This window comes from Mesoplodon densirostris, chromosome 3 (assembly GCF_025265405.1).
Source record: "Mesoplodon densirostris isolate mMesDen1 chromosome 3, mMesDen1 primary haplotype, whole genome shotgun sequence".
NCBI classification, from domain to species: Eukaryota; Metazoa; Chordata; class Mammalia; order Artiodactyla; family Ziphiidae; genus Mesoplodon; species Mesoplodon densirostris.
In genome coordinates, this window is record NC_082663.1 from 132,137,900 (window position 1) to 132,209,988 (window position 72,089).

General features: G+C 38.5%; 1 pseudogene; it reads right to left on the reverse strand.

Moving 5' to 3' along the window:
* Positions 1 to 30,705: 30,705 nt before the first annotated feature.
* On the reverse strand, positions 30,706 to 31,048 carry LOC132486896 (large ribosomal subunit protein eL42-like; annotated as a pseudogene).
* Between the last annotated feature and the right edge of the window lie 41,041 nt (positions 31,049 to 72,089).

Genomic DNA, 72,089 nt, shown 5'->3' on the forward strand with positions numbered 1-72,089 from the left:
ATCTCTGTCAGCGTGATCAGCACAGCCAAGATCTGTGTGGAGCGCATGTAGACAGCAGAGATGCCAGAGCTCCTGGAGGATTTTCACCTCCTGTTAGGAATTACCAGACCCCTTGATTCAGGGCTGTGACATTGCTTCGAGCAGCTTGCTAGTGCCAAAGGACTATTTGACTAAGAGGCTCGACATTTTTGCCCTCAGGAACTTGAGTTACCAGTTTGTTTTCCAAAAAATTTTGTCCTGTTACTAAGCCTTTAAGGACATGTGTTGTCTTGGAAATAACGTTCACATTTTGCATGAGACGGGTCTGAGATAAATTATATGTGATAGTGTGCAACCTGAAATTCTAACTTGCTGAGCTGTCACATTAAAACCTACATGACATTTTTTTAAAGAGAAATACTCCTAATCTCCCTTTCTTGCCTTAGTTATATACCCCATAGCAGTAAAATGTCTCTTGCATATAATTTAAACTCTATGACAATATACAAAAAGGAATGTTGGTATAATCACTGTGTTAAGAGTTTGTACCATGTGTGAAGTAGAGGGCATCTGTGATGTAAAAAACAAAATAAAACCAAAGCAACCCCCGAAAACCTTTGAAAAATGGTTTTCCTCTTTCATCTCTACCCCCATCCTTATGGACTTCTCTGGGGGTGTGCATTTCTATGCTTGTGAATCATTGCCTTGGCAAGTTGGTGTTAAAGAGTGTGCTGTGTCAGGGGCTTCCCTGGTGGCGCAGTGGTTGAGAATCCGCCTGCCAATGCAGGACACACGGGTTCGAGCCCTGGTCTGGGAGGATCCCACATGCCAGGGAGCAGCTGGCCCCGTGAGCCACAATTACTGAGCCTGTGCGTCTGGAGCCTGTGCTCCGCAACGGGGGAGGCCGCGATAGTGAGAGGCCCGCGCACCGCAATGAGGAGTGGCCCCCACTTGCCACAACTGGAGAAAGCCCTCGCACAGAAACGAAGACCCAACACAGCCATAAATAAATTAAAAAAAAAAAAAAATTAAAAAAAAAATCTTAAAAAAAAAAAAAAGAGTGTGCTGTGTCTGTCAGTCCTGCTAGGACAGAAAATAATGATACTCACTGTAGTAGGTGGAATAATGGCTCCCCAGAGACGTCAGCATCTTAATTCCCAGAACCTATGAATGTCCCTTTACATAGCAAAAGGGATTGTGCAGATGTGATTAAATTAAGGACCTTACGATGGGAAGATTATTCTGGATTGTCTAGGTGAGCCCGATCTAATCCCATGAGTTTTCAAAAGTGGAAAACGTTTCCTGGCTGTGGTCAGAGGGAGATAAGACTATGGAAGAGAGAACCAGAGAGACAGCAGCATGAACAGGACTAGACCCAATGTCACTGGCTTCTAGTGAAGTTGGAGGAAGGAACCGCAAGCCAAGGAAGGCAGACAGCCTCTAGAAGCTGAGCAAAGCAAGAAGACATTCTCCCCTAGAGCCTTTAGGAAGGAACACAGCCTTGTGAGACCCATGTCAGAATTCTGACCTCCAGAAGTGTAAGGTAATAAACTTGTGGTGTTTTTAAACCACTAAGGTTGTGCTAATTTGTTATAGCAGCAATGGAAACGAATACACTCACTGTCCTGGATTGAGGGTCAGGGGGCCTGGGGCCTGGTGTTCTTCATCATGCAGGAAGCTGTACTCCATGAGCTGTGACACACTGTGAGCTACTTTTTCCTCATCTGATAAATAAAGGAGTTGGTTCTGATGAGCTGTTTTCAAACGTTTTTACTCACATAACTTTTCTTCAAAAGAAACGTTGCACAGAAGATGGGGCTTCTCTGTTGAAGCAGGGACGTGTGGAGCCTGGTGGGTGGGAGCAGGGCAGGCTGCCAGGAGGGTTCATTTAGGACAGCAGCTCCTGCTGAGGGAAGGCAGTGGGCCTTATAGGTCCAGGGGTCTGTATTTATAAGCAGTGGACTTCTTGAATAATATACATGGGAAAATTTTATTGAAGTATAGTTGATGTACAATATTATATAAGTTACAAGTGTACAATACAGCAATTCACAATTTTTAAATGTTATACTGCATTTATAGTTATTATAAAATATTGGCTATATTCCCTGTGGTATACAATATATCCTTGTAGCTTATTTTATACATAATAGTCTGTATCTCTTAATCCTCCATGGAGAAATTTTTAAGGGAAATATATCTGGTAGGGCTGACCATCAGAGCAAGCATTCTGAAAATTGTATTGTCAGAAAGTTGAAAATAGTGCATTGCTGTTTTGAATGAGGTGTTCCTCTCCTTGAGAAAGCACATTCTGTATTTCCTTAAGAAACTAGGATGAAATCAGAGGGGAAAACTTGTCTGAAGCTATGTTAACATAGAACATGATTTTGCTGAATCAAGTTTGTAAAAAGTTCAGTGAAACAACATTCATTTGTTTTAAATAATATGAAAATAATTTATTTGACTATATGGTTAACTTTCAAATGGGTGTGTTTTGGATTTAGGAGCTAGCCTCTGATTCACATGTGATCGTTTTTTTTGTTAGCAACCTTAGTTCTTCGGTAAACCATAGTATTCTTGTGCTGCTTGTTTTTCCTTTTAAATTTATTTCATTGTAGTATAATTGATTTACAACGCTGTGTTAATTTGTACTGTACAGCAGTGATTCAGTTATATATATATTCTTTTTCAATATAGTTTATCCAAGGATATTGAATATAGTTCCCTGTGCTACACAGTAGGACCTTGTTGTTTATCTATTCTACATAAAACAGTTTACATCTGCTAATCCCAAACTCCCAAAGCATCCCTCCCCTAACACACCTCCCCCTTGGCAACCACAAGTCTGTTCTCTATGGCTGTGAGTATGTTTCTGTTTCCTAGATAAGTTCATTTGTGTCATATTTTAGATTCCACATATCAGTGATATATGATATTTGTCTTTCTCTGTCTGACTTGACTTCACTTAGTATGGTAACCTCTAGGTGCATCCATGTTGCTGCAAATGGTATTATGTCATTCTTTTTGATGGCTGAGTAATTTTCCATTGTGTATATGTACCACATCATCTTTATCCATTCCTCTGTCAGTGGACGTTTAGGTTGTTTCCATGTCTTGGCTATTGTGAATAGTGCTGCTTTAAACATGGGGGTGCATGTATCTTTTTGAGTTAAGGTTTTCTCCAGATATGTGCCCAAGAGTAGGATTGCTGGATCATATGGCAGCTCTATTTTTAGTTTTTTGAGGAACCTCCATACTACTGTTTTCCATAGTGGCTGCACCAATTTACATTCCCACCAACAGTGTAGGAGGGTTCCCTTTTCTCCACGACCTCTCCGCCATTTGTTATTTGTGGATTTTTTAATGATGGCCATTCTGACCAGTCTGAGGTGGTACCTCATTGTAGTTTTGATTTGCATTTCTCTAATAATTGTGCTACATGCTTTTTGATGGTCATTTTCAATACAAATGGAAATATTACCTTGCAACTCAAAGCTAATGTTTTGAGAAACTGTGGATAGGAGGAAACTTGATATTCAGAAGCAACATAATTCTCTCAGAAGATGGGGTGATATTCTAGACAGCAGTTCTAGGGATGAGCTAGTAATAGATGGAGCATAGGTTTAGAAGAGCGGTGAAATGATGGTGACACAGCAGTGACCCTGACATGGCATGTATGTCTGTATATATACGCACATTTACATGTACATGTAAATATATGCATACATATACCTGTAAGTATATTTATACTACAAAGGCATCCTGAGTATTAAAAATGACATTTTCAACCTGTAAGAAAGAAAATTTAAATTATTTGTAATCTCACCACCCAGAGACATAACACTTCTGTGTGTCTTCTGGTCTTTTTTTATGGCACCCAAATTCCTCACATAATCACCCTCATTCACTAAAAGATGTTTCAATATCATCATCAAGATCATCATTTTCTAAGTTAGACAGGCCTGAGTAGAATTTGGGTTCTTCTGTATTACAGGAACCCAGTCACTTAAGTTTTCTAAGATTTCCTCAACTGTACAAGGAATACAACTATTATACAAATAATACTAAGAGTGTTGTCCCAAGGATAACATGCGCCCCATTTCCCCAGAGATCTGGACTTCATTGTGCTGCCTTGGGTTGTCCTGCTTTTTCTCAAGTGTTCTCTAGATGACTGTGATGCAGTCAGGACTGAAAAGCTGTGCAATAATGTATGCAAAGCTCTCGATACTTAGAATTCAGAAAGGCACAAGGATCATTATTGTTTTGTGTTTTTTTAAAAAATTAAATGTATTAATAAAACATGCTATCATCTGTATTTTTGTTTTTACTTTCTATATGAAGTACAGCTTTTATTGCCAAGTATGTGTCACTACCTTCTTTATCAGTTTCCATGGCTGCATGGTATTCATCAGTATCGTTATACTCCAATTTATTTGATTAGCTGCACATTAGAAATTTAAGTCATTTTAAGTATTCGACTAGTCTAAAGAATATTGCAAAGAGGCTTGTACTTATAAATCTTTATAGCTGTTCAACTATTTCCTTAGGAACTGCTGGCTCCATTTTGGGTACATCCATTTTGGAGGCTTTTGAACATTGCCAAGTTGCCCTGCTTAATGGAATCATCAATATCATTTAGGATGTATTAGGGCTACAAATAAGATGAAACTTCGTTCAGGTTGACTTAAACAATAAAGGAGATTTATTGGCTTAAATAACTGGCAAATCTAGAGATTAAGTGAATTTTAGGGCTAGTTGGATTCAGCATTTCAATGATACCATCAAGGACCTGTCTACATCACTTCATCTCTCCCCTTAGCACTATTTCATACCAGAATAGTATGAAAAAAATAGCACTATTTTTTTCTGTGCTCAAAATAAAGCTGCCAACAGTTCCTGGGACAGCAGCCTTCCTCATTCAGATACAGTGAGAGAAAGGGTCTCTTTCAGATGCTTTGCCAAGAACAAGGAAGCTGCTTTCCTTAAAATTTCAGCAAACCATGCCTCACCTCTTATTGGTGTGATTTTGATTGATCAGAGATGAGAATATCCTGATGAGTTTATGCCCGAGTCCCATGCCCTACCCTTAAAGGAGGGGTGGGGTAGGCTTCTTTCACAGCTCCTAGGGTACAGGAGAGAGGCTTAGATACCTTGATGAAGGGGGAGCATGAGAAGGGAGAATGCACCTTGAGAAGATAACCACAGTGACCAAGATCAACAAAATTCCAAAGAGAATCATCAGGATGCTACCCACGATTTTGAAAAGAGGGGAGGCAAGTGAGTTGATGTGAAAGGAGGCTTTGCATTGGTTTGAGCAAGTGTACCAAAATCTACCATTGGCAACTTAAAGTCATTCCTACAGCTGGAGAGGATAATCAGTTAACATGCCCTTTACTTAAGAAAGTAAAGTACTCCCACCCTGCCTCCCCAGAATGTGGCATGGTGTATTATGTCCATACTCATCTGGTGAATTTTACAGAGTAGTAGGCTGTTGGGTTAATCTGCAGCCAGAGCGAGCAAATTCAATTTCGTATAATATTTTGTAGTTCAAGTAAATCATTTCTTACAACAAACACAAACGCCAATCTTAAGTGGTTAAACCATTTACAAAATAATTCAGCAGGGCTGTGGTAGGAATGGAGAATTTGTAGTTCTAACAAGTTCCCAGGTGAGATTGATGTTGCCTGTTAATGGGTTCATGCTTTGAGAAACACTGCCACACTGTATGTACATTGCAGGTGACCTCAGGAGTTGGAGAATCCTGGGTATGAATCCGTCTGCTTATCAGCTCTGAGAACTAGGGAAGGTTCTTGAACCTCTAAGTCTCAGTTTTCCTAATGTCGAAATAGGGAATAACAGTAACACTATCTCATCCTGTTGTGGTGAGGATTAAATTGGAAGAGAGAATTAATGTACTACTTAACCTTATCTCAGCTCAAGTGTCACCTACTCAGGGAAGCTTTCCCGATATCTACTATTGGGCCAGTTTTCTTTTTTACATGCTCAAATACAACCTAACTCTTTTCTTTAAAGGGCACTCATCCCAATTTTTTAATGCATTCAAGGGTAGGGTTATATTTGATTAATATCTGTCTTACCAACAAAAGTGTGGGTTTCAGGAAAGCAAGAATGTTTTTTTTTAACATCTTTATTAGAGCATGACTGCTGTACAATGTTGTGTTAGTTTCTGCTGTATAACAAAGTGAATCAGCTATATGTATACATATATCTCCATATCACCTCCCTCCCACCCTCCTTATCCCACCCCTCTAGATGGTCATAAAGCACCGAGCTGATTTCCATGTGCTGTATAGCTGCTTCCCGCTAGCTATCTATTTTACATTTGGTAGTGTATATATGTCAGTGTTACTCTCTCACTTCATCACAGCTTACCCTCCCCCCTCTCTGTGTCCTCAAGTCCATTCTCTACGTCTGTGTCTTTATTCCTGTCCTGTCCCTAGGTTCATCAGGACCATTTCTTTTTAGATTCCATATATATGTGTTTTTATCTTTCTGACTTACTTCACTCTGTATGACAGACTCTAGGTCCGTCCACCTCACTACAAATAACTCAGTTTCGTTTCTTATTATGACTGAGTAATATTCCATTGTACATATGTGCTACATCTTCTTTTTTTTTTTTTTTTTTTTTTGCGGTATGTGGGCCTCTCACTGTTGTGGCCTCTCCTGTTGCGGAGCACAGGCTCCGGATGCGCAGGCTCAACGGCCATGGCTCACGGGCCCAGCCACTCCACGGCATGTGGGATCTTCCCAGACCGGGGCACGAACCCGTGTCCCCTGCATCGGCAGGCGGACTCTCAACCGCTGCGCCACCAGGCAAGCCCTGCTACATCTTCTTTATCCATTTATCTGGCAGTGGACACTTAGGTTGTTTCCATGTCCTGGCTATTGTAAATAGTGCTGCGATGAACATTGTGGTACATGTCTCTTTTTGAATTATGGTTTTCTCTGGGTATATACCCAGTAGTGGGATTGCTGGGTCAAATGGCAGTTCTATTTTTAGTTTTTTAGGGAACCTCCATACTGTTCTCCATAATGAGTGTATCAATTTACATTCCCACCAACAATGCAAGAGGGTTCCCTTATCTCCACACCCTCTCCAGCATTTATTGTTTGTACATTTTTTTGATGATGGCCATTCTGACTGGTGTGAGGTGATACTTTATTGTGGTTTTGATTGGTATTTCTCTAATGATTAGTGATGTTGAGCATCCTTTCCTGTGTTTGTTGGCAATCTGTAAAACTTCTTAAGGGAAATGTCTATATAGGTCTTCCACCCATTTCTGGATTGCATTGTTTGTTGTTTTGATATTGAGCTGCATGTGCTGCTTGTATATTTTGGAGATTAATCCTTTGTCAGTTGCTTCATTTGCAAATATTTTCTCCCAGTTTGAAGGTTGTCTTTTTGTCCTGTTTATGGTTTCCTTTGTTGTGCAAAAGCTTTTAAGTTTCTTTAGAGCCCATTTGTTTATTGTTATTTTTATTCCCCTTTCTCTAGGACATGGGTCAAAAAGGATCTGGCTGTGATTTATGTCAGAGTGTTCTGCCTATGTTTTCCTCTGTTTTATAGTGTCTGTCCTTATATTTAGGTCTTTAACCCATTTTGAGTTTATTTTTGTGTATGGTGTTAGGAAGTGTTCTAATTTCATTCTTTTACATGTAGCTATCCAGTTTTCCCATCACTACTTATCGAACAGGCTGTCTTTCCTTCCATTGTATATTCTTGCCTCCTTTGTCAAAGATTAGGTGAGCATATGTGCATGAGTTTATCTCTGGGCCTTCTATCCTGTTGCATTGATCTATATTTCTGTTTTTGTTCCATTACCATACTGTCTGTATGATACTACAGACAGCTACTGATACTACAGTCAGCTACTGTTGATTACTATAGCTTTGTAGCATAGTCTGATGTCAGGGAGCCTGATTCCTCCAGCTGCATTTTTTTTTTCTCAAGATTGCTTTGGCTCTTCAGGGTCTTTTGTGTTCCATACAAGTTGTGAAATTTTTTGTTCTAGTTCTGTGAAAGATGCCAGTGGTAGTTTGATGGGGATTGCATTGAATCTGTAGATTGCTTTGTGTAGTACAGTCATTATCACAATGTTAATTCTTCCAATCCAAGGAAATGGTATACCCCTGTCTCTGTTTGTATCGTCTTTAATTTCTTTCATCAGTGTCTTATAGTTTTCTGAATACAGGTCTTTTGTCTCCTTAGGTAGCTTTATTCCTAGGTATTTTATTCTTTTTGTTGCAATGGTAAATGGGAGTGTTTTCTTAATTTTACTTTCAGATTTTTCATCATTAGTGTATAGGAACGCAAGAGATTTCTGTGCATTACTTTTGTATCCTGCTACTTTACCAAATTCATTGATTAGCTCTAGTAGTTTTCTGCTGAAATCTTTAGGATTCTCTACGTATAGTATCATGTCATCTGCACTGACAGCTTTACTTCTTTTCCGATTTGGATTCCTTTCATTTCTTTTTCTTCTCTGAGTGCTGTGGCTAAACCTTGCAAAAGTATGTTGAATAAGAGTGGTGAGAGTGGGCACCCTTGTCTTGTTCCTGATCTTAAGGAAATGTTTTCAGTTTTTCAACATTGAAATGATGTTGGCTGTGGGTTTGTCATATATGGCCTTTATTATATTGAGGTAGGTTCCCTCTATGCCTACTTTCTGGAGAGTTTTCATCATAAATTGGTGTTAAATTTTGTTGAAAGCTTTCTCTGCATCTATTGAGATGATCATATGGTTTTTCTCCTTCAACTTGTTAATATGGTGTATCACATTGATTGATTTGCATATATTGAAGAATCCTTGCATTCCTGGGATAAACGCCACTTGATCATGGTGTATGATCCTTTTAATGTGCTGTTGGATTCTGTTTGCTAGTATTTTGTTGAGAATTTTTGCATCTCTGTTCATCAGTGATATTGGCCTGTAGTTTTCTTTCTTGGTGACATCATTGTCTGGTTTTGGTATCAGAGTGATGGTGGCCTCGTAGAATGTGTTTGGGAGTGTTCCTCCCTCTGCTATATTTTGGAAGAGTTTGAGAAGGATAGGTGTTAGCTCTTCTGTAAATGTTTGGTAGAATTCACCTGTGAAGCCATCTGGTCCTGGGCTTTTGTTTGTTGGAAGATTTTCAATCACATATTTATTTCAGTGCTTGTGATTGGTCTGATCATATTTTCTGTTTCTTCCTGGTTCAGTCTTGGAAGGTTGTGCTTTTCTAAGAATTTATCCATTTCTTCCAGGTTGTCCATTTTATTGGCATAGAGTTGCTTGCAGTAATCTCATGATCCTTTGTATTTCTGCAGTGTCAGTTGTTACTTCTCCTTTTTCATTTGTAACTTTATTGATTTGAGTCTTCTCCCTCTTTTTCCTGATGAGTCTGGCTAATGGTTTATCAATTTTGTTTATCTTCTCAAAGAACCAGCTTTTAGTTTTATTGATCTTTGCTATTGTCTCCTTCATTTCTTTTTCGTTTACTTCTGATCTGATCTTTATGATTCCTTCTGCTAACTTTGGGGGTTTTTTGTTCTTCTTTCTCTAATTGCTTTAGGTGTAAGTTTTGGTTGTTTATTTGAGATGTTTCTTGTTTCTTGAGGTAGGATTGTATTGCTATAAACTTCCTTCTTAGAACTGCTTTTGCTGCATTCGCAAAGGTTTTGGGTCATCGTGATTTCATTGTCATTTGTTTCTATATGCTTTTTGATTACCTCTTTGATTTCTTCAGTGATCTCTTGGCTATTTAGTAGCATATTGTTTAGCATCCGTGTGTTTGTATTTTATACAGTTTTTTTCCCTGTAATTGATGACTAGTCTCATAGCATTGTGGTTGGAAAAGATACTTGATACAATTTCAATTTTCTTAAATTTACCGAGGCTTGATTTGTGACCCAAGATGTGATCTATCTTGCAGAATGTTCCATGAGCCCTTGAGAAGAAAGTGTATTCTGTTGTTTTGGATGGAATGTCCTATAAACATCAATTAAGTCTGTCTGGTCTACTGTGCCTTTTAAAGCTTGTGTTTCCTCATTTATATTCACTTTGGAAGATCTGTCCATTGGTGAAAGTGGGGTGTTAAAGTCCCCTACTGTTATTGTGTTACTGTTGATTTCCCCTTTTATGGCTGTTAGCATTTGCCTTCTGTACTGAGGTGCTCCTATGTTTGGTGCATAAATATGTACAATTGTTATATCTTCTTCTTGGATTGATCCCTTGATCAATATGTAGTGTCCTTCTTTGTCTCTTTTAATAGTCTTTATTTTAAAGTGTTTTATCTGAGATCAGTATTGCTACTCCAGCCTTCTTTTGGTTTCCATTTGCATGGAATATCTTTTTCCATCCCCTCACTTGCAGTCCGTATGTGTCCCTAGGACTGAAGTGTGTCTCTTGTAGATGGCATATATACAGGTCTTGTTTTTGTATCCATTCAGACAATCTGTGTCTTTTGGTGGGAGCATTTAATCCATTTACATTTATGGTAATTATCGATATGTATGTTCCTATTTCCATTTTCTTAATTGTTTGGGGTTTGTTATTGTAGGTCTTTTCCTTGTGTTTCCTGCCTAGAGAAGTTCCTTTAGCATTTGTTGTAAAGCTGGTTTGGTGGTGCTGAATTCTCTTAGCTTTTCTTGTCTGTAAAAGTTTTAATTTCTCCATCGAATCTGAATGAGATCCTTGCTGGGTAGAGTAATCTTGGTTGTAGCTTTTTCCCTTTCATCCCTTTAAGTATGTCCTACCAGTCCCTTCTTCTAGGGTCTCTGTTGCAGAGTTTCTGTTGAAAGATCAGCTGTTAACCTTTTATGGGGTTTCCCTTGTATGTTATTTGCTGTTTTTCCCTTGCTGCTTTTAATATTTTTTCTTTGTATTTAATTTTTGATAATTTGATTAATATGTGTCTTGATGTTTTTCTCCTTGGATTTATCCTATATGGGACTCTCTGTGCTTCCTGCACTTGACTGACTATTTCCTTTCCCATGTTAGGGAAGTTTTCATCTATAATCTCTTCAAATATTTTCTCAGACCTTTTCTTTTTCTCTTCTTCTTCTGGGACCCCTATAATTCGAATGTTGGTGCATTTAATGTTGTCCCAGAGGTCTCTGAGACTGTCCTCAATTCTTTTCATTCTTTTTTCTTTATTCTGCTCTGTGGTAGTTATTTCCTCTATTTTATCTTCTAGGTCACTTATCCGTTCTTCTGCCTCAGTTATTCTGCTATTGATTCCTTCTAGAGAATTTTAAATTCCATTTATTGTGTTGTTCATCGTTGTTTGTTTGCTCTTTAGTTCTTCTGTGTCCTTGTGAAACGTTTCTTGTATTTTCTCCATTCTGTTTGCAAGATTTTGGATCATCTTTACTATCACTATTCTGAACTCTTTTTCAGGTAGACTGCCTGTTTTCTCTTCATTTGTTTGGTCTGGTGGGTTTTTACCTTGCTCCTTCATCTGCTGCATATTTCTCTGTCTTCTTATTTTGTTTAACTTACTGTATTTTGGGTCCCCTTTTTGCAGTCTGCACATTCGTAGTTACTGTTGTTTTTGGTGTCTGTCCCCAGTGGGTGTGGTTGGTTCAGTGGCTTGTGTAGGCTTCCTGGTGGAGGGGACTGGTGCCTGTGTTCTGGTGGGTAGGGCTGTATCTTGTCTTCCTGGTGAGCAGGGCTGCAGCCGGTGGTGTGTTTTGGGGTGTCTGTGAACTTAGTATGATTTTAGGCAGCCTCTCTGCTAATGGGTGGTGTTGTGTTCCTGTCTTGCTACTTGTTTGGCATGGGGCATCCAGCCATTTCTATTTCTTAAATACAAAGCATTGGTGGAATAATGTCTACTGAAAAGATGGTATCAATTCCGTCTAGCTTCAGCATTTGGTACAAAAACCTTGCACTGAAATATATTTGCAAAGATGTCATTCTTTGTATTCTAGGGGGCTTTGAAAGATCATTAAGTCCTTCCATGTCTCTAAGTGGAACAACTGCTTGGCCAGGTCGGAAATGTAATTGTCATGCCATATATGAGACAGATTGTCCTCTTCTGCTTTAATCTTTTCTGCTGAAATCAAACATATATTTAATAGTTCAAATAAAGTTCTTTTAAAAATAAGGTTTGGAGAAAATTGGGAACTTACAGTTTTATTATTAGATGAATTATTCCCTAATACATAGTTGAAATTCATTTATGTGTAATGTGATGAATTTTGTTTCACATACCTCAGTATAAGAAATAGCACATCAGTTCATTTCTCTGTGTCAAACTGAATTTAACTCTGAGACCCACTTTCCAACTGTTAAGTTTTGAGTCACCTTCCCTCTCCCTGATTTTACTCAAGGATCTGGGTATCCTATGTGTCTTTGGGTCATCGCCAAAGAACATCCATAAAGTTCAGCTGGCCATGGTTGTGTAGGGAACTCAGTGTCCAAACTTGATGACCCATTGGGGGAGGGTTACTCTGTCACTGTGTACTGAGTGTGAACCTGCTGACCATTTATGACAGCTCCTAAGGAATGATGAGAGAGTCACTACAATGCTAACAAAAGAATAGACTCTTTCCTCAAACACATCTGTTGGTGTTGCTTCTCAGTTCTTAAGACATGTAATTGTTGACACATAACTTGAGCATACAGTGATAACCAGATGTTAGAGCACAGTTCATGCACTAGAAGAGCAAGATAGTGAGAAGGTAATCAAAGGCTGCCACTTCTTAAAAATCTTTGCTGTTCCACCAAATCAACAGGGTAGGCCTTACCTGCCAAGTTAAATCCTGGGTACCTTCACCTATTCCCCTTTCCCACTCCATCCTCACCCTTTGCTGGGCAGATTGCTTATAGATCTGAGCCCTATGGAGGGGAAATTTGATGACAACAAAGAAAATTATGTGTTTTCTCAATGGCAAATTGAGAAATGAATTTTAGGCATCTATTCCTAAAATATGCTGGAAGAAATATAAAACATATGTGTAAGATTTTTTTATTGTACCATAATTATGAAACAAAAAATAGATCCATCTGGTTGAATAAATGATATATCTATACAATGGAGTGTTAAGCTGCCATCTGAAAAATGAAGGAAAATACCTGACATACATGACCACAGATATGGAAACATTTCCAAGCTATATTGTCAAATGGAAAAGTAAGAATGATAGGAAGGTAGGTAGATGAGACAGTTCATTTTACATGGTATCTTGGCTAGGCTGTGGTACCCACTTGTTTGGTCAAACACTAGTCTAGATGTTGCTGTAAAGGCATTTTGTAGACATGATTAACATTTATAGTCAGTTGGCCTTGAGTAAAGCAGATTATCTTCCAGAATGCAGGTGAGCCTCATCCAGTCAATTGAAGGCCATTGGAGCAAAAGACAGGTTTCAGAGAAGGAATTCTGCCTCCAGACTGCAACATAGAAATCCTGCTTGAGTTTCCAACATGCTGGCCTGTCCTGCAGGTTTCAGACTCAAGCCTGTAACATCAACTCTTTCCTGAATTTCCAGCCTCCCCACTTTATGTATCCTATTGGTTCTGTTTCTCTGGAGAGCCCTAATTGACACAGTAGATAAATAAAATGTTAGATATAGTATGCTGCCTTTTGTGGATCAGATACCAGAGGCATAAACTAGAAACTACCCCCATCGCCCCAAAAGAAGATCAGCTACAGGAGACAAATGGGTACAGGTAGAGAAAAAATGGAAATGAGACTTATTTAAGTATACCTTAATAAACTTATTTTTCCCTTGAAATATAATTTTTTGTATATTTTTTATTTTGGAATCAGGCAAAGTTTGATCTCTTCATGAACTTAATATTATTTGACTTTTAAAAATGTCACTGGGCTTCCCTGGTGGTGCAGTGGTTGAGAGTCCGCCTGCCGATGCCGGGGATACGGGTTCGTGCCCCAGTCCGGGAAGATCCCACATGCCATGGGGCAGCTGGGCCCATGAGTCATGGCCAATGAGCCTGTGTGTCTGGAGCCTGTGCTCCACAATGGGAGAGGCCACAACAGTGAGAGGCCTGCGTACCGCAAAAAAAAAAAAAAAAAAAAAAAAAAAGTCACTGCATAATTATGACTAAATAATAGAGTAACTAGTTTGACACATTTTTGACTTTTTATAAAAAGGAGCCATACCTTGTTTGGCAACTTGACTTTTTCCTCTAAAGTGTTTTTTCCTGATATCCATTCATATTGATATCTGTTTATTCCTTTTTCTTTACTGTATAGTATTGTGTTGTGTAAGTACACCACAATTTTTCAATTCTCTTGTTGATTATACTTCTATAGAAATTCTTGTACAAATCTTACTGTAGAAAGCAAGGGTTTCTCTAAGGTATTTGATTAGGAGTAGAATTGCAGAATTGCTTTGGATAAATGAATATGAACATCTTCCATTTACTAGGTAATAGCAATTTGTTTCCATGTGGTTGTACCTATTTGTATTTCTAACCTGGAGTATATGAGTTTCCATTCTCCATTCTTCCACATCCTTACCAACACTTATAATTGGCAGCTTTTCTAATTTTTGCTGACCTGGTGGTTATAAAACTGTTAAATTTTAAATTTCAGTAATTTTATTATTTGTCTTTAGGGATTCATTAGTTATTCTTTAGTATCCTATTTCTCTCAATTTCTTGTTCTTTTCTAATTCATAATGGCTGGTGTTTTCAATTGCCTTAGAGTTATTTTATATTCTCTTTAGATTTCCTGTTATCTGAAGTTCTTGGGGGTTTTAACCATCCTATTATGTCTAACTCTCACCAATGATGGAGAGTTTCCCTGTGTATTTTATACTTTCTTATTATGTTCTTGTTTCAGTGGTATTTTGTTTGATAGAATCTTGGGCAGTTGAGGCTTCTATGTCTTTGTCCATGGTGTTTTTGCAGTGGCTTCTGGTGAGTTGACCTGGGGGTTTCAGAAACACTTTGATAAGTTTCAACCTCAAATCCAAGGTTTTGATGCCAAAGCTGCTTTAATGCTGTAGAAAAAGAAAGATGTTCATTGAGCATGTCCCAAGTCCATTCTGAGAAGAATTCCTGAAGGACTTTTGATCCCAGTAACAAAATAATTAGTGGATCTTGAAATCTGTTCCCTTAAAAATTATATTATAAAGCTAGAGTTATATAAAACTTCAAGATAATTAATTTGTACTGATTTATTTTACATTCCTTTTTAAAATGTCCTGTATGTTCTAAATATTGTAGTCATGAAATACATAGCTACAATGTCTTCTACTTTAGAAATTTTGTGGGGGCTTTTTTTGTTGTTTTTTTTTAAAAAAGGGCATATCCGTTAAAAAAAAAATTTTTTTTAAAGAAGATGTTGGGAGTAGGGGTTTATTAATTAATTTATTTATTTTTGCTGTGTTACGTCTTCGTTTCTCTGCGAGGGCTTTCTCTAAGTTGTGGCAAGCGGGGGCCACTCTTCATCGCGGTGCGCGGACCTCTCACTATGGTGGCCTCTCTTGTTGTGGAGCACAGGCTCCAGATGCGCAGGCTCAGTAGTTGTGGCTCACGGGCCTAGTTGTTCCACGCCATGTGGGATCCTCCCAGACCAGGGCTCGAACCTGTGTCCCCTGCATTAGCAGGTAGATTCTCAACCACTGCGCCACCAGGGAAGCCCCTGTGGGGTTTTTTTAAAAGCAAAGTATGTAGTAGTTAAATACATCACATTCTCATTTTCTCTTAGGTGACTGAAGAAAAATGCTGGAGAGATATTTCAAAAATTATAACCCAGTAATTCATCTAGCAGAAAATATCTGAAATTTAGGTAGTCTGTTAATTAAGTTGAATCCAATTAAAGGTAAAAAAAAAAAAGAGCAATAAAAACATCCCCCAACGTAAGTATTTTTTCAAACCCAAATGTATGATGTGCACTTTGCAGTCAAGGCTGGCTTTGTCTTGTTACTGTTAATTCTCTGGCTGTGTTTCTATTCTGATTTGCCCGATTCTTAGTGAAAATTATTACTGTGAAAGGCCTTGTAGATGTTTCTCATCTATCCTCTTTAAAAGCAAAATTCTACCTTCTGTGATAGAATTTTTATGAGGCTTGTTTTCTTATTGTATTAATTTAGACGTTAAGTTCCTAATACTTCCCCTAGGCATTGTTATAGAATATTAGGGAATGTGTGTCAGGAATATTTTTTTTCAAGAAAATTAAGTGTGGCTCTTTAATTTCTAATTTTTACCTAAAACAAATCCTTGTAATAATTCTGTATTTACTTTTCTCTCTCTCCACCTAGTGTTAAAAAAAAAAAAAAGAATAAACACTTATCTGGAGGTCAGTGATATAGTATACTAACAGTGCAAACTATTTTTAAAAGTAAAACAAAAGTTGTTGAATAGTCCCCAAAATGCATTCTTTTTAAAACTCATTTTTAAAAAATACACAATTTAGGGAAATTAGTCATTTGATTTCATTTCCCACAGCAAATTAAATGCAACAAATTGGGAGTACAGTCAGACACTCACACTCACAAAATACGGCTGGCAAGAGAAAATCAAGGAAAGATGGAGGTAGAGCAGACACAAGGCAAATAACCTTGGGTCAACTAAAGAAGAGACGAGACAAGCAGTGATCCACACTGTGGTTATCCTCGGGGGTTTTTTTTTTGTTGTTGTTGTTTTTGGCTGCGTTGGGTCTTCATTGCTGCGCACAGGCTTTCCGTAGTTGTGGCGAGCGGGGGCTACTCTTTGTTGTAGTGTGCGGGCTTTTCATTGCGGTGGCTTCTCTTGTTGTAGAGCATGGGCTCTAGGTGCGCAGGTTTCAGTAGTTGCAGCACACAGGCTCAGTAGTTGAGGCATGTGGGCCCTAGCACACAAAGCCTTCAGTAGTTGTGGCTTACAGGCTGTAGAGTGCAGGCTCAGTACTTGTGACACACAGGCTTAGTTGCTCCGTGGCATGTGGGATCTTCCCAGACCAGGGATCGAACTCATGTCCCCTGTATTGGCAGGTGGATTCTTAGCCACTGAGCCACCAGGGCAGTCCCTATCCCCAGGTTTTGAGAATAACTCCTACATATCAGTCCTCAATTCTCAGTTTGGATGTTACTTCTGCTAGGAGACCACCCTGAACTCTTTCCGCCCTCTCCCCTGACCAGCACCTTGAAGTTCCCTTATTAGAGTATGAATCACATTGCATCATAACTCCCTGGTTATTTACGTTTGTCACCACTACATTACTGGCAAGTACAATGACATTCTTTTCAGTGTGATTTTCCTAGTCTTTAACAGTGTTTGTTCCAATAAATGTGTAAAAAGAATAAAAGGATCATCACTGATGTTCACCCTGTTGACTCTGAATCAGTAAGAAAAGGTTCAATTGAAGTGAGAATTTTAAAACTGAAATAACTCAAAAAAAATTGGTCTATCATACAGCAACTATACTTCAAGTTTTAAAAATTCCAAAAACATTGGTCTATCCATTCACATGTATGACTGAGGAAATTGAAGTCTAGGGAAGGAAAGTAGCTAACCCCAAAGAGGTTGTCAGTGATAAACCTAAGTGAGAACAAGTATCTCTTGAATATTTTTTCCAGCGATTTCCATGACCCTACACAGTTGCTGAAGATGACAATAAATTGAGTCCTTATTGTAAACCAGGTATGGTGCTCAGTGATTAACATTTGCTTTCTCATTTAGTCCTCAAAACAGCCTGATAACATTGATGCAAATATTAGCCATGTTGTACAGACTGTAAAATGTTGCTCATAGAAGTTGAGAAACTTGTCAACAGATAGAAGCAGGGTTTTTATCTCTGACTCCAGAAGCCACTTTCCACTCCCCACCCCAAACTCAGGACCCTTCCCTTAGATTCAGTTTCCTATTTATTAACGCAGGAGTGTGTGAGAGCCTGCTAGACTGGCTGTTTAAATGGTTATTGGTTCATATCTCTACAAGCCAAAATCTTTGAAGAGATGGGGATTTAATTCAAAGTTAGAAGAAGGAAGAAAAAATTGAGATAAGCAGAGGACTACCTCAGTTGTAGTAATAAGCTTAAAAAAATGAATGAATTTGACAGGACACTAAGTATTTAACTTAGTATACTATGTTCTATGAATATTAAAAAATACACCATAGTTATGGGAACATGTATATGTGTGACTGATTCACTTTGTTATGGAGCAGAAACTAGCACACCATTGTAAAGCAATTATACTCCAATAAAGATGTAAAAAAAAAAAGAAAAAATATACACAATATTTACATTGGACCATTGGACTCCATCAAAGAAAATCATTCTTGAAAGATGATATATTTCTCCTATAAAATATTTCTGAATATTTGGGACATACTTAAAAGTGTGAATGTTGTGCTGATGAAACTTGGAATATGACTCTGCCTTATTTAAGTTTGTGTGAGCAGTTTGTGCAAAGAAGGAGCAACTCCTCAGGTAGTCAGGGAGGTAAGGTATAAGGATTTGGAGGGATTATATAGGATCTGGTGGCTGCCTGGCTTGTGCCTGGTTTGTGAGTGGCAGGAAGTTGAAGAGACAAGCAGGTGACTTTCCCATCTACAGACAAGAAGCCTACTTTAGACGTCTGCAATGAACATGACATTGGCATGGGCCTAAACTCCTTCTATTCATTCTCCACAGATGGTGTTGACCCTACTTAGGAGGGCATTCCCCCTCCACAACTTCTCCTGAAATATGTTTAAAGAGTTTATTTGTTTAGAAATTATGGGAATTGGGGGAAGAAGTAGAAACAAATACAGATTGTTTACAGCTCTATTCCCTCTAGGAATTCTACGGGTTGGGTAAACCAAAAGATAGTCAAGAAAGAGGCAAGGGCATTTTCTCCAAGTGAAGCTATTAATGTAACACTACTTAAAATGACAGTAAGAGTCATTTCTTCCTGAGGGCCTATCGTGTGTGCATGACTTCATTTAATCCTCTCTTTCGTTTATGAGGCAGATGCCTCAGTTATGCCCATTTTACCAATAAGGGGACTCTGATATGCTTCCACAGCTGGTAATTTTTTTTTTTTTTTGGTGTAGAACCTGAGTTTTAGCTGTCATCCATTTTTATGGTGCATTACAAATATTTCCCTTTTAAATCAAGGGAAAGCAGGCGTCTTCAGCTGAGAGGAAAAAGAGAAATCAAATTTTTGGAAGGAAAAATGTGGGTTTTCTATGTGAAAGATGAGGAATTAGGAAAAACTGTCAGAGGGGGATGTAGGAGAGGGCTGTAACATAGTTATAGACCCTGTAAAGTAACCTCTGTGTGTGTATACTGCTTTTAAAATAACATCCAGGTGAGTGAGGCAATATATTATAGCGTTTAAGAGCTCTGTCATTTACTAGGTTCACAAGAGACTCTATTATATTCTTTTGAGAATCTCCTCAAAGATATTGTAAGTTCTCACAGTGTTTGCTATATTCTCATCACTGCAGCCTATATTTCTTAGTAGATTGAACTACAGAAAAGTCCCTAATGCTAATTCTTTGTACCGTTGTATTAGAAAGTACACACACACTTTGATAGTAGCAGAAGAAAATGGACCTGATAACCCAGGCTCTCAAGAAAGATACAGGCCTATTTGTTCCTGAGAAGATGATTCAAAATGATGATGATGCCACTAAAAGCAACAGGAATGATGCCATTAAAATTAATAGGAATTTTACATATTTATTTTTGTTTTATTTTATGTAATTAGAGTATTGAGGGGTTTGGTTGATGCCATGGAGCTGCTGGATCAAGCCTTTCATGCCTAATCTGATTATCCTTAGATGGTGCAGAAGCGGGCACACTGATGGAACTTACATATGCAAAACATTTAGTGTTTCTATAGAATGGGTTCTTAGAAGTGAAATTGCTGAGTTCAAGAGACTCTCAATGCCGTCTGGTTTAAGATTGCCAAATTGCCTTTTCATAACTGCCATTCCGGTTGATTATCCCACCAAAAGTGAAAGAAATGCTTTTATAAAAATGGCTCAAATGTTTCATTTCCACTAAAAACATTGTGGTTCCTTTATCCCAAAATTACATTTTTTTTCTTTTTCATGTATTTGTTGTCTGTCTGATTTGAGGGTGGTAAATTATTCTCAGAGACAGAGACAGTGTGCTGATATTTTATTTAACACAGCTTTACTGTGGGACTTACAATAATTTCACAAGCTAGTAGTATACAGAACAGTGTCTTAACAAGCCACTAAAGAAATAACATACTCCAAATCAATGATAGTTTAATTAAACTATTGTTCCTTACAAGGGGAGATGAGGGGATAAAAGTCCAAATTTAGCTCGAGGTGTACTTTATCGAGTCGGTTCCTGGGGTGAGATTGCTTAACCATCCACCAGGCAAACAAAAGTGAAAACTTCCCAGTTGCTAGGGCACGTTGCTAGGGAATGATGTGGTGGTGTTAGTGGGCAAGATGATTGTCTTCGTGGGGCTGCTACCCTGGCTTTTGCCAATGCCAGTACAAGAGTCGCCTTTACCATGGCAGGAGCTAATGCCCCAAGGTCTTTGGAGAACTATTTAGATCAGGGAAGAGTGGCCTTATCCAAACCAAACACTCGAATAGTCCTCACAAACTGTGGACATTTATAGTCTAAATGTCCTCTCACCATAGTTGCTTTTTCATATGTTCTTTTTTTTTTTAACATCTCTATTGGAGTATAATTGCTTTACAATGGTGTGTTGGTTTCTGCTGTATCACAAAGTGAATCAGCTGTACGAATACATATACCACCATATCCCCTTCCTCTTACATCTCCCTCTCACCCTCCCTATCCCACCCCTCTAGGTGGACACAAAGCACAGAGCTGATCTCCCTGTGCTATGTGGCTGCTTCCCACTAGCTATCTATTTTACATTTGGTAGTGTATATATGTCCATGCCACTCTCTCACTTCGTCCCAGCTTACCCTTCCCCCCTCCATGTCCTCAAGTCCATTCTCTATGTCTGCATCTTTATTCCTGTCCTGCATGTAAGTTCATGACAACAATATTTTTTTTAAGATTCCATATATATATATGTTAGCATACAGTATTTGTTTTTCTCTTTTTGACTTACTTCACTCTGTATGACTGACTCTAGGTCCATCCACCTCACGACAAATAAACTCAATTTCATTTATTCTTATAGCTGAGTAATATTCCATTGTATATATGTGCCACATCTTCTTTATCCATTATCTGTCCATGGACACTTGGGTTGCTTCCATGTCCAGGCTATTGTAAATAGTGCTATAATGAATATTGTGGTACATGACTCTCTTTGAATGATGGTTTTTTCAGGTATATGCTCAGCAGTGAGTTGCTGGGTCATATGGTAGTTCTATTTTTAGTTTTGTAAGGAACATCCATACTGTTCTCCATAGTGGCTGTATCAATTTACATTCCCACCAACAGTGCAAGAGGGTTCCCTTATCTCCACACCCTCTCCAGCATTTCTTGTTTGTAGAGTTTTTGATGATGGCCATTCTGAGTAGTGTGAGGTGATACCTCATTGTAGTTTTGATTTGCATTTCTCTAATGATTAATGACGTTGAGCATCCTTTTATGTGTTTGTTGGCAATCTGTATATCTTCTTTGGAGAAATGTCTGTTTAGATCTCCTGCCCACTTTTAGATTGCTTTTTTTTTTTTAATATTGAGCTGCATGAGCTGCTTGTAAATTTTGGAGATTAATCCTTTGTCAGTTGCTTTGTTAGCAAATATTTTCTCCCATTCTGAGGGTTGTCTTTTCTTCCTGTTTATGGTTTCCTTTGCTCTGCAAAAGCTTTTAAATTTCATTAGGTCCCATTTGTTTATTTTTGTTTTTATTTCCATTTTTCTAGGAGGTGGGTCAAAAAGGATCTTGCTGTGGTTTATGTCATAGAGTATTCTTCCTATGCTTTCCTCTAAGAGTTTTATAGTGTCTGGCCTTACATTTAGGTCTTTAATCCATTTTGAGTTTATTTTTGTGTATGGTGTTAGGGAGTATTCTAATTTCATTCTTTTACATGTAGCTGTCCAGTTTTCCCAGCACCACTTATTGAAGAGGCTGTCTTTCCTTCCATTGTATATTCTTGCCTCCTTTATCAAAGATAAGGTGAGCATATGTGTGTGAGTTTATCTCTGGGCTTTCTATCCTATTCCATTGATCTATGTTTATGTTTTTGTGCCAGTACCATACTGTCTTGATTACTGAAGCTTTGTAGTATAGTCTGATGTCAGGGAGACTGATTCCTCCAGCTCCATATTTCAGTCTCAAGATTGATTTGGCTATTTGGGCTCTTTTGTGTTTCCATACAAATTGTGAAATTTTTTGTTCTAGTTCTGTGAAAAATGCCGTTGGTAATTTCATATGGATTGCATTGAATCTGTAGATTGCTTTGTGTAGTATAGTCATTTTCACAATGTTTCTTCCAATTCGAGGTCATGGTATATCTCTCCATCTGTTTGTATCATGTTTAATTTCTTTCATCAGTGTCTTATAGTTTTCTGAATACAGGTCTTTTGTCTCCTCAGATACATTTATTCCTAGGTATTTTATTCTTTGTGTTGCAATGGTAAATGGGAGTGTTTCCTTAATTTCTCTTTCAGATTTTTCATCATTAGTGTATAGGAATGCTAGAGATTTCTGTACATTAATTTTGTATCCTGCTACTTCACCAAATTCATTGATTAGCTCTAACTGCTTTCTGGTAGCATCTTTAAGATTCTGTATGTATAGTATCATGTCATCTGCTAAGAGTGACAGTTTTACTTCTTCTTTTCCAATTTGGATTCCTTTTATTTTTTTTCTTCTCTGATGGCTGTGGCTAAAACTTCCAAAATGATGTTGCAAAATAGTGGTGAGAGTGGGCACCCTTGTCTTGTTCCTTATCTTAGTGAAAATGCTTTCAGTTTTTCACCATTGAGAATGATGTTGGCTGTGGGTTTGTCATACATGCCCATTATTATGTTGAGGTAAGTTCCCTTTATGCCTACTTTCTGTAGGGTTTTTATCATTAATGGGTGTTGAATTTTGTTGAAAGCTTTTTCTGCATCTATTGAGAAGGTTTATGTCCTTCAGTTTATTAATATGGTGTATCACATTGATTGATTTGCATATATTGAAGAATCCTTGCATTCCTGGGTTAAACCCCACTTGGTCATGGTGTATGATCCTTTTAATGTGCTGTTGGATTCTGTTTGCTAGTATTTTGTTGAGGATTTTTGCATCTATGTTCATCAGTTATATTGGCCTGTAGTTTTCTTTTTGTGTGACATCTTTGTCTGGTTTTGGTATCAGGGTGTTGGTGGCCTTGTAGAACGAGATTGAGAGTGTTCCTCCATCTGCTATATTTTGGAAGAGTTTGAGAAGGATAGGTGTTAGCTCTTCTCTAAATGTTTGGTAGAATTCACCTGTGAAGCCATCTGGTCCTGGGCTTTTGTTGGTTGCAAGATTTTTAATCACTGTTTCAATTTCAGTGCTTGTGATTGGTCTGTTTATATTTTCTATTTCTTCCTGGTTCAGTCTCGGAACATGTGCTTTTCTAAGAGTTTGTCCATTTCTTTCAGGTTGTCCATTTTATTGGCATAGAGTTGCTTGTAGTAATCTCTCATGATCCTTTGTATTTCTGCAGTGTCAGTTGTTACTTCTCCTTTTTCATTTGTAATTTTATTGATTTGCGTCTTTTCCCTTTTTTTCTTGATGAGTCTGGCTAATGGTTTATCAATTTTGTTTATCTTCTCAAAGAAGCAGCTTTTAGTTTTATTGATCTTTGCTATTGTTTCCTTCAGTTTTTTCTTCATTTATTTCTGATCTAATCTTTATGATTTCTTTCCTTCTGATAACTTTGGATTTTTTTTCTTCTTCTTTCTCTAATTGTTCTAAGTGTAAGGTTAGGTTGTTTATTTCAGATTTTTCTTGTTTCTTGAGGTAGGATTGTATTGCTATAAACTTCCCTGTTAGAAGTGCTTTTGCTGCATCCCATAGGTTTTGGGTCATCGTGTTTTCATTTTCATTTTTTTCTAGGTATTTTTTGATTTCCTATTTGATTTCGTCAGTGATCTCTTGGTTATTTAGTAGTGTATTGTTTAGCTTCCATGTGTTTGTATATTTTATAGATTTTTTCCTGTAATTGATATCTAGTCTTATAGTGTTGTGGTAGGAAAGGATACTTGATATGATTTCAGTTATCTTAAATTTACCAAGGCTTGATTTGTGACCCAAGATATTATCTATTCTGGAGAATGTTCCATGAGCACTTGACAACAAAGTGTATTCTGTTGTTTTTGGATGGAATGTCCTATAAATATCAGTTAAGTCCATCTTGTTTAATGTGTCTTTTAAAGCTTGTGTTTCCTTATTTATTTTCATTTTGGATGATCTGTCCATTGGTGTAAGTGGGGTGTTAAAGTCCCCTACTATTATTGTGTTATTCTTGATTTCTCCTTTTATGGCTGTTAGCATTTGCCTTTTGTATTGAGGTGCTCCTATGTTTGGTGCATAAATATTTACAATTGTTATATCTTTTTCTTGGGTTGATCTCTTGATCATTATGCAGTGTCCTTCTTTGTCTCTTGTAATAGTCTATATTTTAAAGTCAGTTCTGTTTGATATGAGAATTGCTACTCCAGCTTTCTTTTGACTTCAATTTGCATGGAATATCTTTTTCCATCCCCTCACTTTCAGTCTGTATGTGTCCTTAAGTCTGAAGCAGGTCTCTTGTAGACAGCATATATATGGGTCTTGTTTTTGTATCCATTCAGCCACTCTGTGTCTTTTGGTTGGAGCATTTAATCCAGTTACATTTAAGGTAATTATTGTTATGTATGTTCCTATTACCATTTTCTTAATTGTTTTGGGTTTGTTATTGTAGGTCTTTTCCTTCTCTTGTGTTTCCTGCCTAGAGAAGTTCCTTTAACTTTTGTTGTAAGCTGGTTTGGTGGTGCTGAATTCTCTTAGCTTTTGCTTGTCTGTAAAGGTTTTTGTGTGTGTGGTACACGGGCCTCTCACTGCTGTGGCCTCTCCCATTGCGGAGCACAGGCTCTGGACGCGCAGGCTCAGCGGCCATGGCTCACGGGCCCAGACACTCCGCGGCATGTGGGATCCTCCCGGACCGGGGCACGAACCCGTGTCCCCTGCATCGGCAGGCGGACTCTCAACCATTGCGCCACCAGGGAAGCCCTCCTTTGAAGAAAGTTTTTAATAGTCACTTTGATTTTTTTACTAGACAAGGGGCTCTTCAGGTTTTTACACTCTTCTGTGTATTTTATCAGTTAAAAATTTCAAGGAGTTTGTCCAGTGCATTTTTTCATTAAATTTATTAACATAATTTTTCCTATGTTCCTTTATTATCCTTTTTGAACTTTTTATTTTGAATTTCAGACTTAAATGACAGTCACAAAAATAATACAAATAATATCTGCATACCCTTTCATTATATTCCCTAAATGTTAATATTTTATTTTTATTTATTTATTTATTTATTTATTTGCGGTATGCGGGCCTCTCACTGTTGTGGCCTCTCCCGTTGCGGAGCACAGGCTCCGGACGCGCAGGCTCAGCGGCCATGGCTCACGGGCCCAGCCGCTCCGCGGCATATGGGATCCCCCCAGACCGGGGCACGAACCCGTATCCCCTGCATCGGCAGGCGGACTCTCAACCACCGCGCCACCAGGGAGGCCCCAATGTTAATATTTTAATACATACGCTTTGTTTTCTCTTTTGCTCCCTTTTATACATGTATATTTATAAAATGTAATAAATATATAATGTAACACAAATACAAATTTCTGAACTCAGTACTGTGTACTGAGTAAATTACAGATGTAATAACCCTTTACCCCTAAACACATCAGTATGTATTTCCTAAAAACAAAGATATTGTTTTATAACCACAATACAGTTTTCAAAATCAGGAAGTTAACATTGGTACAATACTGTTACCCAATATACAGACCTCATTCAAATTTTACCAATTGTTTCACTAAATATTCTTCCTAGCAAAAGGAAAAAAAATCAACGAAAAACAAAAGCTCTCTCTTTCAATTTCCAATCCACATTTCATTTAATTGTCAAGTCTCTTCAGTCTTCTTTAATCTGATAGTTTCTCAGTCTTTTTCTCTCACAACCTTGAGGTTTTGTAGAATGTCCTTCAATTTCTGTCCTCATAAAAATAATTTTCTTGTTACGAGATTTGAGTTACGAGTTTCTGTCAAGAATATCTGAGAAACTGGGCTTCCCTGGTAGTGCAGTGGTTAGGAATCTGCCTGCCAATGCAGGGGACACGTGTTTGAGCCCTGTTCTGGGAAGATCCCACATGCTGTGGAGCAACTAAGCCTGTGCACCACAACTACCTAGCCTGTGCTCTAGAGCCCATGAGCCACAACTACTGAGACCGTGTGCCACAACTACTGAAACCTGTGCACCTAGAGCCTGTGCTCTGCAACAAGAGAAGCCTCCACGATGAGAAGCCCGCACACCACAATGAAGAGTAGTCCCTGCTCGCCACAACTAGAGAAAGCCTGCGCACAACAACAGAGACCCCCCCCACAACAACAAAGACCCAATGCAGCCAAAGATAAAATAAAATAAATTAAAAAAAAAGAATATCTCAGAAATGTTGTGTCCTTTCCAGTAAATCAAATCAGTAGGCATATGATATCTATTGGAATTTTTTATGGTGCTGTCAACTTTGAACACTTGGCTTTGCTGGTGTCTACGAGTTTTTTCCACCATAAAGTTTCCACTTTACCCTTTGTAATTAGAAAAGTATTAATACTTGGAGAGTATGAAAATAACCGGTTCTCATTAAACATTCACCTATTAGTTTTAGCATCAATCAATGGTTCTAGCCAGAAACAATTATTACTATGGTAATTAACAAATGGTGACTTTTTAATCTCATCATTCCCTTCTACATTTTAGTTGGCATTGTCCTGTAGGAAGGGTTTTTGCATATCTCCCATTTAACTTTCTCATTTATGTAATGGTCTCTTGGATTCTTATTTATTGGATAAAATTTGTTGATATAATGTATTATTTTTGCTAAAATATTCCTAGTGTTGGCCACGCGGACTCACTTTCAACTGTGTCTGTGTCCTTTGATGAATACTAATCATTTTTTGAGCACTTTCTTACTGGAAGTCTCCAGATTCATATGTCGCTTGGTCTGCCCCAGCCCTGGAGTCAGTCTTTTTCCAAGGAACTGTTGAGAATCATATTTAGAAACCATGATCTGGGCATGACATGTTACTGGGTGTCATTGCTTGTAAGTGCCCTAAGTAGACTGATATAAGAACTATATAGATATGTGTATGTATGTACATAGACATATACACATCTATATCTAGAACTATGACTTCATACTGATACTTCCAATGCTATAGGATTCTCTCTAGCCTTCCCCCTTTCCCCATTTGTAATTCTCTTCTTTGACATTGAGAAACTTGAGCCTCATTATCCAAAATATACTTATTTCGTCAATCCTAGAGTATATATAATATTTGTATTTTTTAATGCTAAATTTGGCCAATTTAGTTTTGCTAAAACTGAAAAACACATCTATTGCCTAGAGTTTAACCTTTGTTTACTGTTCTTGTTTTCAGCTTGAGGGTATAGAGCAAAAGTAAGGTATTCAAAAGTTGACTTGGAATGGTTCATTTTTCTTCTTCATTATGATTGTGTTCTTCATTTGAATTAGTTGTGTTCTTCTGTTTCTGTTTCTATTTCATTTTATTCTCCCCCATCCTTGTTGATTTTATTTATATTTTTATGTATATTAAAATAATATGTTTTAATAGCTCGGACTATACAAAATTTATACTTGAAAGCATCACTCCTCCAACCTCTGCCATTCCTTTTGTCCAGTTCCCATTTTGCCATCCCTTTCACCCTAAACGTATGCCAAAGGTAACCCATCTCTTTCTAGTTTATCCTTTCTATGTTTCTTCTTGTGCAAAGGAGGAGATTTCTACAAGTTTTATTTCCCCTTCTTTCTTAAGTAAAGGTAGCCTGTAGCTTCTTTTTTTGCATTTGGATGTTTTTTTTTTTCACTTAACACTGTATTCTTATTATCCTTTCTAACAGCAATTGGATTTGTAGTGATGTTCCCTCTTTCATTCCTGATGTTGATAATTGTGCTTTCTTGCTCTCTCTTTTATTTTTTTTCATATCGTTTTTGTGAGGAGCTGATCATTTTTATTAAACTTTTCAAAGAAACGGCTTGGGCTTTAATTTTATCTACTATTTGTTTTTTTATCTCACTTATTTCCGCTCTTATTTATAGAATTTCCTTCTACTTATGATGGATTTAATTTGCTTAGCTTCTTAGGATGGAAGCAGATTGTTGATTAAAAATAGATCTCCCTTTCTAAAATAAGCATTTAAGGCTATACATTTCTCACTGACTACTGTTTGACTACATTCAACATGTTTCTATGTGTTGTGTTTTCACTCTCACTCAGTTTGAAATACTTTTTAATATCCCTGTAACTTCTTTGATCCATGCATTACTTCTACGTATACTGTTTATTTTCCAAATATATAGGGTTTTATAGACTTTTTTATTGATTTCTTATTTAATTCCACTGTGGGCAAAGAATACAGACCCTAATATAAAAATCTTTTAAAACATTTTGAGAATTTTTTTAACATCTTTATTGGAGTATAATTGCTTTACAATGGTGTGTTAGTTTCTGCTTTATAACAAAGTGAATCAGTTATACATATACATATGTTCCCAAGAATTTTTTTAATGGCTCAGCATATAGTCTGTATTTTTTGAACATTCTATGTACACTTGAAAAGAATGTGTATTCTTATAATTGCTGTTTGCTGAGTGTAGTGCTCTGTAAATGTTATCTAGGTCAAGGTGGTTAATAATGTTCCTATTTTCTATGTTCTTACTGATTTTTTTTTTTCTGGATCATCTGTAATTTACTCAGAGAAGAATGTTGAAGATGCTAATGAGTATTTTGGATTTGTCTGTTTCTCCCTTTAGGTCTTTCAATTTTGCTTGATGTTTTTCAAAGATCTCTTAATAGGCACATACATTTCTGATTGTTGTATTCCTGGAAAACAAACAGTTTTGTCAGTATGAAATCTTCTTTATTATCTCTTATAATAATCCTTGCCTTAAATTCTATTTACTATTAATATAAGTTGCTCCAGTTTTATTATGTTTATTATATATATGATAAATCATCTTTCATTCTTTTACTTTTAGGTTTTCTTTACCTTAAGTTTACATGCCATCATTTTTAGAAAACATATAGTTCTGGCTTTTTATTTGCAGTCCAGTCATCTTTCACTTTTTTTTTTTTTTTTTTTTTTTTGCGTACACGGGACTCTCACCGCTGCGGCCTCTCCCGCTGCAGAGCACAGGCTCCGGACGCGCAGGCCCAGCGGCCACGGCACACGGGCCCAGCCGCTCCGCGGCATGTGGGATCCTCCCAGACTGGGGCACGAACCCGCGTCCCCTGCATCGGCAGGCGGACCCCCAACCACTGCGCCACCAGGGAAGCCCCATCTTTCACTTTTAATTGAAGTATTCAATCCATTTTTTTATAATGTAGTTATTAATCTGTTAGCTTTAAGTCTATCATTTTTCTATTTGTTTTTATTCAGATTGGCTGGCTTGTTTATTTATTTAGGGTTTCCCTATATCTTCTTTCATGCCATATTTTAGGTTTATCAGATAGTTTAGTAGTCCATTTTATTGGCTTTTTAACTATATTTTGTTTTGTTGATTGTCCTAGAGATTATAATATGCATTTTTCCCTCGTTCCCTAGTATCTTTATTTATTTTTATTTTATTGAGGTAGAGTTGATGTACAATATTATATAAGTTACAGGGTACAAGATAGAAAATCACAATTTTAAAGGTTGTACTCCATTTATAGTTATTATAAAATATTGGCTATATCCCCTGTGTTGTACAATATAGCCTTGTAGCTTATTTTAAACATAATAGTTAATACCTCTTAATCCCCTACCCCATATGTTGCCCCTCCCTTCTTCCTTCTCCCCACTGGTAACCACTAGTTTGTTTTCTGTGAGTCTGTTTCTTTTTTGTTATATTCACTAGTTTGTGGTAATTTTTAGATTTCACGTGTAAATGATATCATACAGTATTTGTCTTTCTCTGTCTGACTTATTTTACTTAGCATAATGCCCTCTAGGTATTTACCTATACATTTATGACTTTCTATGCTCTGCATTAGCTTATAGAATCCCAATCTATCATCATTTTCTTTAAGTTTGAATAACATGCTTTAGCATTTCTTAAAGTGCTGGTCTGCTGCCAATAAATTCTTGCACCTCCTATTTACCTGAAAATATCTTTGTTTTGCCCTCATTTTAAGGTTATTTTCACTGGACATAGGATTCTGGGTAAAAGAGTTTTTCTTTTAACAATTTAATCATCATTCCGTAGTCTTCTAGCCTCTTTTGTTTTCAGTATCAGTTGTCATTTTTATTGACAGGAGACTATAATGTTCCCTATATGTAGTTTTTTGCCTCTTGTCTGGTTTCATGATGTTCTGCTTATTTTTGGTTTTCAGAAATTGGACTATAATATGCCTAAGTTTGTTTTTCTTTGTAATTACCATAACTGGGATTTGATGAGCTTCTTGGATCTTCACATTTGTTCCCCCCCCCACCAAGTTTAAGGAATATTCGACTACTTCCACTCCCCCTCTTTCTTTTTTTCTGTTTTGTTTTATCTCTTCTTCTCTCTCCACCATATATATTATATTGCTTTATAAAATTAAAATATATATTTATATTATTGTCTTCATACTGAAATAAAAGGTGAAGCTAGAAGTAGATCGCTTGTCCCTTTCTCTCATCTCCTCCCAGCTCACAATGCTTGCATCTCTTAATAGCCCGCATTATCTTGGATCTGCAGTCTCAGTGCATTCAAGTCTCAGAACAATCTCCTTTGGAGTTCTAGACTTTTTCTAGAAAATCTTAGCCCACCACAGCCACTCTGCTTTCTGTCATAATGTCATTTGCCCTGGGCATGTACGGAATCCTTGCCCTTCTTGTACTATGTCATTTTGTGGAGGTGGTGTTTGCCATGTGATTTTCCAAAAAGCCAGCGGGCTTTAGGAATGTTCACAAATGTTTTAGTTGTGTTATCGGTATGGATGCCATTAGATATATTTTATATCACTTGATATTTTCACATGAGTCTCAGAAGTTCTGTTCATTTAGTTTTAATCTTTATTTTCTCCATTCTTCACATTGGATAATATATTGATATTCTATCTTCAGAAAATAATATTTAGAAGATAATCTATCTTCAGTTTCACATATCCCTCCTTTCTCCTATCTCCAGTCTGTTTCTAGAGACTTTTCAAGGAAATTTTCATTTCAAATATTTTACTTTTCAGTTTTAAATGTTTTATTTTATTCTTTCATTCAGTTTTCATTTTTCTGCCATTTACTTTCTTTTCATTCATCACGATACATTATCCTTTATAGTCTGAAACATAGATTTAGTAGATGTTTTCAAGTCTTTGCCTGCTAATTCCAACATCTTGAATATTTCAGGCTCAGTAACAATTGACTGTTTTTCCTCTTGACTCAGGATTAAATTTTCTTGTTTCTTTGTGAGTCTACTAATTTACTATTTTATGCTGCATATTCTGAGTGAAACATTGTTACAGCTTATGTTTCATACTGTGAATCTTGGTATTTCATTATTGAAATAATTAAATTATACCAGTTGTTCACAAGTAAGCCAAGGATTTGATTGGTATTTTTATGCAGATTTAAGGATTTCCTCCTTTCCTAGATTTCCCCCTTCACTTTCTAGCTGCTCTGGCAGCCCTAAACTCCATCATCTGACTTCTTAATTCATTATGACTATGATAAATTCTGCTTATATTTTCTCCATGCAATTCCCTGCACATTAGAAAATGCCCACAGGTACGAAGTTTAATAAATGTGAATCTTATCCTGGGAAGTTTCCTTCTGTCAAGGGCCAACTTCCCTCCTTTTTTTTTTTTTTCTTTCCCTGCTTTTTGTTGCCCTCCAGACCTATTTTGTCCAGTGTTTACAAATGTTAGATGTGACAGAGTTAGTAACATATAAGCATCACTGCCATTACAGGAAGTAGCATTTGAGTAGGTAGATATTTTCAACTTGCAAGATCAGTACTGTTCTGTAGAAATATAATATTAACTACCTTCATAATAAAAATTTTTCTAGTAGTCACATAAAAAAAGTAAAAAGAAATAGGGAAATATAATTTTAATACTATATTTTATTTAACCCAACATATCCAAACATTACCATTTCAGCAAATAATCAACATAAAATTAATAGTAAGATATTTTCTATTTTTGTTTACTCAGTCTTTGAAATCTGGTGCGTTTATACTTTCAGTACAGCTCCATACAGATGCTAAATTTATAAGAGTTAAAGAGCAATGTAGTATTACTGAAATCATAAAGTTAGGTTAAATGGAAAATATTTTACATTGCTTTAGTTTATAAATTGACAGCAATAAAATGAAATTGTGCACTGTTGGTGGGAATGTACATTGGCGCAGCCCCTGTGGAAAATGGTATGGAGGTTCCTCAAAAAACTAAAAATAGAACTACCATATGACCCAGCAATCCCACTCCTGGGCATATATCTGAAAAAAACAAAAACACCAATTCGAAAAGATACATGGACCTCAATGTTCATAGCAGCATTACTTACAATTGCCAAGATCTGGAAGCAGTCTAAGTGTCCATCGACAGAGGAACGGCTAAAAAAGATGTGGAATACCTCTCAGCCATAAAAAAGAATGAGATTTTTCCATTTACAGCAACATGGATGGACTTGAGGGCATTATGCTAAGTGAAATAAGTCAGACAGAAAGACAAATACTGTATGATATCACTTATAAGTAGAATTAAAAAAAAAAAAAAAAAGTAGTGAATATAACAAAATAGAAGCAGACCCACAGATATAGAGAACAGACTAGTGGTTACCAGTGGGGGTGGGGAGGGGCAATACAGGGATGAGGGAGTCAGAGATACAAACTGTTGTGTATAAGATAGGCTACAGGGATGTATTATACAGCACAGGGAATATAGCCAATATTCCGTAATAACTAAATGGAAAGTAACCTTTAAAATTATATTAAAAAGTTTGAAAATTAAATATAAACTACTATGTGTAAACTAGATAAACGATGATATATTGCATAGCACAGGGAATTATAGTCACTATCTCATAATAACATTTAATTGAGTAGAACGTGTAAAAATACTAAATCAGTATGCTGTGCACCTGAAACTAATATAATATTGTAAATCAACTATTAAAAAAACCCAACCAAACAAACAAACAAAAAATAAAATTCAAAATTCAGTTCCTTGGTCTTGCTAGCCGCATGTCAAGTGCCCAGTGGTTACAAGTGGCTAATGGCTATTACATTGAGCAGCATACATAGGTCAAGATGATAAAGTACTTCTGTATTTTCACTAAAGGAATTGACCTTAATGTTAGCTATCAGTACAAGTACAATTTTATAGGAATTAAAAATAATATAAACAATTTCAATTCTATTTTGGAAAAAATTAAAGAAATAGACTTGGTCAATGTTTTCAATGATATGAAACAAATTCTAAAGTTTTGCAAAAAGATTTTGGAAAGAGCAAAGCCAAATTAGTTTGCATAATGTCCATTATTTATGTGCAGAATTTGTCAACAAATTGCTATTTTTTAGTAGAACACATTGTTCATTCTTCTATGAAATTATCTTTTTGGGATTTGTATTTAACAATATCCTGGCTATAAAAGTCTCCTACTTTGAAAGTGTCCCTTTTTGTTGGCCAAATAATTATACTGATGATTTTGATTATTTAAAAAGTAATCTTTTGGTATTATGGTTATAACTGTCTTGATTCCCAAGGCAGAAATGTGTGTAAATTGGCTTGTGTAAAACTCCAGCTCTGTAAACCAGCATAAAAATCTCATAGTGATTGGCCAGGTAGAAAATATATCTACAAACTGAGTGTACTAAGAACAGAGCTGATAGTATCTAGAGAGCCTATGTCCTAATTCTAATGACTTACCAAATTTCTTATAGGTTTTTAGTACATATCTGGTTGATATGACCTGTGCTAAATTCTATCAGTATCCAAATAAAATGAAGAATCTACTTAACCACCCCGCCATCCCCGCAAAACAAATCAAAATCCTAAAATTCCATGATCATAAGACAGGAAACTTTGAATATGACCAAGAATAGTGATGTCAGTTTGCACTCGTTTGGGGCCCAGTGGCCATGCATACGCAATAAATATGGTTAAACTGCATAAAGTGAGTTGTCGAAGAAAAGAGGTAGGAAAAGAACAGTGCTACTGTGCTACTGTCTTTCTTGTTGATCTACAGGTCAAAAGAGAGATCGAGTAATTGGAGAAGAGGGTCAGGAAGTTTCCTTCATGCTGGACAGCTCAGTAGACCTTTGGGCATGTGGCACCATTTATATGAAATTTTCTTAAGCACTTATTATGTATCATATAAAGACTATCTTCTGAGTATACTGTTGAATAAGATAACCGTAGTCTCTACCCTCAGATAGGTATGAGTCCAGTGGGTAAATTGCCAGACAAAGTGCTAAGAATTTTATAATTATTACTCATTTAATTGTCAATGATAAAAAAAATAGAAACAGTGGGATGGGTTTATTTTCAAGGAAAGAATGTGAGGCCTGGAAATGACTTCTTCAAAGTAACCAAAAATGTGTGTAGCATGGCTTGGATTTAAACTCAGGTTTGAGTCACTCTAGGTGCCATAGTCTTAGCCACTCTCCATAGTACCCAGTAGAGATCATCTGGCATCTCTTGGTTCTGTATGAACACAGCCTTGTCCCCACCCTGGAATGTAACTCTTCTGAGATTTAAAGGCCCTGATACCCTTACTCATGGCTGCATTGCTTTTGTGAAAAGGGATTATTTCTATCTGCATACAAAAGTTTACTATCTATGTCAAATGACAATGCTATACGTTCTGAATTCCTCAGGATATTATTCTAGATCCTATACCCTGGGCTTCAGTAGCTTTCAAACTTGTAGGAGTGATCCAGGCTTCTAATGAGAGGGTTGTTTTACTTCCTTGAATTAAAATAATAGGATTCTGAACCTGGAAGGATCCTTAGTTTATCTTTCCCAGCCCCCTTGTCTTTTAGACATGGATACAAATTCTAAAGAGGTGCCAATGTGTTCAAGATCTGAAAATCAGAGAGCGTCAGTCATTAGACCAGAACTCACCTATCTTGACTCGCAAGTATTAGTTATTTCCTCTGTGTCACAGATACCGCTTGCCTCACAGATACCCCTTACTCTCTCAAAGTTTTGGGCCAGATAATAGTCTAAATAGGAAAACTTTGCTGGCAGAACTTCTGGGTTGTCCAGGAGTTATAATGCTCCCATCCAACAAGCATGCTTCAGTGTTCTGAGCTTCCTGTGGGTGTGGAATGGGAGGTGGGAGTGAGTGAGGGTCACTCAATTTAATTATCCATGAAACACCTGGCTCTCACAGAGGGAGAAATGATTTGCTTACTTTGTTAGCCAAGCTTTTTCATTAAGCAACATGCTTATATGTTGCTGAAGGGGAAATAAACATTTCAGAATCACAGAATTGCAGGACTGTTAATCAGGACCATTCTTCACTCTCTCCAATGATTAAACCCTACTTTAATATGCCCACCAAATAGGGTTATCTAGCATCTTCACTGGGCAGTCACATGTATTTTCTCTTTTGTTATTTACAATCCTGTTAGATAAATATGAAGAATAACCCCATTTTGCAAATGAAGACTTAGCTCATAAATATTAAGAAACAGCAACGGATAATTATCAGAGCAAGAATTAGGACTTAGTTCAGCCAGAATCCTCAACTTTATTCTGTATTTTCCCACGTCAAGTTTTCCTTGTCCTTTCCAGTGACGGGACTCATTAGTACCCAGGGTATTTCTGCTTGTCTTTTGGTTATTGTGATTATGAGAAAGCTCATACTTTAATGAGGCTGAAATTTGTTCCTATTGGGCTTCTTCAAAGTAACTTTATTTATTGATATTTATATATAAATATGTGGGAACAAGTGTGATAATTTTCTTACATGATGATCCTTAAAGAATATAAAGAGAAATCCTACTGGTATCTCCTTTTCTTTTCTTCCTCAAGTTATGTATTCCCATGTCTTTCAAATAGTCTCTCTTGGGACAGGATTTCTAGTTACCTTGCTGTCCCGTTCCTCTCTTCTGAACTCATTTCATTTTAAATCAGCCTTAAAGTGAGGCTCCTAATTGACTGAAATCTGGAGCTGGAAAAAGGGATCACCCGATACAGCAGCTTAGTTAAAACGGAAGTTTCTTTCTATAGCATGTAAAAGTTCGGAGGTGAGTGGTCTGAGGCTAGTAGCATTGCTCTGTGATCTTGAGCACAGGCTTCCAGGATTTCTACAATCCTCATTTCCCGGCCAGCAGTGTGGGAGACGAACATGCAGGGAAAGCAGCTCTATCTCTAAGAACATGATTGGAGGTTTTGCATATCACTTCCAAAATTATTTAGTGGCTACACCTAGCTGTCAGGGAGATGGGAAATATCACGTCAATCTGGGCAGCCATATTTCTGGTGAAAATTCAGTATGTTCTATAACTAGAAGGAGGAAAGGCAAAATGGACCCTGGAGGACCATTGCAGATTCTGCCACCTAGAGTAAGGTGAAGATAAAAAGGAAAGGAAAAGACAATGTATCTTGTTAGCCAGAGCATGGAAATAGGAGCCAAGAAGTTTTAGTTAGTTTGATTTATCTGGCCTCTACCAAGTCACTTAATTGTTAACTTTACCTTTAGTTCTAAAAAAAAATTAATTATATTCCATTTTTTCTATTTCACAAAAATATTTTGATTTAGTTATAAAAGTGATTTTGCTTGCTGAATTAAGTGATTTTACAATGGAATTATAGCCAATGTGACTATTCTTTAAGTGATCTCTTTGGAATGAACACATGATTAGGACCCAACAAGGTGGAATTATAGAAGACAGAAGATTCCCAAATTAGAGAAATGGCAAGGAAGTTATTTAGAAAAAGTTTTTGTATGTTAAGGCTCTTCAGCAATTATTTTCCTTAAGGTTTAATATACCTTTGTGGGGGGGAAAAGTTTGGAGTTAACATTTTTGTTTTGTATGGTTTATCAGAACTGTAATGTGATTATTTCCCCCATTGAGTGATTTTGGAAGATGTAAACTGGTTCTGATAATTCTTCCAGAGATTCCACTGATATGATCATTGGTTGTACCACAGATGAATCTAAACATTTAGAAGTTGCACCATAAATGAACTCTAAGCTCTATGGAGCTCTGGTCATTTTTCTTAAGCCTTGGTACTGCAACTTCTACTCATAGACTAGAGCATATAACCAGAGAGGGAGAAAATGTGTCTTCTTAAGGGAGGATTCAGGATCAAAAAATGTCAACCCACTCTGTATCCCCCAGGGTTCTCTAAAGATTTGGATATGTGAACATGTGAATAGGCCCCAGACTGCCCCTGAATAATATGTGTATTGTTACTACTTTACTTCTAAGAAGCATAGGTATATCTATGCTTCTTCACATACTTCTTGCTCGGTTTTGCCTCTGGTGAGGTGGTCTATGAGAGATTCCTGTTGTAGAAGGTTTGGATTCCCTTTTCAAGCCCAACTGTCATAGTCGGGACCTGTAGCAGAGACTGCTAGAATCTCTCCCCTTCCTTCTACCTTTCTAACAGACTTTGATCCTGGGTGTGCCATCATGCCCAGCCAAACGTCAGCATTTCCCAGTGTCTCTTACACACAGGGGTTGGGGGGGCCGCTGGCATGGACAAAAGTCACTGGATAGTCCCTCCATGATAGCATTGAGTCAGGACTAAGCACGGTGAGATGTACTATTATGCTGGTATCCCTTCTTTTTCTCTTCTCCCTGCAATGTGCATGTGATGGCAGTAGCCAGGAGCTGACGATGAAAGGGGAGAAGACAGAAGGAGCCTGAGTCTCTGATGACTTGGGAGCTGCCGTACCAGCCTGGGACTGCCTGTTCCCTGATTTCATCTATATAAGACCCCACCCCCCACATTGTTTATACTACTACTGTGTCTCAGGATGAGTTTTATAGAAACAGAGCTTCAGACAGGGATTCAGAGGCAAACTTATGAGGGAGGGAGTGAAGCAGGATAAGGAAAGGTGAAGCAGGAGAGCGACAGTGTGGTCTCGGGTAAAGTCTAATCTCTGCTCTAATCTCAATGTGGTCTCAGGTAAAGTCTAATCTCTGCTCTATGGAGATGTGGGGAATCTCTGGAGCATAAACTGCCCTGTAGAGTTGTCCCGCTTTAAGGCAAAGGGGACAGCCTTTTGTACCACGTGTAAGGTAGTCACTGGCTGTGAGCTACCCCCAGAAGGGGGTGTGTGCATAATTTCCTGGACAAGGTCACGTTTGTCAATGGAGAACAGTCCTCCAGGGAAGAGGGACAGCGTGAACCATCAGCTGATGCCTCAGAGAGTCTGGGGTCTGGGTCCTGGACAGCCCAGGAAAGTGGTCCAGGCAGAGCATTGCAATGTCTTATATAGTCTACTTCTTGCATTGCTCATAACCACTTGCTTCTCACATGTTCATTCCACCCAACCACATCTTCTCCAGGATTCTAGGTTCAAATTTCCTGGGGAACTTTTCAAGAGAAGGGTTAGTGGGATGAACTCCAGAGCTGCTGCTTTCAGTCCTGAGGCTGTGACTGATTCTCATCATTTCCCTTCTCTATAGCCCACTCTAGACAATTCTCTTTCAGCCAGTACTTCTTAAGTGTTGGATGATCCAGACCCTCATCCCTAAGAGGTCTGAGGCCCCTGGTTAATAAGCCCTTATCAGGCAGTGATTGCTCTACTTTCCCATTTAGAGTTAAAATTGAACATGAGACTATCAAGAGATGCCCCAGTAGATTATCTGGGTGTCAAATTCCTTCCTGTCTCCCTTAAGTGATGGCCATCCTATCACCTCACGACCATCAGGATTAATTCTTCCTGATAGTATGAAAACTTTTTTTCTGTGACTGTTGGTCAATTGACACAGAACCTTAAAGTAATCAAGTGGCACCTTTGCTTTAAATTTAGTGGCTTTCTTACTGTATCTACTGCTGGAAGTGTCCCCCTTTGAGCATCAGCACCTCTAGAACCACAGAGCCTAAAGTTGTGGATATAGGAAGCACATATTCTCCTACTGGTCCCTGAGAGTGACAGTGAGAAGGCTCACTTCTAATTTCATTCCTTGGTTGCTAGAATATTTACTGCATTCTTTTTTCCCTCTTTCACGAAAAACTGTGATTCCGAATGCTGCTAGAGCTATAAAAGTGCTTTTTAACCTGTTGAACAGAATGGTATTTTAATGTTAGTTTAGTCGATGTTGGTATTCCTCAAGTGATCTGTTTGGAATGAGCCTACATAAAATGACTATTGGTTTAAGAGTAGAATGTCTCCTCAAGGAAGGCACCCCATCCTCAGGGTGTCATCTCTACTTGGCTTTCTGTTCACTGGACGCACCAGGCAGGTTCCTGTCCCAAGGCATTTATACTTGCCGTTTCCTCTGTCTACAGTGTTCTTCCCGTAGACGTCTGCATGGCTCACCCTGTCCTTTCAAGGTCTTTGCTCAACCATCACCATCTCAGTCATGCCTTCCTTGGCCTTCTACGTAAAATTTTAACCCTTTTCAGAGCACTCTTCATTTGCTTTCCATGCTCTATTTTGTGTCCTTAGCACCCAACATTATCTATTTATTGCACATTTTACTTCTGTATCTTATTTTCTATATCTGTCTCATAAACTAGAATAACAAAAGCTCTATCAGGACAAAACAGTGTCTGGTTCTACCTGCTCAGTAATTATTAGAATTAATGAAAAGAAATCTATTCCATAATTGTTGGTTACTTCTCCACTTTAACCTAGGAACTTCTTGGTTTATGTTGTAAATGTGATGAAATGGGACTTTTCTTTCTGAGTCCCCCAAAAGAGAGTGTATCACTGAAAGTTAAAGAAGATGGAAATTATAATCAAACCTCTGACTTCAGCAATCAGGATGCAAAGGCTTCAATGGGTCTCGAATATAACTTGATCACTCTTGTATTTTACATATGAGGAAACTGAGCCTCAGAGCTAAGAAGCGACTTGCCTCGGATCACGGAAAGCAAGTGGTGTGTGTTGATGGAGAACTCAGTCTCCTCAGTTGCAGTGCAGTGCTCTGTCAATCACGCCTTTCTTGGTCTATTGTTTACAAACTAACATAGTCTGATAACTTTTGAACTGAGATGTTCTTAAAATAATAATTGTTTTTTTTTTTTTTTTTTTTTTTTTGCTGTACGCGGGCCTCTCACTGCTGTGGCCTCTCCCGTTGCGGAGCACAGGCTCCGGACACACAGGCTCCGCGGCCATGGCTCGCGGGCCCAGCCGCTCCGCGGCATGTGGGATCTTCCGGGATCGGGGCACGAACCCGTGTCCCCTGCATCGGCAGGCGGACTCTCAACCACTGCGCCACCAGGGAAGTCCCAATAATTGTTATTTTTGAGAAGAAAAATTTCAGATGTTAGCAAAACCTTGTTTAGCTTTTCATACGTAATTGTTTATACCCAGTAAATGACTGTTAAAATATTTGTATTTATTAATATACATATTTTTACTACATATAAACATAATAAACTATGTTCAATTTTGGCACGGTGCTCATGTTCTAAGAACCCTGAAAGGCAAAGAGTTGTTATTGTATTCATTCATTTATTTAGCAAGTATCTATTGAATACCTACTGTGTGCCAGAAATTATCCTAGGTACTGAAACTTGAGGAATTAATAACACATCTGAAGCGCTTGTAGAGGAGACAGATGGTAAACAATTAACAAAAATAATTTCAGATAATATTATGTACTTTGAAGAAAATAAAATAGGGGCATGAAATAGAGATTGGACCAGGAAAAGTTTCTAAGAAACTGACATCTTGAAGAGACTGAAGGGAAAGAACCAATCGGCCACTGATGATGTGGGGACAGAGGGGTGTAGACAGACCCCAGCAAGGGCAGAGGTCCGTATGCTAGAATAGGTTTCTCATGTTCAAGGAGGAAAGAAAAGGGCAAGTTGATTGCGGCCTTGCAAACAAAAGGAAGGTGGGTAGAATATGAGGTCAGAAAAGAAGCAGGAGTTTGATCATCGAATCTCACAGTCCTGGTGAAGATCTTGGGGAGCCGTCGTGGGAAGTGGTTTAAAGGGGGGTAAGATTTTTAAAATTCCACAATGTTTAATTAGTAGAGAACATGTCTCAGAGGAACGAAAGTAGAAAAAGGAAAGCCAGTAAAATTACAGAAAAAATTAGTCAACAGATGAAGGTGGCCTGGAGAAAGGAGGTTACCATGGAGATGGAGAGATTACATCATATATCTGTAGGTACCATACCAACCATTGCTTAAGCAACCAGATGGTATGAAGTGTTTGGGTACATGCAAACTCTTCCTGGTATGACAAGGTTAAAATGGCTGGTAGATTGTGAGGATTCCATCAAAAGAGAATACATGTGTTGCAAATCTAGTTCACTTCATGGATTACTGGTTTAAGAAGATGTTATTTTAAAAAAAAAAAGATGCAGGGAGGATAGTTCTGTGGTCAAAGAAGTGTAGAGAACAAACCCAATATACTCCCATTTAGAGATTTACAGTGCACAGTAGCATATTAAAAATTCTAAGGACTCTAGCAGTAAAGAAAAACATTTAACTTTGTCCTTCCCGCACTTCCTTAGATCCACTGTTCAAGAAACCCTGCCTCTTTTGCTTGCTTACAGAATGCTCGCTTGTAAGCTGAGGGGACATGGTTTTTGAAAAATCTGATACAGTGGAAAGAGAACCAGAATAAGAGATCATTATGCTGTACCGCCATCAGTGCCTTTGTTTTGTGTGCTACTGGACATAACACTCTTCTTGTTGTAACCTTAGTTTCCTCATCAGTCAAATACAGGGTCACAAAAACTGGTCACTAACTTCTCTTTCTTTTATCCAGTTGTTTTGTGTAAACCTGTTTTTACATAAATCCTCCAAGGCCAGTTGCTTTATGTGAAGCTGCCAACTCAGCTGAAATGATAGTGTGGTGGTACTGCTTCAACCCCTTCTCTGTCTCTCTCAGCTGATGACTTTCTCTCTTTATACTATCTGAGCATTTTTACCATCTTCACTTGGAAATAAGACAATTAGTAGCTGGATTAGAATTGCCGCTGGCCCAAGGTCTGAATCTCCTAGGAGAAGAGTTATAATACTGGGAATGTGGGACAGATGCCAATTGGATTTAGAGTAGAGCTGGTATACTCACTTAGCGGTTACTAGGCAACTGCGCAGGGTGGGATGGAATGAATGTTGATACCCAGACTGTGTCTTGTGAGCTGTTTGCTTCACGTCTCAAGGGCTACATTTCCTAGCTAAAAAAGGTTGAGTGTTGGGCTTCCCTGGTGGCGCAGTGGTTGAGAGTCCGCCTGCCGATGCAGGGGATACGGGTTCGTGCCCCGGTCTGGGAAGATCCCACGTGCCGCGGAGAGGCTGGGCCCGTGAGCCAAGGCCGCTGGGCCTGTGCGTCCGGAGCCTGTGCTCCGCAATGGGGGAGGCCACAACAGTGAGAGGCCCGCGTACAGCAAAAAAAAAAAAAAAAAAAAAAAGGTTGAGTGTTGAGAAAACATTCTCTTGTTGTTCAGAACATTTTCTGGAAACAATGAAAATACAAGCCATGTTTCTGCATGTTGAAGGTTCTGTTAACTCTATTGACCAAAAGATCTATCCTCCCTCCCTTCCTCCCTCCCTCTCTTCCTTCCTTGCTTTTATTTTTCCTTTCTCATTTTGAGAAATGGATAATCATTCTCTGTTTCTCAGGGCCTTGAACATTCCTTAGCTGTGCCTTTGGGAACCACCAGCAAGCCTGTGAAATAAGCAGAACAAAGGAAGACCATCAGGAGGCTGGTAGAGGAAATGGGGTTAAAAAGCCATGAAACTGGGCTTCCCTGGTGGCACAGTGGCAGAGTCCGCCTGCCGTTGCAGGGGACACGGGTTCGTCCCCCGGTCCGGGAAGATCCCACATGCCGCGGAGCAGCTGGGCCCATGAGCCATGGCCGCTGAGCCTGTGCGTCCGGAGCCTGTGCTCTGCAACGGGAGAGGCCACAACAGTGAGAGGCCCGTGTACCGGGAAAAAAAAAGAAGCCTTGAAAGTGTAGAGGTAGAAGAGAGAATGAGAGAAAGGTTAAGAGAAAAATTGATGGAGAAGTCCTTAATTTGTAGAAGGTAAGTTGGGAAGAAGCAGCAGTTTCAAACTGGTGTTAATGCTTTCAGTTCGAAGAGATATAACGGCTGCTAAGCCAAGTCCATTGGGGTCTCTATCCCTTTCCTTGTTACCGGATATGGTAGTAATAGAAGAAAATGTATTAAACAATCTAACTTTGTCTTTGGTAGCTCATTGTGTGAGCTTTTCCTCAGATCCTGGTAATCCATTTTAGGGAGGGAGGTGGGTATAGCATGAGAAGCAGGAGAGGGTAGAGTGAATTGGAGAGGGAAAGGCTCACCCGGGATAGGAGAAACTAATAGGTTGGAGATGTAAGGAGAAGGACGGGGCAAAAAGAATAGAGAGTCATGAGGGGAGTTAATGATGGCAAGAATTTTAGTGAGGTTGAGAGTGAATTGGGACAGAAAAAGCCTTTGGAGCAGGTGTGGGGTGATGACAGGGGAAAGGTGATTTGAAAGAGTATTTCTATGCACTGTGAATTGGAGCTCCTTGTCCGTTATTGAGGAACTTAAGTAAAGATTGTCATTGCTTGTAATTGCTTCTGATTGCTGTCTATTTGACATGACACAGAGCAGAGACTAGGTGACCTGCAGTCACAGTTTATATGAAGATTACACAAAAGTTGGCAAGCAGTGGAAAAGCTGAATGGGGAAAATGGGAAGAGTGTATATATATATATATATATATATATAGAAGTAAGTGCATAGTAAAGGAACTGTGAAGTGTTTACTCTTTTCACCAAAGACTTAAAATTCTAAGCAAGAAAATTTAGATCTACATGCAGTTTTGGATTATAGAAGTGTACTATGAAAATATTTTGACATTCACATAACCCGACAAATCCAATTCCTCATTTTTAAGAACATGTTGACTGTGGAATCTTTCTGGCTTACTGTAAGAACACATCTCCCGAGGGAGAAGAATAAATGGAGCAGATTTCCTGGTCTTGGTGTTTGTGAGTTAATGATTCAGTACCTTTGCAACAAATTTTAAAATACTTGATACCAATTATCCACCCTTATCCCAACACACTGTTTTCACTGGCTTTGCCCTCCTGACATTTACTTTCCGTCAATGTTTTTCACATCGCTTGCTGTCTTACTTCCTAGGCTGCATCTGAAGAGGCTGGACATAATGAAATCATTATCTTATTTCTGTTTACTTCAATGTCCACCAGGGCTTTGCACTGCCAGCAATAATTACCCCAGAACTCTGGTGAAAGTTCAGTACTGTTTGAAGAAAAGTATCGGTATAGGGAATTGTTTCACACACGTGTTCCACAGGACACTGAGCATGCAAAATACTGTTCGGTAAAAAGATTCCGTAGTCACATCTGTTTGATACATACTTGAAGCAGTGCTGGTATAAGATAAAAAACATTGGGTTAAGCATGAAGGGACTTGATTTCTAGTACTAATCATGCACTTAGCCCTCTGTATGTTCTTGGCAAGCCACTGCCTCTCTGTAGGACTGTAAAATGGAGGTCACATTATTTGTCTTCCCTGTGAGAGAGGGTTGTAGCCTACCATTTGGTTATAGTTTATAGGTTAAAGTCCTGGCTCTGTGGTCAGAGAGGCTTTATTGGTATTCCGGCTCTACTTCCTAAAGCTATGTGACTAGGTCAAGTTACTAAAGTTACCTGAGCTTTAGTTCATCCTTAGGTGTGAATAATATATTTATCTCATAGGGCTGTTAGACTTAGATATAAAAGAATTAATTATCATCATAGTGCTACTTAAATACTTATTAGAACAGTCATAATTAATAGCAATACTATAATTAGCAGCAAGAATGATTATAATTATTAAATTTATTATTTAAAGAAAAAACACTGATAATAGTAGCAGTAACAACAGAGTAACTATGGTTTATTGAGCACCTTTTTCCAGGGAGTATTCTAAGAGCTTTACTTCATTATCTTATTTAATTCCCAGAAAATCCTATAAGGTAGGTGTCTAATTATCCCCATTTTATGGAGAAGGATGCTGTGGTTCATAAAAGTTAAAGTTGCTCAGTCTCAGTCAGTAAGCGGCAGAGTGAGATATGCAGCTGTACTGTCCAGTGCCAGAGGCTTTAAACCTAACCTCTCCCCAGGTTCAATGTCCTTTTAACCTGCCCTTTGGTGCTCTTAGCCCCTCTGCCCTCCACCTAGGTAAGGGCTCTGAAGGGAGCAAACTTGGAGTTCACTTTAGAGTTCACTAGCAAATCATTACAAATGAAAATTAAAGACGTGTGGACAGGATAAGAAGTGCTAGAAGTACTTAGATTTCCCTACTGATTTTTTTTTCTTTCTCAATGGCAGTATTTATTTAAATGTCTAACTGTAATTGAGAAGATAGTGCTGTAACTTGACTGTAAAGAGAGAATTAAAGTACTGATTACTGATTTAAAAAAAATAAATAAAGTGGGTAGCGCTGAGTTCTCAGAGAGGTTATTGCACTGTGAAATCCGTGAAGGCAGGAGCTGAGACCTCTTTGACGCGTAGTACATGTTTTGGAAATGTTGGAAAGAGGGTTTGAAGCTTTGTAATTCTTGGAAGAAAAATGGGCAAGATTGCCATCTAGTGGACTCTGAGTCAGCTTCAGCTCAAAAAATACTAGCTTCGGGCTTCCCTGGTGGCGCAGTGGTTGGGAGCCCGCCTGCCGATGCGGGGCACACGGGTTCGTGCCCTGGTCTGGGAGGGTCCCGCGTGCCGCGGAGCGGCTGGGCCCCTGAGCCATGGCCGCTGGGCCTGCGCGTCCGGGGCCTGTGCTCCGCAGCGGGAGAGGCCGCAACAGTGAGAGGCCCGTGTACCGCAAAAAAAAAAAAAAAAAAAAAAAAAAAAAACTAGCACTGTTTGAGTGAAATTTATCTGAAGTGGTAAGTAACACTAATGGGTAATTTATTCAGATACACAACAGAGAAATATTACCTGGCTCAGACCAATACTCACGCTGAATTGTGGGTTGGCAAAATCAGAAGACGAAGGAGCATTTTAGCGGTTCAGATGCATAGGACGTTAGGGCAAAAGAGAATCTGAGATTAACGTATTTAATCTCCTCCTTTTACGGCCCAGGGAAGGACAGCAGCTCATTTAGGTTCACCCGAGCGTGATAACTAGTCAGCAGGCTTCTAATTTCATGTCCAGTGCTTAGACTTTTATATCCATCCCAAATTTATAAGTTCTCCCAGTTAGCCACTATAGATTCAGTTACAAAAGAAGATAGATGCAATAAGTGGTAAATTCTCCCAACTCTTTTGGAAACATCTCTGTGCATACCATGGCATAGTATTGAAACATATCAGTATCTTACTGACGGGTCAGAAGTGTTCTTCTGTATCTGCTGTTTAGGGATTTGCTAAGTACACACATCTGAAGAGTGTATTATGGGACTGTTGTGATTTTGTTGACTTTCATTCTATCCCCATACAGCCATTAACTTTTGACTCTTGTGCCTATGTTTGTCATAGAGAGAAGCTGGAGGGGAGAGAAATGACAAAAAGAGTATTACCACATTTAAATGTCATATTTAAGATACAGAGGAGGAATGTAACCCCTGTTATGAATCATGGCTGTGTCCCTTCCAGGCTGTATTATAAGGAGTTGGTTTCTTTGTTTCTCCATCTCTAGAATGGAGATGGTGATAATGTGTACTTCAGCTCAGGGTCCTCTTGAGATTTAAGAGATGAAGCACAATACTCTATCATAATTCCCAATCAGTTGATCTCTCTGTTTCTCTCTGTGTCTCTCTTTCTATCCCCCTCACCCCTCCCTGTGAAAAGAAAGTTTTCATTTTTAAAATTGTCTTTCTTGCCTTTTCTCCTTAAATGCCAAACCTCTAGAACAGTTGAAAAAATAATTTATACCCAAATACCCTTCTCCTAGGTTCACCAGTTGTTACGAGTGGAAGGTGTAATATATACAACTTCCAAATATTAAGTTCTTCTGCATGCATCACCTAAAAATAAGGACATTTTTCAATATAACCATACCACCATTAACATAACTAAAAAGTTGCTAATAATTATGTAATATTGTCTAATATTATTTATGTTCAAATTCCTTTAATTGTCCCATGAATGTTTTTACATCATTATTTTTCAATCCAGGATCCAACCAAGGTTACTGTATTACATTTGGTTCTTATGTCTCTTCGGTTTCTTATAATCTAGTATGGTACCCCTCAAACTAAATGTTTTGTTTTCCATGATGTTGACTTTTTGAAGATTCAGCAGGCAGATTATAACTCCTGGTGATACTAAATGTGATCACTTGATTCAGCTGGAAACTGCAAGTTACTTCTGTTGTAAAGGTATACTCTTCTGGTTATATTAAATATATATGGGGTGATACTTCGGGCCTGTGTGAACATTCTGTTTTCAGATATATATATATATATATATATATATTTTTTTTTCTTTTTGCGGTACGCGGGCCTCTCACTGTTGTGGCCTCTCCCGTTGCGGAGCACAGGCTCCGGACGCGCAGGCTCAGCGGCCATGGCTCACGGGCCCAGCCGCTCCGCGGCATATGGGATCCTCCCAGACCGGGGCACGAACCCGTATCCCCTGCATCGGCAGGCGGACTCTCAACCACTGCGCCACCAGGGAGGCCCCTGTTTTCAGATATATTTTGACATCAAGGTTTTATGCACCCATTGGTGAACTGTAGCTGAATCATTATTACAATGGAGGTGGACAAATGGTAATTTTCTTCGTTTTTTCTACATTGATTATCTGGCATTCTTTTAAAAACACGAACTTTTTCCCCCTTCTCTCTCTCTCTCAGGTACAACTATGGACTCATTTTTTTAAATTCAAAGTGTTTTAATACATTGCCACTATTTTCCGTTTATTAAGGCTCACAGTGTTGCAAATTTGGTCAATGAGAGCTTCTTGAAGCTGGCTCCTCTGTTCTTTCAGGTACTTAATTACCTCCTTACTTCTGGCACAAAGTGTTCCAGGCTCATCTTGTACTTTCCCTAACCCAACCTGGAATTAGCACTAAAAAGAATGGAGAATATATTTAGAAACTGAGGTCTGAATACTAGATGAAGCACTATGCAAATGTTTTTAAAACCCTGGTATTAAAAGAAGATGTAGAGAAAAATGCAGCCAACTTTGTGAACTTTGTCAGATGATCCCTCTGCCTGGCTGAATCATCCCTCAACTTATTTTAATTATTATTTCCTCAGAAGATACCAGAAAAATCTGAGGTCCATCTGGTTTAGGATCATTTCCCTGTAACAAACAAGCCTTTGGAGTCCTAAAGTTCTCAATATTCATCACACCTCAAAATATTCAAAATCTCTCTCATCTGAAAACTCAACTAGGGAGGAATCTTCTTCTAAGCTTCTGTGGTTGTTGACCACATCCAATTCCTCACAGGCTGCCGGACCGAGGGCCTCAGTTTCTTGCTGGCTGTTGGCCAGAGTCCACCCTCAGTCCCTTGACATGTGGCGCTCTCCAAAGGGCATCTTAACACATGGCAGCGTGCTTCGTCAAAGTCTGCAGGGAAGAGAGCGTATACGTTATAATGTGCAAGGGGTACATTAGAATGTGTTATGTCATCAAGAAATTGACATCTAACTATCTTTGCTGTATTCTAATAGGGATATGTGCAACTCACATTCAAGGGGAGGGGATTTAAAAAGAAAATTCTTCCTTTTAAAAGACTGCCAGATAATCAACGTAGAAAAAAAGAAAAAAATTACCATTTTTCCATCTCCACTGTAATAATGATTTAGCTACAGTTCATCAATGGGTGCATAAAACTTTGATGTCAAAATATATATGAAAACAGAATGTTCACACAGGCTCAAAGTATCAGCCCACAAATATTTAATAGTACCAGAAAACATACCTTTACAACAGAAATACCTAGCGGTTACCAACTTAATCAAGTGATCAAACTTAGTATCACCAATAGTTATAATCTGCCTCCTGAAATCTTCAAAAAGTCAACATCATGGAAAACAAAATATTTAGTTTGAGGGGTACCATACTAGATTATAAGAAACCAAATAGTTCTCCCTCTTGCGAGAGCACTGGAATTGCAACTAACTGCTGAACAGTCATCAACAGGAAGACACTGGAACTCACCAAAAAAGACACCCCACATCCAAAGACAAAGGAGAAGCCACAGTGAGACAGTAGGAGGGGCACAATCACAATAAAATCAAATCCCATAACTGCTGGGTGGTTGACTCACCAACTGGAGAACACTTATACCACAGAAGTCCACCTACTGGAGTGAAGGTTCTGAGCCCCACGTCAGGCTTCCCAACCTGTGGGTCCAGCAACGGGAGGAGGAATTCCCAAAGAATCAGACTTTGAAGACTAGCGGAATTTGATTGCAGGACTTTGACAGGACTGAGGGAAACAGAGACTCCACTCTTGGAGGGTACACAGAAAGTAGTGTGCATATCAGGACCCAGGGGGAAGGAGCAGTGACCCCATAGGAGACTGAACCAGACCTACCTGGTAGTGTTGGAGGGTCTCCTGCAGAGGCAGGGGCGGCTCTGGCGCACCGGGGTGACAAGGACACTGGCAGAAAAAGTTCCGGGAAGTACTCCTTGGTGCGAGCCCTCCCAGAGTCCGCCATTAGCCCCACCAAAGAGCCTGGGTAGGCTCCAGTGTTGGGTCGCCTCAGGCCAAACAACCAACAGGGAGGGAACTCAGACCCACCCACCAGCATACAAGATGATTAAAGTTTTACTGACAATCCAAAACCTATGGGATTTAGCAAAAGTAGTTCTAAGAGGGAAGTTTATAGCCATACACTTCTACCTCAAGAAACAAGAAAAATCTCAAATACACAATCTAACCTTACACCTGAAGGAACTAGAGAAAGAAGAACAAAACCCAAAGTTAGTAGAAGGCAAGAAATCGTAAAGATCAGAGCAGAAATGAATGAAATAGAAACAAAGAAAACAATAGCAAAGATCAATAAAACTAAAAGCTGGTTCTTTGAGAAGATAAACAAAATTGATAAACCTTTAGCCAGACTCATCAAGAAAAAGAGGAAGAGGACTCGAATCAATAAAATTAGAAATAAAAAAGAAGTTACAATGAAATACAAAGCATCATAACAGACTACTACAAGAAACTCTACACCAATAAAATGGACAACCTGGAAGAAATGGACAAATTCTTAGAAAGGTATAACCTTCCAAGACTGAACCAGGAAGAAATAGAAAACACAAACAGACTGATCACAAGTAATGAAATTGAAACTGTGATTAAAAATCTTATAACAAACAAAAGTCCAGGACCAGATGGCTTCACAAGTGAATTCTATCAAACATTTAGAGAAGAGATAACACCCATCCTTCTCAAACTCTCCAAAAAATTACAGAGGAAGGAACACTCATTCTATGAGGCCACCATCACCCTGAAACCAAAACAAGACAAAGTTACTACAAAAAAAAATTACAGACCAATATCACTGATGAACATAGATGCAAAAATCCTCAACAAAATACTAGCAAACAGAATTCAACAACACATTAAAAGGATCATATACCATGATCAAATGGGATTTATCCCAGGGATGCAAGGATTCTTCAATATATGCAAATCAATCAGTGTGATACACCATATTAACAAATTGAAGAATAACCATATGATCATCTCAACAGATTCAGAAAAAGCTTTTGACAAAATTCAACACCCATTTATGATCAAAACTCTCCACAAAGTGGGCATAGAGGGAACCTGTGTCAACATAATAAAGGCCATCTATGACAAACCCACAGCAGACACTCTCAATGGTGAAAAACTGAAAGCATTTCCTCTAAGATCAGGAGCAAGACAAGGATGTCCATGCTCACCACTATTATTCAACATAGTTGTGGAAGTCCTAGCTATGGCAATCAGGGAAGAAAAAGAAATAAAAGGAATCCAAATTGGAAAAGAAGAAGTAAAACTGTCACTGTTTGCAGATGACATGATACTATAAGTAGAGAATCCTAAAGATATCAGCAGAAAACTTCTAGAGCTAATCAATCACTTTGGTAAAGTTGCAGGATACAAAATTAATGCACAGAAATATCTTGCATTCCTATACACTAATGACAAAAGATCAGAAAGAGAAATTAAGGAAACTGTCCCATTCACCACTGCAACAAAAAGAATAAAATACTTAGGAATAAACCTACCTAAGGAGGTAAAAGACCTGTACTCAGAAAACTATAAGACACTGATGAAAGAAATCAAAGATGACACAAACAGATGGAGAATTATACCATGTTCTTGGATTAGAAGAATCAATATTGTGAAAATGACTGCATTACCCAAAGCAATCTACAGATTCAATGCAGTCCCTATCAAATTACCAATGGCATTTTTTTACGGAACTAGAACAAAAAATCTTAAAATTTGTATGGAGACACAAAAGACCCCTAATAGCTAAAGCAATCTTGAGGGAAGAAAACGAAGCTGGAGGAATCAGACTCCCTGACTTCAGACTATACTACAAAGCTACAGTAATTAAGGCAATATGGTACTGGCACAAAAACAGAAATATAGATCAATGGAACAGGATAGAAAGCCCAGAGATAAACCCACACACCTAAGGTCAACTAACCTATGACAAAGGAGGCAAGGATATACAATGGAGAAAAGACAGTCTCTTCAAGAAGTGGTGCTGGGAAAAATGGATAGCTACATGTAAAAAAAAATGAAATTAGAACACTTCCTAACATCACACACAAAAATAAACTCAAAATGGATTAAAGACCTAAATGTAAGACTGGACACTGTAAAACTCTTAGAGGAAAAAATAGGAAGAACACTCTGACATAAATCACAGCAAGATCTTTTTTGACGCACCTCCTAGAGTAATGGAAATAAAAACAAAAGTAAACAAATGGGACCTAATGAAACTTAAAACTTTTGCACAGCAAAGGAAACCGTAAACAAGATGAAAAGACAACCCTCGGAATGGGAGAAAATATTTGCAAATGAAGCAAGTGACAAAGGATTAAATCTCCAAAATTTACAAGCAGCTCATGCAGCTCAATATCAAAAAAACAAACAACCGAATTAAAAAATGGGCAGAAGACCTAAATAGACATTTCTCCAAAGAAGACATACAGATGGCAAAGAGGCAAATGAAAAGCTGCTCAACATCACTAATAATTAAAAAAATGCAAATCAGTACAATGAGGTATCACCTCACACCAGTTAGAATGGGAATCATCAGAAAATCTACAAGCAACAAATGCTGGAGAGGGTGTGGCGAAAAGGGAACCCTCTTGCACTGTAGGTGGGAATGTAAATTGATACAGCCACTATTGAGAACAATATGGAGGTTCCTTAAAAAACTAAAAATAGAATTAAGATATGACCCAACAATCCCCCTACTGGGCATTTAGCCTGAGAAAACCATAATTCAAAAAGACAGATGCACCTCAATGTTCATTGCAGCACTGTTTACAATAGCCAGGTCATGGAAGCAACCTAAATGCCCATTGACACACAAATGGATAAGGAAGATGTGGTACATATATACAATGGAATATTACTCAGCCATAAAAAGGAACGAAATTGGGTCATTTGTAGAGACGTGGATGGAACTAGAGACTGTCATACAGAGTGAAGTTAAGTCAGAAAGAGGAAAACAAATATTGTATATTAACGTATATATGTGGAATCTAGAAAAATGGTACAGATGAACCAGTCTGCAAGGCAGAAGTAGAGACACAGATGTAGAGAAGAAACATATGGACACCAAGTTGGGGAAAGTCGGGTAGGGGAGTGGTGGGATGAACTGGGAGATTGGGATTGACATATATACACTAATATGTATAGATAACTAAAAAAGAAAAAAAAAAAAGAAACCAAAGAGAGTACCAGAAAGTGGGAATTATGGCAGCCCCCTTAGAGTCTGTCCATCACACTGATGGATATGACATTTTACTGGGGGGAATGAGATGATACACACATGAAGTGCAATATCAGATGGTTATAACTCTACAAAGTGCACAGAGTAATAAGATGGAGAATCGTTGGATGGGGCACCTTACCTAGTGTGTAAAGATGAGACCTCTGGGTAAGGTAAAATTGGCTAAGACCTAAATCATGAGAAAGGCTAAGTCGTGTGAAGATGTGCAAAGGGCAAAAGAGTGTATAAATGCAAAGACTCTGTGATAGAAATAAATTGGTCATAGAAGGAGGCCAGGAAGCCTAGGGGAACTACACAAATTGGTTTAGAGAGATAGACATTTACAAGACCGTATGGGACTTGTTGGGCATAGAGTAAAGAGTTCAGATTTTACTTAATTATAATTTGAAGCCAGTGGAGCAGCTCTACACTAGAGAGTGAGATGGTCTATTTTCTGCTCTTACAGGATGCATTCTGACTCCTGTTTTTTTGAATGGACCAAAGAGAGAGAGGGGAAGTAAGGGGGACCAGTTTAGAGGCTGTTGTAACAATCCAGTTGAGAGATGATGATGATTTAGACCAGGATGAGGGTAATGGATTGAATGAGAGGTGGTCAGATGCGGAGTATATGGTTGAAGGCAGGGGCTGTGGGATTTCCTAATGGGTGAAATAAGTGACTGAGAGAAGTCGTGATGTGATCAGTCGATTGGGCTGAGCATTTGGGTTGATAGTACTGGAGGGAGGATGGATACAAAGAATCAATGTCTTAGAGCATTTTCTTTTTAATAGACTATTTTTTAGAGGGAATTTGAGGTTCATAGCAAAATTGAGAAGAAAATACAAAGAGTACCCATATATACCTCCCTAAACATATGCACAGATTCCCCTGCTATCAACGTTTCACGGCAGTGGCAGATTGTTACAGTCTATGACACGTGATTATCACCCAAAGTCCATAGTTTACATCAGGGTTCACTCATGGTGTTACATAATCTGCGGGTTTTGACAAATACAATGACATATATCCAGCTTCACAGTATCACACAGAATAGTTTCTGCCCTAAAATTCTCTGTGCTCTACCCTATTCATCCTTCCTCCCCGTAACCCTTGGTAACCAATGACCCTACTGTCTCCAGAGTTATTTTTTTGTTTGTTTATTTTTTTCAGAATGTCATATAATTGGAATCATACAATATGTAGCCTCTTAATAATTTTTTTTCTTTTAGTAATATGTGTTTAAAGTTTTTTCATGGCTTGATAACTTCCTTTTAATGCTTAAAAGTACTCAGTTGTCTGAATGTCCCATAGTTTGTTTATCCATCACCTACTGAAAGGCATCTTGGTGGCTTCCAAGTTTTGGCAATTGTGAATAAAGCTGCTGTAAACATCCATGTGCTGGTTTTGGTGTAGACATAAATTTCCAGGTCATTTGGGTAAAAACCAAGGAGCACGATCACTGGATTGTATGGTAAAACTATGTTTAGTCTTGTAAGAAACTTGGAGCATTTTTTATTGTATTAAATTCCATACACACATCCGCTTATTACCTCGTCTATGTCAGATATATGCTACCACATCTAATTGGTTGTAGGCTACTGCCACTTCTATATCAAGCCTTTTTGTCATTGCCTTACAAATTTTTTTGGTTCTCCAAGATTAATGTAATGATGTGGGTGCCATCTAGTGGACATAAAGAAAATGTGTTTTGATAGAACAAGAACAACCACAAAAAGATTGATTAAAAATAACTAAATCGAAATCTTACTCAGTTGTGCTAAACAAGAAAAAAACGTTTCAGTGCTTTGGACATTGAACCCATGTTTGGACTACAATGGGGTCCAAAACTGGGCAAGGCATGGTAGAGAAAAGAAATAAGCAAAGATTAGTCAGCAAGTTAATACCCTGAATATCTGAATTTGTTCACCAAAATGATTTGGATTCTGCATACATATACAGAAATTTTTCGTGTGTGTGTGTGAGAGAGAGAGAGAGAGAGGGAGGGAGAAGAGAGAATATTAAAGAATAAAACATGGCGATTGTCTTCAAGAAAAAGTGCAAGATGTAATGATTCAATATTTAAATTGTAAATTATAAATGGAAGGAGAGGGAAACCCAGAGGGCAGAGGGCTCAGGGAAGGTGTTGCTAAAACACTGTGAACTGACATGGTTCTTAAAATATGAAGAAGATATGAATAGGTGTCAGGGAGAACTATCATGAGGAGAGGATAAATTCAGAGCAGTAGAAAGCAAAGTTTGAATTCTAGACATCCGTCCAGAATACCAGTATCTATTTGTTTTAACCCATTTGGACTTAAAGAAGAGGTAGAAAGGGTAAGTGAATTAATTCAACAATTTCTATAGGAGACTCTAATGAAGAGTAATTGTAATAGTAATAAAAGATGATGCTAGTATTAACAATGATGGTGATAGTAAGAGCTAACCCTGATGTATTGCAGTTACTAATATATGTAGTCATTGTTCTAATTACTTTTACATGTATTATCTCATTTAAACCTCATAACACTCCTGTGAGGTAGGTATTATAATATTTCTCATTTTAATTTGAGGAAACTGAGACAGCAATTTTTTTTATAACTTTCACTAAACCACAAAGTTAATAAGTAGAGGAGTCTGGATTCAGACCCCAAAGTCGGCTTTCTAAGACTTATGATCACTTGAATTCTACTAGATAGAGTGAAGCAGTTGGGATGGACAGATTTAGGAACCTGAACTGTGGGTCTTGTTCTGTGATTTACATATCTTGGGGAAATCCCATCCTGTTCCTGGGCATCAGTTTCTTCATCTACTTAGTAAGCATATCAAACCATGTTGCCTCTGATGTGTCGCTGAGTTCTAAAATATGTGATTATATTTAACTGGGATGTTCAGTGTTTTGTTCTGATAGCTGAAAAAATCCCAACCCTTGAGAATTTATGTTCAAATATAGGGATAATACAATGTACTCCTAATTGATCACACCTCTTTCCTGACTTACATGTGAGGTAGGGGTTTAGACTGCCCTACGTGGACAAGTCTATTGCTATTTTTGGGGCGAGGATGGTGCTGTGGATTGGAATAGTGTCGGAGAGTCAGCTCAGTGAGACGGGCAGCCATGGAAGGCTCTCCATCCTTGGCTCGCTTCTCCTTCACCACTCGAATCTATGGAGTCCTATTGACAGAACTCAAAGCTCTCTTGAATCCATCTGAAGCTCTATCGAATCTCTACAAACTTCTCTTGAGTCTGCTCAGAGCACTCCCTCTCTTTATCCTGACTCAGGACATCATCCTTGTCTCCTAACGGGTCTTCTGGCCTCCAGTATGGCTCCTTTCCATCCGTTTTTTCACTCTGTGGGCCGAGTTAGCCAACTGGATGATTCTGCTGCTGACACTCCTCCAGTGGCTTTTCACAGTGCACTTGGGTTGAGAACCTAGAATTTTCATTTCTTTCATGTGGTTTAGGAGGCATTTCCTGTTTGGAACACTGCTTGCATTCCAGCCCAGGCTACGCCACTCCCTGTTGAATTTTACCTTTTATCCATTTCTTTCCGCGTATTCTTTGACCTCCAGGCTTCTACAACAGACTGTTCTGGAAGAGGCCCCCTCCACAGCCCTCACCCCAACACCACCCCAAGGCACTGCGTCTGGCACTAGGTTTCAGCTGAGTTTCACCATCATTGAAAAGCTCCCCTAACTTCCATCCTTGCCGTAGCTGACCCTTCTGTATGTGGCCATGACATCCTTCAGTGCACTGGTCCTAGCACCTACCATATGATGAGGCTGTTGTCTGAAGGACCATATGCTGTTACCATCATTGCCTACTGGACTATAAGAACCTCAGAGGCAAGAACTGAACCTGCCTTGTTCACACCAGTGTTTCCCGTTTGAGAACAGTGCTTACTACAAAGCAGATGCCTAATGAGTGAATGAATGAGCACGGGAAGGAACCAATCAAATGAAAAATCAACATTTAAATACCTCAAAGGTTTATGGAAGGCCAGGGTTACGTGGGGACTTCAGATCATATAGCTGAACTCCCATATAGAGCCTGCCTGCTTTGCACACACTGTGCAAAGCACCCAACATCAGCTAGTCATAGACACGATAAACCCCAGAGCTACAGAAACCTTCAGCCTCTGCTGCTCTTTGGAATGTTCTGACCCAGAGACTCCCCTGAGTCTCCCCTGACTCAGACTGAGCTGCTGAGCAACATCACCTAGACATGTGAGCCCCTTCTGATTCCCTCCCCCAGGAATATCTTGCTTTCTTCCCCTGTGGTTGGTGACCCCCTCTTGTGGTGCCCACTGGAAGGTCTCATGCTTTGAGGGACTTGCCTCCAATCCCTTCCCCTCATTTAAACTCTCAGAGCATTACCCAAATAAAGCTGGTTGTGCTACTGCCACCTTGTGGTCACTTTTTTCCCATCATCGATGGGAAAATGCCTTGAACTCCTTAACAGTCTTAAAAATGAAGTTGGTTTTATCTTAAGAGTAATGGGAAGTAATTGAAGGGTTGTAATCATAGGGATGACATGATCTTACATTCTAAAAGATGTCTCAGTTGGAGAGGACCAAGAGGGGAACAAGACCAGTTAAGAGGCTGCTGTTGTAATCTGGGTGAGTGGAGATGGGGCTAGATTAGGAGAGCACTAATGGAGATGGAGAGAAGATGAAGGTAAAATAAATTTCAGAGATGGAGTCAGTAGGACTTCCTGATGGATTAGAGGAGGGAAAATAAAGAATCAAGGATAAATATTTGAGCAACTAGATGGATGTCATGCCCATTTAAAAGGTGAACAAGATGAGGAGGAACAGATCTGTGGATTGAAGGGGAAGTAACTTAAAAAGCCAGTCTTTGATGTATTAAGCTTAAAAACATAATAGTGACACACACCCCCTTCCTGTCTCTGGAAGCTTGTAGAATCTACTCTCAGCAGCGTCCTACAATGTCACTGTATGAGGGTGCCTTGGAATGAGTTTGTTTCATCTGTTGTTCTGAGAATTTGATCTGTCACTACATGCCCTTTGAGTCTAAAACATTTTTTTGGAATAATTTTATCAGTTTACTTCTCTAAATTTACTTTTTTTTTTCCTTTCTAGAATTCTTTTTATTTGGAATGGAATGCCTAGGCTGGTTCCGTAATTTAAAAAGAAAAAAAAAAATTTTTTTTGACCTAGAGAAGTGAATTTTGCCAAAGTGGTTTTATTTATTTATTTAAAAAATTTTAAATTTTATATTGGAGTCTAGTTGATTAACAACGTTGTGTTACTTTCAGGCATACAGCAAAGTGATTCAGTTATACATGTATCTATTCTTTTTCAGATTCTTTTCCCATTTAGGTTATTACAAAATATTGAGCAGTGTTCCCTGTGCTATACAGTAGGTCCTTGTTGGTTATCTATTTTAAACATAGCAGTGTGTACATGTCACTACTTTCTAATTTCTCTCTCTGTCTCTTTGCTCTACTTTCTAGTTTCCCTAAGCTTTATTTTCTAGTCCCTTTGTGAGAATGAAATTTCTGCTGACCTTTTTAATATGTAAGAACTCTGTTGGTTTTCAGAAACGTACCAATTTTCACATCCTATTCATGTTTTATTGATGAGAAACCTGCTGTTAATGCTCTGAAAGTTTTGGGGGATATCATCATGATTTTATTTAAGCTTCTTCTCATTTCTTGGCTTTCTATCAGTTGCATGTTATACTGGGGCCTTGATCTTTTCTAAAAATGATTTTGTAAGATATTTGTGTTCCTTGATGTTTTTTCTTATTTAAGACCAGGACACTTGAAATCAAGTGGAATTTGGGGTGTGAGATTGGTGCTCCTCAGCAATGGGTTTTACTGAGGGTAATCTGGAAGGACCATTTTCTTGGCAGGGTATCCTCACAATGTGAATATCTTTAGGTTTCTCCTCTTACACTCATCAGATTTCCAGAGGAGGTTCTCCTAATGTCCTGCCTGAAGGGATAGGCCAGGCTGCTAGTTTTCTGAGACCAAGAAGGAGCAGAGGATGCCAGGACTCAACATTCAATAGTAGCTATGGGCAGAGTCTGGAAAAGAAGAAACATCCATAAAGGAAAGAGAAAAAGAACCTAGTACCCCATCATTCATAACCAAAAAGCAGTCAGCCTACAGTTGAATCGGGAAGGGGAAAGGAAGCTCACTTTGACATAAAGATTAAAATGTTAATCAATACATTTGACTGGAAACTGCTTGTTACTGAATTGAGACAAAGTTTCATATGTTAAAGATTGCCTGACTTTTTGTTATCTAAAAGTGACAAGAAAAGTCTTGGGGACTACAAGAGTTTTCATTAAGGGATAGAGAAAGGTCACCCACTGAGGGTAAAACAGGAAATTGCAACTTTTATGATAAATCCTCATGGTTCCTATTTATTTCAATGCCTCAGTAATGCATAATTAAAAATCTAAGGTTAACTAGCATATTAACCTTTTCTACTAAAAGTACAAGGGATTTAGAGTATTTTATCTCTTACCGCTCCCAATTTACATGCAATTTTTCTATAGTGTTTATCACTTTTTGAAGCCTACAGTTGATACTTTTTTCATACAATGTTTATATTTTCACATTTATCAATTTCTTTGCTCCCTTTTAAAAAATTTCAGAACTTCTATCTAGGTCATCTTTTAATTTTTCATCATCGTGAAATACATCCTTTAGGAATTTCTGAAGGTTCTGCTGGTGGCAATCTCTCAGAATTTATTTGCTGAAAACATTATTTTTAGATAGCTTTATTGGGTTCCTGTTTCTAGATTGGCATTTACTCTAGCTTCCATTTTTGCTGTTAGGAAGCCTACTGTTAGTCGAATTGTTCTTTCTTGCAGGAAATCCATCTCTTCCCCCGGACTGATATTTATTTATTTATTTATTATTTTATATTGGAGTATAGTTGATTTACAATGTTGTAGTAGTTTCAGGTGTACAACAAAGTGATTCATTTATACATATACATATATCCATTCTTTTTCAGATTATTTTCCCATATAGGTTATTACAGAATACTGAGTAGAGTTCCCTGTGCTATACAGTAGCTTCTTGTTGATTATCTCTTTTATATATAGTACTGTGTATATGTTATTCCCAAACTCCTAATTTATCTTTCCCCCAAACCTTTCCCCTTTGGTAGCTATAAGCTTATTTTTGAAGTCTATGGGTCTGTTTCTGTTTTGTAATTAAGTCCATTTGTATCATTTTTAAGATTCCACATATAAGTGATATCATATGATATTTGTCTTTCTCTGACTTCATTTAGTTTGAGAATCTCTGGATCCATCCATGTTGCTGCAAATGGCATTATTTCATTCTTTTTTGTGGATTAGTAGTATTCTGTTGTATATATGTACCACATCTTCTTTATCCATTTATCTGTCGATGGACACTTAGGTTGCTTCCATGTCCTGGCTATTGTAAATAGAGCTGCAGTGAACTTTGTGGTATGTGACTCTTTTTTTTTTTTACATCTTTATTGGAGTATAATTGCTTTACAATGGTGTGTTAGTTTCTGCTTTATAATGAAGTGAATCAGTTCTACATATACATATGTTCCCATATCTCTTCCCTCTTGCGTCTCCCTCCCTCCCTCCCGCTCTCCCTATCCCACCCCTCTAGGTGGTCACAAAGCACCAAGCTGATCTCCCTGTGCTATGTGGCTGCTTCCCACTAACTATCTATTTTACATTTGGTAGTGTATATATGTCCATGCCTCTCTCTCACTTTGTCACAGCTTACCCTTACCCTCCCCATATCCTCAAGTCCATTCTCTAGTAGGTCTGTGTCTTTATTCCTGTCTTACCCCTAGGTTCTTCATGACCTTTTTTTTCCCCTTAGATTCCATATATATGTGTTAGCATACGGTATTTGTTTTTATCCTTCTGACTTACTTCACTCTGTATGACAGACCCTAGGTCCATCCACCTCACTACAAATAACTCAATTTTGTTTCTTTTTATGGCTGAGTAATATTCCATTGTATATATGTGCCACATATTCTTTATCCATTCATCTGATGATGGACACTTAGGTTGTTTCCATCTCCTGGGTATTGTAAATAGAGCTGCAATGAACATTTTGGTACATGTCTCTTTTTGAATTATGGTTTTCTCAGGGTATATGCCCAGTAGTGGGATTGCTGGGGCATATGGTAGTTCTATTTGTAGTTTTTTAAGGAACCTCCATACTGTTCTCCATAGTGGCTGTATCAGTTTACATCCCCAACAGTGCAAGAGGGTTCCCTTTTCTCCACACCCTCTCCAGCATTTATTATTTGTAGACTTTTTGAAGATGGCCATTCTGACCCGTGTGAGGTGATACCTCATTGTAGTTTTGATTTGTATTTCTCTAATAATTAGCAATTTTGAGCATCTTTTCATATGCTTTTTGGCCACCTGTATGTCTGACTGATGTTTTAAATCCTTTTCTTTGAATTAATCCTTTGCAGTTACACTACACGGTGCCTAGCTGTGCCATTTCTTGTGATTTTTCCTACTTCGACATACATCGCGCTTAATCCTCCTGTTTGGGTTGTGGTAGTGCTGCTTCTAACTGTGCCTGGTGTTTAGCAACCTTCTTTTTACCCTCCCAGGGGATAAACCTCTAATGCTCTGGCAGAATGAAAGGAGGGGAGGAACACTTGCCTGAATTTGTGGAATAAGAAAGGAGATTGGTTTAATTGCCGGAGGCAACAGGTCCTGGGCCTTGAGTCATGCCTGGGAAAGAGAAAGTGGTCTAGGTCTAACTGAAGTCCCCTCTGAGGATACAAAGGCATGGATCCTTGGGTCTAAATACAAAACCCATGATAGACATGGAAGCATGGAGTCATTTTTTTAAAAAGATGCTGCCCAAGAGGATAGCCTGACAGGATACAGGAAACCCAGCATTAAAAGCTTGTGGGGTGTATTTCTGGGAGTAGAAGATGAAAGTGGGGTTGGGAGCAGCCAGATGGAGAAGCACAGATGCTCCTGGAGAGGAGCTGGGATGGAGGGGCCGGCATGGGAGACTGGAGCACTCCAGGAAGTCTACGCCCTCCTCTGTGTATGTGTTGTCACCTCTCCTGTTCTCTTTGTTCTTGTGGCTTGAGTCACACCTTTAAAAACATTTAAAAGATTTTATGAGGCTTTAGGAAGAAACAAAATGAAATGTGTATGTGCACAAAGATTCTTAAATATTTTTAAAGTATTTAAGTTGTATTTCATGCAATATTTGAAATAAAGATTATTTGTAATATTGAATTGTGTTATGGTGCATAATAATAACCAAACACCTGTGACCCCACTCCACAACCTAACAAAGGGAACAGTATCCATTTTGTTAAGATGCCTGTGTGGGCTCCTATGGCATCCTCTTCCCACTCTATTCTAAGAATCTTCCTCCTAAATTTGCATTTTCTTGTTCATTTTTACTTCATCTCATAGTTCTGAAAAATTACTATGTTAAGATTTATCTAGTGTGTTGATTGGTAATTCCAATAATTAAATCTTCTGGGGTCAAAATCTGCTGACACTCATTTATGGTTTCTTTTCTTTCTTCCTTCCTTCCTTCCTTTTCTTTCTCTTTCTTCCTTTCTTTCGTTCTTTCTTTCTCTCGCTCTTGCTCTCGCTCTCTTTTTATTTTTTAATTTTTTTTATTTTAATGAGCACATTTAGGGTTGAACTTGATCATGGGATACCACAGGCCCTAAGTTAGCGAGGCTTTGGTTCATGTCATACTTGTATTTGCTTCTGCTGGACCCCAGGAAGTGCTGCCAAGCAGGGACTCCTTTATTTTCTTGGCTTGGGCTTTGCCTGACCAGACAGATGTTCTCCATTTTGACTCCAGACACAGGTGAGAGCAGGCTAAGAGTGGATCATCTCAGAGGATGCTGGATGTGAAGACTTTTGCAGCCAGGATTCCTGGAAGTTTCCCTTTGCTGGTAGGCAGACTCTTCCAGCGTATAGTCCCACATAGAGGTTCCTGGCTTAATATGGGAGTCCAAGTTCAGCTCCAAAGCTATACAGGGATCTAGAGTTTCCCATTACCCTCTGTCAGCATTTGCCTTGAGGGCTGCCCTGGCTCTTACATTAGCTTAGGGCTCTGATTTCGGCTCACTGTTGCTGTTTATGTGCCCTTAATTTCTTGAATGCTTAGCAATGAACTAAAAAATATGATGGTTATAACTTATCCAGGTTTTTTAAAGAATTTAGTGCACCACATTGCTAGATGCAAAGTCTATACTTGAAATTTTATTTCCTTTGTGATATGAGAGCTGTTAGGAGATAGAAATTTGCATCTCTAAGTTGTTCAGTTACATTTTGTAAGCTGCCAGTGTTACTGCTGCTGTTTTTTCCTGTTTGGTTTTTGCTTTTTATTATTTATATCTGGTTTTATTGCAGAGATTAAAAACAAAGTTGGGGGCTTCCCTGGTGGCGCAGTGGTTGAGAGTCCGCCTGCCGATGCAGGGGACACGGGTTTGTGCCCCGGTCCGGGAAGATCCCACATGCCGCTGAGCGGCTGGGCCCGTGAGTCATGGCCGCTGGGCCTGCATGTCCGGAGCCTGTTCTCTGCAACGGGAGAGGCCACAGCAGTGAGAGGCCCACGTACCGCAAAAAAAAAAAAAAAAAGAAAAAAGAAAAAAAGTTGGTTTTTTCCTGCTTTATAGCTTTTAAAAGAAGATTTTCCTTGTGCCATATTAGGCAGTCAGTTTTTTTTTAAGTTATATTGGTGCTTTAAGGAGTATATTTTGTCTTATTTACTATATTGTTAAGGTCCTCTTTATAATAATTTACTTTTACTCCCTTGAAATGTCAAGTTTTATGAGATAAGTAGTTTCCCACTGCTTTTTGTAGATTTCTTCTTCACTGTCTCCAGATGTTACTTTATATGTGTGAATACTATATCTTTGTGTGCTAAAAGATTGATAGATGGTAAATTATCTTTTTAGTAGATTATAACCTTTATCATTATAAAGAGATCCTCTTTCATCAACACATTTATGATATAAATTGCATGTTGACCACTTTAATAACAAAAGTTATATTTTGGTTTATCCTTTTCATTTCAGACTTTCTTAATATATATTTAATTTAAATGTTATAGTTTATAATTATCGCTCTGTTTTAGCCATATTTCCATCATGTATGTTTCTATCTTTAAGCAATATATTGTTTTACAAATTTTGAAATGTATAGAAATGAAGTGATATTCATTCACTCAGCAAATATGAATTGAGCACCTATCCTGCGCTAGGCTCTTGAAAGACTGAATACACAAATGGACAATGGTCTGACCATATACGAAACCAGAACTCTGACCCTCCATGTCCAGCAATCTGTCCAGGAACTCAATCCCCTTGTCTACATTAACGGCCAAAAAGCCAGCCTGCTGTAAGTCAGGCTTACAGGAAGTCAGACTGCTATCTCCAGGAAGCCAGCAAAAACTTATCTAACAATTGGCCCCAAATGTCCAGGATTTGACTAATAACTGATAGTTTCCCTAGTGTTTGTCCCCTCTTCCAGCTTGGGATCAACAGAGAAAGCCTAGTATGTATTCCTAATCAATCACATAGATGCCCACTTCTAGTTAGCCTCCTTTTAGCTTCCCCAGGCTGACAAGCCTCCAATCAGGGCATGTGTCAAACCTTCTTTCTTTCCCACTATAAAGCTTCCCCACTCCTCTGCCTGCCTTTAAGTCTCTGTGAAAAGACAATGATGGTGGCTAAGTCACTTGCTCTAGCAAGCTCAGAGTAAATAGCCTTTTCTTCTCATTTAGTTGGTATTTATTTCCATTTCCTGCTGTATCATGAGTACCAGATCAGAGAAAGAGCAAAAACAAACAAAAATGCTGCCTTCATGGAACTTACATTCTAATGGGACAGTGATGGGAGGAGACAGAAAAACATGATAAATGTTACATAGAATACGTGTAGGTTATAAGTGCTCTAAAAATGAGCAAGGGAAGGGACATGGGAGGGCAAAGAGTGGAAGGGATTGAGGGAGTAAATCATATAGATGTAATGCAGCAGGACAAAGCCTTCCAGGCAGCAGGAACCTCAAGGCAAAGACTCTGATGCAGAAATATGCCTGGCACTTGGGGCTGAAGAAAAGGAGGAGATGCAGTCAGAGGCCTCGAGGAGCTGGATCATGGAAAGCTCTGGGGGCCATTGGAAGGACTGTGGCTTCTTCAACAAGGGAGCCGAGAAGTCTCTGAGCAGAGGAGTGACAGGGTCTGACTTTTGTTTTAAAAAGACTTCTTGGCTGCCGTGTTGAAATGAAATAGGGTGACCACATGCCCTGGCTTGTGCAGGACAGTCTTAGTTTATGCCTGTTGTCCTGGCCCCTTTCACTTTCACAATGTCCTAAGTTAGACAATGAAACATGGGATCACCCTAAGCACAGACAATAAGGGGGCAAGGATAAAAGCAGAGAGACGGTGGGAAGCTATTCTAATAATTCTGGTAAGAAATGATAGTGCCATGGAAATGGTGACAGCAGTGGAGGTAGTAAGAAGTGTTTAATTTGGGCTGCGTTTTCAAAGTAGAGCCTGTGTGTTTTCCAAACAGAGAGAGAGAGAGAGAGAGATGTGAGTGCGTGTGTGTGTGTGTGTGCGTGCGTGTGTGAAATCTAAGGTAACTCCACTATTTTTGTCTGAGTAACTAGAAAATGCGTTCTTCATTAACCTAAAGGGAAAAACTGGAACCTAGTTTTCAGGGGAATATTGGGAGTTTGGTTTTAAAAATTGTACTTTTGAATTGTCTATTAGATAATCATGGAGAGTTACAGCGTAGGACTTGAATGAGTTTGGAATTCAGGAAAGAAGTGCAGGGTAAATACATAAATGTGTGGGTATATATATATATATATATATATATATACATATACACATATATATAAAATATATAAATATATAAACATATATTAAAAAACTTGCTGGGTGGAATATTCTGTAAATATGTAGTTCCCTGTCCAAACTATGTTGCAACAGCTCTGTTAACTGCTTGCATGTAAACTGTGAAGTCAGGGCCTAATATATTGGCTTGGACAAAAATTTCATTCAGGTTTTTGAAAGATGTTGCAGGAAAACCCGAATGAACTTTTTGGCCAACCCAATTTTCTTTTCCCGTGTTTCAGTAGCCACTCCTTCTGTACCCTATTCTTAAAAGATAGTTTTCATTTTGAAGCTTAACAGCTCAATCAGAATATATTTGTGGCAGTATTTATTAAAATTTCCTGGAAAACAGGAAACTCATTGGACCTTCAGATAAACTGCCTTCTCTCCTCAATTACATTTCTTCAGTATATTTGAATGATTTTTTTCTGTTGCAATTATTTTTTTCCCTTCTTCAGGGAGAACAATTTTTAATATAATGGTCCTCTATGATCTCCCCCAAAATATATATTAGATTTTCTCTAAGCACCTTAGTCTTTTTTTTTCACTTCAGCATTATGTGATTTTTCTCAAGCCTGCCCTCATGTCACCAACTCATTATTTTTCATGAATGCCAATTCTGCTGTGGGTAACTCCTCATCCTTTTATAGTGTTCATGTAATACCTGCATTCCTTTATTCTGCTAGTTTTCCTTTCACTGTGTGTTATAGATTTATTTCCTGTTTCAGAGCATTTAATTTTAATTTCTTTGACAGAAGCAAGCAGCTAGAGTGTACTGTTTTCTTGTATTTCGTGTCTCTTCCGTTCTTTCTGAGGTTTTGTGCTGGGTTGTTTCTTTTGCTTAGTTGTCTTTCAAAATCGACAATTCTGTTGAATCCAAAGAGTAAATATGGTTTAGTGAATGAACTGGATTGGGTAAACCTCCCTCAAACAGAAAACAGCTTTATTCTTTTTCGCCATCGCTGTCCCTCTGTACTGTGTCAAACCTCTTTTTGATGTCCCTGACAATACCTTGGGCATGTTTTATAGCTTTTACTGTCACTTTTAACAACAACAATAAATAGTCTAATTTTCCAGGCCCCAAAAAATCCATTCATTCTAATATCAGAGCATCAATATTCCTTCCAGTTACCCCTCTTCCAGTAAGCCTGATTCAGTCTTGGGTGCCTCCAGTGGAAAAGCTGGGAAATGGTGGGTCAGCTCTGCCACCTATTCCTCTCTCTTTCCATTCCTGGTCTTTCACTTACAAGGATGCTTCTCGCTCCTGTGTGACTACAGAGGGGCTGCGGAGAATGGGAAGCACAGTCAAGCAAGGGCAGGCAGGGTTTGTAACCCAGTGTTGATGCCCTGGGCTATGGTGCGTGTCCCAGTCGGGGGCTTTTGTGTGGTCCCCTTGTCTTTCCCAGTGGCTCCTGGACCAGAATAGGCATTCTGTGACTGACTGTCTATTGGTGATGCCTTCTAACCGTCTACAGCCAATGGTATGAGGTAACACATAGAAAAATACTTAGCACGGCTTGTGTTGGCTCCTACTACTCTTAAAGAGTATGAGTGGTACTATTCCTACTACTTTTATGAGTGTACTTTTAGCCTCTTTATTTTGGTTCATTTTTTAAGGACTAATGTTAAGAGAAGCGGTATTTAAATAGGAGATCATAACTACCAGCTTTCCTTGGCCCTGGGAATTTAGGAGGACTTTTTGTATGTATTTATTTATAGATGATACTCTATTTTGTAGAGAGAAAAATACTTAGAGTTTAATCCCTATACTGGAAAAAAATAGGCAACTGAGGCCCAGAGAGGGAATGAATCCTGCCTGTTCTATAGGGGCAAACAGCCAGGACTGGAATATGGAACTTTACCTTCTGTCTTTTAATTTGGGCCTTAGGACCCAAGGTATCTCCTCTTGAGGGGAGGTGCTCCATGCTTTTATGACTGAGTATAGAGGGATTTCTGTTCACCTAATCTCACCTTATTCTTCCTGCTGTCCTGATGGGTAGCCCAGTAGTGACATATATTTTGATAGATGATGTACCTTTCTCTTAAGGAACAAACCTTGCCTATAAGGAACATTGAAATTTGTGACCTTTTGAGAAATAACCACCAGATGTCACTGTAGGCTATGTTATGTCAAATGAGACTACTGTATCTATCGTTCTCAAATATGCTCAGAGGAAAAAACTGAGACCCAGTGTGTGCCATGCAACCTAATGTTTCGAGTCATACGGAGTTTTCTGGGGCTATGAGTTACTCCCTTTTCTGGTCTCCCTGAGTGCAATACGCTGTTCCTTGTTTAGAAAGCTCCTCTTTGTATTATAATCTGTTCTGCCATCTGTCTCCCCAGTCAGAAGGCCTGTTTCTAATGGCAGAACCAAAGAGGGGGCGGGGTCAGGGGATGTCATCTTTAAATTTCTTTCAACTCCACCAAATTTAGCCTTCAACAAATGATACCATCTAACAGTGATTTCACTATGCAAACTCAAATTCAAGGTAAGTCACTTAACTCCTCCCAGGTCCCCACTCATCTCGATTGTTCCCCTAATTGTCCTGTGTATAGAAATTCAGTAGCTGCCACTGACAGCCCTTCAAGTCCTGTGACAAGGTGTTTTGGTTTCTCTCCTCTACCAAAGTGCCTGTTATAGAGTAGACAGACTCTCAGCTCACTCAACAAGAAGCAGTCCTTCCCTACATGAAGGAGAAAAGAGCTGTTTGTGCTTGCTTTGTTTGTTTGTTGCTAGCATTTTTATCTGGGATAAAAGAGCCTGGGATCGTGTGAACTCTGGTTGTGTTACAGAGGTCTCTGCTGTTCAGGCTTTTATTCACAAACAGGAGCTAAGGGGTAGAGTGGAAACCTGCCTGGGGAGTGTAGCATTTAATCCAAAATGTGAGTGGACATGGTTTTCCCAAACTGTATTCCTTGGGTCACCTGGATCAGTTATTCTAATACGTGTTTGGGCAATAGGTTTGGGGAGTAAAATACAGTCTCTTCCATTCTGAATGTCATGGAGAACAATTGACATAGTAAAACCACCAAGGTTCAGTAGTATAAGAAAGGAAAAAACTTAAACATGCTGGAAGGATGTTTTCCAAACTTATTGACAGTATGGAACACCTATTACTAAATGCCTTACAGGAGTACTGCTTCATGGAGAGCTGTGTAGGAAATGCTAGTTGAATTGAAAGAACGTAAATTTGGTATCTGGGAAATACTTGCCAATCCTGACTTTGTACACTACTTAGCTGCAGTCGATACTACTCAAAATAAGGGACTGCAAGTTCACAAACTTCTTACTGCTAGACCGCACTACAAAAGGAATATGTATAGAATATTGGTCAATTAGGTTACTAAGCATACTGTTTGGTTCAGCTGATTTTTATTTTTTGGTAGCAAAACTTTCTTGATGAAGGAAGCCATATATGCTGATTTATATTCTATTACAAGTCTGACACTGAATAGTGTTAGCTGCAGTGATTATAAGTAAACCACTTGACCTTTCTGATCTCAATTTCACTTTCAAATTACCAGGTTGGAAAATAAACTGATTTCTATAATTTTAAACCTGGTAGTTTTCCAGGAGCCCAGGGTTTTGGAACAAATTGAGTGTCTGTTGTAAACCTCTGACATAACCCATGAGAAACATAAGGATTTGACCTTCATCTCCAACTTGTAAAATACTAGAAGCATTTAATCTTCTCTTACTTTGTCCTAATTGTATGACCAGTAATAAGTGACCCCATAGTTTTTCCCTTATTGTTTTTCAAAGTCCACAGATACTATGGAGAGATACAGAGGCTGATGGTCAGTGTTAGTAATGTTGGCTAGTATTTGGATGGTGCCTGCAATAATGGTGTATCTTTCTTGGATGATGAACAGATTGCATTATAGGCCTTTATGGCACACTCATCATCTGAAGTACAGAATGAAGATAATTGCAAGGTGGATGAGGATTCGAAGCACAGCATGGCACTGTGGAAGGACTATGAGCTTCTGAGTCATGTAGACCTAGATTTAAATTCCATCTCTGCTACGTCCTATCTCTGTGATCTTGGACAGTTTTATTAGTCTTTATGGGTATTCATTCTCTCATCTACAAACCTCATAGGTTTGTTAGGAGGATTAAATGAGATAATGCTTCTGATGTACCTCTTATTTTTGTAATTTTTTAAAAATTAGAAAAAATATGAGTGAGAAAAAGAGAATACAAAGTTAGGACATAATTATTCAGGAATAGCAATGTGAAGATCATAAAGTGATGGTTACAAAAATATTGGTTTAGATGCAAAGATGGAGCCCACTGAAATTGCTCAGATAAATCAGTGGAAGAGGAGCATCGTTAGAGGTCTGAGGAGTTTGGAGCCTGTGTTTACAGGCCAAGGATAGAGGCAACAGTGGAAACCTGGGCAGGAATGAGGAGAATATCAGATTAATGGGATAGAAAATTATAACATGAATAGGTTCTAATTTAGTAGAGGATCAAGACAGACCAAAGGGGAGCTCATAAAGAGAGTTCTAACTGGCCTGGAGGGAGGCTTGAACAATGCTCATCAGGGTGACAAGGCTGAAGGCATCAGGTGAGTCAGCATAATAGTTCTCACCAGGATTATCACCCTGTGGGGTAGAATTGAGTTTACTTAACCATAATTGAAATTGATAGACCTTAAGGGGCCTGTAATTGCAAAAGATCTCTCGATGTTACAGAGTGAGCTCTGCAGAATTTTTTCTCTTAGTAATAACTCCTGTTCATAGCACTTGTACATTATATAGCACTTCTCATTATCCAAACCACTTTTACATACATTATTCCAATAGGACATCTGCACAGCTAACAGGTCTCTCCGTGATACAGGTGAAGAACCTGAAGCTCAGAAAGGTCAACTGATTAACACAAGGATGCACAGCCAGTACTTAGAAGGATGCACAGCCAATACTTAGAAGAAGAGGGATTGGTACCCAAAATTTTTAACTGATGTAACAGCTTTTCCCAGAATGAAACAGTGTCTCTCCCTAAGTGTGAAGGTTATCAGTTGACATCCATCCTTTGCACTTGTACTAGATGGAAATAGTGAAAGAGAAGGTTCCCTGGAAATGACAGTGGAGGTACAGTTGATCGAAACAGCCAAAACAACTTAAGGGTTATTTCTCAAAATAAGCCAATTAGTTATTTAGCTCAAAAATAGTGGCCAAATGCCAGTGTGATGATTTCTTAGAGGGTATTTACAGGAGGTTGTGCAAATTGAAAAATACAACTGCAGCCCTTTATTAGCTGTGGATGATCTAAATTAGAGTGGATACGTAAATTGCACTCAAACTACACTTTCCCTTTCCATGACCATGATGGACATCAATCATCCATCATGACACCCTTTCCCACTGTATCCAGATGGGACTTCATCGTTGTTCTCAATTTGGCATCTCAAAAGGCACTGCTAAATATTCAGAATTGGCCTAAAATTCTGCCTTAACCTTTCAGTCCAAAACCATATTTGAAACTCCATTTTCTTTTCTAGGTAATACTCAAAAAGAATTTGTCACTCCCTTTATTATGCCTGAAACCTACTAACAAGATAGCCTGCATTATTACAATTCATGCAAAATTATGTAAACATCCCAAACAACATGAGATTTGTACAGGAGCTGACAGATCCGGTACTGTGTGTGTTCTACATCTTTGAGGATATTGTCATTTCTGCTTGTGAGAAGAAAAAGGGGCCCTCCAGTAGTCACTGGTGAATTTCGTTCTTCAAAAGCATGATTGTTATGCGCTTATTTCCGGCAATTCTAAAAAGTAATTTTATTTCAGGGACCCAGAGAAGTCAATCGTTTCCTTTTAGGAAGGGATTTTCCTAGTACATTGTTCATTGTTACTAGCTCAGAAAACAGTTATTTGATTCATAAGACATAAGGCAGTGCTTTAAATCAGTTTCACTTCTACACCATAATTGAGCCCTTGGCACTCAGTGTAACAAAGCAACCTAAGATTGTAGAGTTGTTTTAGAACTAAAGATGTGTCAGTTACTGGAGGGCCTTTCTCAAAATATATTTGCCTATATTTTTACCTCCATTTTCCTTCTGCACCCTCCACACACCCATTTTTTTTCTTTATTCTGGTTTCCTTGGGGGCAGAAGTGTTGAGGGCA